Source organism: Acipenser ruthenus, chromosome 7 (assembly GCF_902713425.1).
Source record: "Acipenser ruthenus chromosome 7, fAciRut3.2 maternal haplotype, whole genome shotgun sequence".
NCBI lineage: Eukaryota > Metazoa > Chordata > Actinopteri > Acipenseriformes > Acipenseridae > Acipenser > Acipenser ruthenus.
Genome location: NC_081195.1, coordinates 27,521,599 through 27,591,425, shown reverse-complemented (window position 1 = coordinate 27,591,425; position 69,827 = coordinate 27,521,599). Strand labels below are relative to the sequence as shown.

The window sequence follows — 69,827 nt, the reverse complement described above, 5'->3', positions numbered from 1 at the left end:
TAATAATAATAATAATAATAATTTATTTCTTAGCAGACGCCCTTATCCAGGGCGACTTACAAGATATCACATTATTATTTTTACATACAATTACCCATTTATACAGTCGGATTTTTACTGGAGCAATCTAGGTAAAGTACCTTGCTCAAGGGTACAGCAGCAGTGTCCCCACCGGGGATTGAACCCACAACCCTCCGGTCAAGAGTCCAGAGCCCTAACCACTACTCCACACTGCTGGTTTATATTGGGCACATGCCTGGCAGGCTGGTTTATAATGGGTGTTTATAATGGGCACATGCCTGGCAGGCTGGTTTATAATTGGGCACATGCCTGGCAGGCTGGTTTATAATGGGCACTTGCCTGGCAGGCTGGTTTATAATGGGCACATGCCTGGCAGGCTGGTTTATAATGGGGACATGCCTGGCAGGCTGGTTTATAATGGACACATGCCTTGCAGGCTGGTTTATATTGGGCACATGCCTGGCAGGCTGGTTTATATTGGGCACATGCCTGGCAGGCTGGTTTATAAGGGGCTGTGGCAATGTGCCCCGCCCCTGTGTGGATGTTATGTGTTGTATGTTGCGTGTGTTAATGTTGGTGTATAGATTGGTACACAGGATATAAACGGGTCTGTGTTTCACGTGTATTTAAAAAGTGTAGATTTGTATTTAGGCACGAGGAGGGCACAAATCACTTCACGTGCTGGTTAAATGTAATATGTGAGCACGGGGGTTGCACAGAATTAATTCACGTGCTGGGATTCAAGTGAATAATTAATTAGTAATTGAATCCCAGCACAACAGTATAAATAGGCACATTTTTAGTCACTCGTGGTTGGGTGTTCGAGAGTGGAGAACGGGAGAGAGAGAAGGAGAAAGAAACGCGAAATAAAAACGTAAATAGTGTTTGTTCTCACCGTGTTTGTTTGTCTCCGTGCACCGTTTGTTAAGTGTTAGTTCGTTTTGTCTGTCTATTTATTTTGGCTTAAAGTGCCGTGTCCTGTTTTGTTTCAAACCTTTTATTTTCTGTTCTGTTATTAAATGCTGAGCGAAAGCATTCGCTCAGCTCCATCAAACCACAACTCTCTGTGTGTTTATTTCCTGCTGCTGGTCTGACGCAACCCACTCTGGCCGTCTTTGTGACACGTGGTGTCATCGTGGGATAATAGCGCCTCCAAGCGTCAGACCAGGAGAGGGGGTTTTGTGAAAAAAAAAAAAAATAGTAAAGCGAGGATGGGAAGAAAGAGCTGCAGGAAGCAGCAGCAGAAGCAGCAGCAGCAACAACAACAGCTGCAGCCCTCATCCTGCATGCCGGGCTGGGAGGAGGACAGCCACAACGGGGCAGTAGCCACCCCTCTACCCCCACTGCCACCGGGTTCCCCACCATCCCGGGAAATATGGGACTGGCTGGTGCACCCCGAGGGGAACTTCGCCAGTGACCTCCCCTGGGTTATTCATGCGCTGCAGATGCGAGATGGGAAACGATGGGAGGACTGGGAGCAACAGCACAACCCGGCATCCGTTCGTGACCTCACCATGGTGGTGCTGGGGTACCTAGCTGCAGACATGGGAGGGATGCCTTCCAGTGAGCAAGAGGGAGAGGAGCAGTCGCTGCCCTCTCCAGTACCTGAGCGGGAGGAGCCTGAGCGTCCACAGCCCAAGCGGGAGGAGCCTGAGCGTCCACAGCCCAAGCGGGAGGAGCCAGAGCGTCCACAGCCCAAGCGGGAGGAGCCTGAACTTCCTACGCCTGAGTGGGAGGAGCCCGAACGTCCACAGCACAAGGGGGAGGAGTCGGGGTGTCCACAGCCCAAAAGGGAGGAGGTCGGGGATGATGGCTGGGAGGTTTTTTTAAAGAACCTCGCGGCAGAGTTATGCCCTGGCTGTGGGGCTTATGGGCACACGTTAGCCATATGCCCCACCCAGTATGAAGAGGAGGAACTAGCGCCCAGACGGGGGGACCGCGAGCGTCCAGCGCCCAGACGGGGGGACCGCGAGCGTCCAGCGCCCAGACGGGGGGACCGCGGGAATCCGAAGCCTGAGAGGCAGCTGTTCCCACCTTCACCAGCAGAGGAAGAATGCCTGCTGGTTTCCCCATCACAACCAGCAGAGGAAGAATGCCTGCTGGTTTCCCCAGCACAACCAGCAGAGGAAGAACGCCTGCTGGTTTCCCCAGCACAACCAGCAGAGGAAGAATGCCTGCTGGTTTCCCCAGCACAACCAGCAGAGGAAGAATGCCTGCTGGTTTCCCCAGCACAACCAGCAGAGGAAGAATGCCTGCTGGTTTCCCCAGCACAACCAGCAGAGGAAGAATGCCTGCTGGTTTTCCCTTCAGAGGCAGAGCCGCACCAGTCCCCTGCAATAGGAGCGGAGCCGCACCAGTTCCCTGCAAGAGAGGCAGAGCAGCACCAGTCCCCTGGAAAAGGGGGAGACTACACGCTGCTCCCACCTCCATCGGCAAGAGACTACACGCTGCTCCCACCTTCATCGGCAGGAGCAGAGCAGCCGGAGCTGCCTCTGCCTCCGCCACCTCCACCGGAAGGAGCAGAGCAGCAGGAGCTGCCTCTGCCTCCGCCACCTACACCGGCAGGAGCAGAGCAGCCGGAGCTGCCTCTGCCTCCGCCACCTACACCGGCAGGAGCAGAGGAGCAGGAGCTGCCTCTGCCACTTCCAGGAGCAGAGCAGCCGGAGCTGTCTCTGCTTCCCGTACCTCCACCACAGGGAGTACGGTGGCTGGAGCCCCAGAAAGGGGGCTCGTCCTCTGCCCTCCCTCCGCTGTTGCTCCTCCAACCCCTCTAACCTCATTTCTCTGCCTCTCCCCCCCTCCCGCACACTCTCTGGTGCACTCTGGAACTGTCACTCTTCTGCTAACAAAGCTGATTTCATCTCTGCCTTTGCCTCCCACCTCTCGCTCGATTTCCTTGCTCTCACTGAAACCTGGCTGTCCCCTGATAACACTGTTACTCCTGCTGCCCTGTCCTCTCTCTACGTCCTGTCCCATACCCCACGTCTCACTGGACGGGGAGGTGGGATGGGTCTTCTCCTCTCTCCCTCCTTACTCTTTTCTGTCCCCTCTGATCTCACCTCCCTCTCTGTCACTACCTTTGAATTTCATGCAGTCCAACTAACCTCTCCCTGTCAACTCCTGCTCATTGTTTTGTACCGCCCCCCTGGGCCTCTCACTCACTTTCTGGATGAACTCGACTATCTACTCTCCTCCCTCCCCTCTCTGTCTACCCCGACTGTCCTGTTGGGTGACTTCAACATCCATCTCTCCAACCCCAGCCACTCTGCTGGATTCCTCCCTCTCCTTCACTCCTTCGACTTCTGTCTCTCTCCGTCCCCTCCTACCCACAAAGCTGGCCGTCAACTGGACCTCACCTTCTCCAGGGCCTGCTGCCCCTCCAACCTCTCTGTCACCCCCCTGGACCTCTCTGATCACTATTTCATCTCTTTTTCTCTGTCTCTCCCCCCTCTCCCTGCTCCTCCTACCCCCACTGTCACCTCTCGCCGTAACCTCCGCTCTCTCTCCCCCTCTGTCCTTGCCTCCACTGCTCGCTCTCACCTCCCTCCTATCGACTCCTTTTCACAACTCTCCGTAGACTCTGCTACCTCCACCCTCTTCTCCTCACTCACCTCCTCCCTCGACTCCCTCTGTCCCCTCACCTCCCGACCTGCTCGCCCCTCCCCTCCCCATCCCTGGCTCTCCTCTGTGCTCCACTCGGCAAGAATCACACTGCGATCTGCTGAAAAGAAATGGAAGAGAACCAAACTCCCTGCTGCCCTAGACCTTTACCGCACTCTTCTCTCCTCCTTCTCCTCAACTCTCTCCTCTGCTAAATGTGCTTATTTCCAATCTGTAATCCAAGCCTCCACTAACAACCCACGTAAACTATTCTCTACCTTCTCCTCCCTCCTAAACCCTCCCCCCCTCCTCCTCCCTCCTCTATCTCCCCTGACGACTTTGCCTCCTTCTTCTCTTCTAAAATCTCAGATATCCGCAAACTCTTTAACACCTCTCCCTCCCCCGCACCCCCTCCTGCTCCAACCCCTACACCCACTACATCCCCTACTAACTCGCCCTCCCTCTCCACCTTCTTGCCCCTCTCAGACTCTGACCTCTCCTCCCTGCTCCAGGGTCACAAACCCACCACGTGTGCCTTGGACCCCCTCCCCACTCACCTCTTTCAAGCTGCTGCTCCTGCTCTACTCCCCTTCATCTCCTCCCTCCTCAACACCTCTCTACTTTCTGGCATCTTCCCCTCTGCCTTCAAAAAAGCCTCTATCACTCCCCTCCTCAAAAAACCTACCCTCGACCCCACCTCCCTCCAGAGCTACCGTCCTGTCTCCCTCCTACCCTTCCTCTCCAAAACCCTCGAGCGGACTGTACACCGCCAGCTCTCTGCTTTCCTGTCCAACCACTCTCTGCTTGACCCTCTCCAATCTGGCTTCCGCTCTGCTCACTCCACTGAAACCGCCCTTCTGTCTGTCACCAACTCACTTAAGTGTGCCCGAGCTGCCTCTCTCTCCTCTGTCCTAATTCTCCTCGACCTCTCTGCTGCCTTTGACACTGTTGATCACTCTATTCTACTATCATCTCTTGCTGACCTGGGGATCTCTGGCACTGCTCTGGCCTGGTTCTCCTCCTACCTCTCCAACCGCACTTACCAGGTAACCTGGCGTGGAGCAACCTCCACACCTCACCCTCTCTTAACTGGAGTCCCCCAAGGGTCAGTCTTGGGTCCTCTCCTGTTCTCTCTCTACACCCGCTCCCTGGGCCCCCTCATCGCATCCTATGGTTTCTCATACCATTTCTATGCTGATGATGCTCAGATTTTCCTCTCCTTCCCCACCTCTGACTCCACCATCTCCTCCCGTATCTCTGCTATTTCCTCCTGGATGCACTCGCATCACCTCAAACTCAACCTCTCTAAATCTGACCTCCTTTTCTTTCCCTCCTCCTCCCCCTCCTCTGATCTCTCTATCTCTGTTCCTCTGGAATCTACCACACTCTCTCCCTCTTCCTCAGCTAAGCACCTTGGAGTCACCCTGGACCCCTGCCTCTCTTATTCCCAGCACATCTCCACTCTGGCACGCACTTGCAGATTCTTCCTGAGCAACATCCGAAGAATCCGACCCTTCCTCACCAACTATGCTACCCAGCTCCTGGTCCAGGCCCTGGTACTCTCCCGCCTAGACTACTGCAACTCCCTCCTGGCTGGCCTCCCTGCGTCCGCCACCCGTCCGCTCCAGCTCATCCAGAACTCTGCTGCTCGCCTGGTGTTCTCTCTACCTCGCTTCGCCCACGCTACTCCACTACTCCGCTCGCTCCACTGGCTCCCGATCACCGCTCGCATCCAGTTCAAGACTCTTGTACTAGCCTACAGATGCCTTGATCAGACTGCACCCAGCTACCTCCAGACCCTCATCTCTCCCTACACCCCCACTCGACCTCTCCGCTCCGCCTGCACTAGAAGACTGGCTCTACCTCCGCTACGCTCCCCTGCCTCCCGAGCCCGCTCCTTCTCCACCCTTGCTCCGCAGTGGTGGAACGACCTTCCTACAGATGTCAGGACTGCCCAGTCCCTGACCACATTCCGGCGCCTCCTTAAGACTCACCTCTTCAAACAGCACCTGTAGAACTCCTCTGTTGTATCCTGGGACACTATCACCCTTCATTTAAATATGCTTTATTTTGCTCTTATCTGCCCCCTATTTTACTGCATTTAATCCTGTACCTCAGAATATTGTAATCTGCCAAGTGTTTAATCTGTAGTATTTTGTACTTAATCATATCCTGATGTAACTATCACTACTTAATCATATCCTGATGTAACTTTCACTATTATCTGCTGTATTATTGAATTGTGGTTTGTCACACTTGAGAATTATTGTATTTCTTGTTCTTATTGTATGACTTATATTGTAACACTTGAATGTATTTGTATTTGCTTGCGATTGTAAGTCGCCCTGGATAAGGGCGTCTGCTAAGAAATAAATAATAATAATAATAATAATAAAGGGGAGCTGTCGGCCACGAAGAAGGGGGAGGAGGTCTGGAGACCACCAACCCCAGCAGCAGTTTCGCTGCCGGAGATCGTGGGGGAGGTCAGGAGACCTGCTCCCACTGCAGCAGTTTCGCTGCCGGAGATCGTGGGGGAGGTCTGGAGACCTGCTCCCACTGCAGCAGTTTCGCTGCCGGAGATCGTGGGGGAGGTCTGGAGACCTGCTCCCACTGCAGCAGTTTCGCTGCCGGAGATCGTGGGGGAGGTCCGGAGACCTGCTCCCACTGCAGCAGTTTCGCTGCAGGAGATCGTGGGGGAGGTCCGGACACCTGCTCCCACTGCAGCACTTGTGCTGCAGAAGAGACTGTGGCCGGAGCCCCGGAAGAGGGAGCTGCCGGCCACGAAGAAGAGGGGAGGTCATCAGACCATCCCCCAAGCAGCCTTTCCGCTGCCAGGACTGCCCCGGCTGAAGGAGTCAGTCTGGGAGCTGTCAGTACGTCTGCTGACAGCATGGCCAGTAGCAGCCTGGCTACTGGCAACATTGCCACTTGTGGGCCCCTGGAAGCCTCCCTTCCCAGCCCGAGACTTTGGCCTGGACTGCTGGATTTTTAAGGGGGGAGGTGGCCGTTGAGGCCATGTGTGCTTCGCACAGGGGGGGGTATATGTGGCAATGTGCCCCGCCCCTGTGTGCATGTTATGTGTTGTATGTTGCGTGTGTTAATGTTGGTGTATAGATTGGTACACGGGATATAAACGGGTCTGTGTTTCACGTGTATTTAAAAAGTGTAGATTTGTATTTAGGCACGAGGAGGGCACAAATTACTTCACGTGCTGGTTAAATGTAATATGTGAGCACGGGGTTGCACAGAATTAATTCACGTGCTGGGATTCAAGTGAATAATTAATTAGTAATTGAATCCCAGCACAACAGTATAAATAGGCACATTTTTAGTCACTCGTGGTTGGGTGTTCGAGAGTGGAGAACGGGAGAGAGAGAAGGAGAAAGAAAAGCGAAATAAAAACGTAAATAGTGTTTGTTCTCACCGTGTTTGTTTGTCTCCGTGCACCGTTTGTTAAGTGTTAGTTCGTTTTGTCTGTCTATTTATTTTGGCTTAAAGTGCCGTGTCCTGTTTTGTTTCAAACCTTTTATTTTCTGTTCTGTTATTAAATGCTGAGCGAAAGCATTCGCTCAGCTCCATCAAACCACAACTCTCTGTGTGTTTATTTCCTGCTGCTGGTCTGACGCCACCCACTCCGGCCGTCTTTGTGACAGGGGCACATGCCTGGCAGGCTGGTTTATAATGGAGACATGCCTGGCAGGCTGGTTTATAATGGGCACTTGCCTGGCAGGCTGGTTTATATTGGGCACATGCCTGGCAGGCTGGTTTATAATGGGCACATGCCTGGCAGGCTGGTTTATAATGGGCACATGCCTGGCAGGCTGGTTTATAATGGACACATGGCTGGCAGGCTAATTAAAAAAATTGTGATTGAAAAAAAAAAAATGCTGTATCTTGCCATTATCATAATTTCATTCTGATATCACTATGTAACACAATTTTTGTTCCTGGGTAGTAAGTGTTATTTCCTAATTGCTTATGCCTCAAAAGTATAGAAAATGGCTATTATTCCCCACAAACTTTGCTTTTGTGACTAGGACAGTGATATTTTGAAATTTACCTATTTCCAAAGAGAAAACGGGCGAATTTGTGTCTTTTCGTTCACATAAAGTCATGTATTTATACTAAAGTAATACAAAAATGACTACAAAAGATTTAGAAGTGAGTAGTTTTTTGAGATTTACGATTGTACTGTAAATCACTTTCACGAAAGCCCCCAAATGTAGTCTCCCATCATGTTCTCGTTATACTGTCCTTGGTAGCGGCGTTCAAAGTCCAGTATATCCTGGTGGAAGCGCTCGCCTTGCTCCTCCGAGTACGCTCCCATGTTCTCCTTGAATTTATCAAGATGAGCATCAAGGATATGGACTTTGAGGGACATCCTACAGCCCATTGTGCCGTAGTTCTTCACCAGAGTCTCAACCAGCTCCACATAGTTTTCGGCCTTGTGATTGCCCAGGAAGCCCCGAACCACTGTGTGGCGGAGTGTCCCGCCCCTATGTATTATTATTTGTATTTTTGTTTGCGGCGCGGGTAAAAGCGCCGCGTCTTTTATTATATATTTAAAAACCCCGTGAGGATGCGTGGCTGATCAGCTACTGATTATTTAACTAGCTGACAGTCATGCATCCTTACCAAACGCGTGTAACAACTAGTTAATCCCTCGGCCAGAATATATAAACCTGCAGCTCTCTGCACTCGGGGTGGAGTGTACAGAGGAGAGTACGGGGAGCGGAGAGAGCGAGCGAAAAATAACGCCAGTTAAAGACGACTGCTAAACAGTATTTGTTTATTCGTTTGGCCCTTGTGCCTTTTTGTTTTGTGTTTTGTTGTTTTGTTTAAATCTTTTGTTTTGTTTATTAATAAATCCACGCTGAATGCCATTGCATTCAGTTTCACCCGCCCATCCACTGTTTTGGTTTGAGTTACTTCCTGGTCCGTGACGTCATCAACCTCACCACTGCGAGCCAGACTGCCACACACTGCGACAAAGCTGTTCCAAGCCGCTTTCTCCTTACTAGTGAGCTTCTTGGGGAATTCATTGCACTCCAGGATCTTCTTTATCTGTGGTCCGACGAAGACACCGGCTTTGACCTTTGCCTCAGACAGCTTAGGGAAGAAGTCTTGAAGGTACTTGAAGGCTGCCGACTCCTTATCTAGAGCTCTGACAAATTGTTTCATAAGGCCCAATTTGATGTGCAGTGGTGGCATCAGCACCTTCCGGGGGTCCACCAGTGGCTCCCACTTGACGTTGTTCCTCCCCACAGAGAACTCGGTCCGCTTGGAAGGGTCCACCATGCAGAAGTAGCAGTTGCTTGAGTGGTCATTGGGTTCCCGCCAAATTCTTGGGATAGCGAATTTCATGGCTCTCTTTTCCCCTCTGTACCATCCTACAAAAATACATTTATTTCACCCATGACTAATGTGTAAGAGATTCTTTCAACATTTTTCATATATGATATATTTTTTCAATAACATTGAAAATTGTAAAACATTTTAAAATTAAATCTTTTACAATTTTAAAAATTGTAACAAATTTTATAACATAAAATTCCGAGCAACAATTGTCCATCTTACCTTCCAGAGTTTTTTTTCAGTGCTCGCAGGTGAAATGAGGTGCCCAGGGTTTGTCTTGATCCCCGACAGGCATGCCGAAATATGCCTTGTAGGCCTCACACATCTTAGCAGATGCTTCCACAGAGTACTTTTTCGCTCTTGTCTTGATAAATTGGCCGCAGACATAGCAAAATGCGTCTGCCGGATGCTTGCAGCCTCTTGATGCCATCTCAGAAAAATGCAGATATGTATCCACTTAGGCAGCTGGAACTAAACTGAACTGGTGGGCTTAAGGCCCCTGTATTTATACTACTATTTATATTACTGGAAAGTTCTACAAATTTCTAGAAGTTACTCCAAGTTTACTCAGCACTGAATCTATCTGGAATGTTCTGGAAAATAGGTAAATTTCAAAATATCACTGTCCTGGTCACAAAAGCCAAGTTTGTGGGGAATAATAGCCATTTTCTATACTTTTGAGGCATAAGCAATTAGGAAATAACACTTAATACCCAGGAACCAAAAAAAAATTAAAAATTGTTACACGGTGTATTTTATTCTCAGAGAAATGCCTCCCAGAAAGCATAAGAAGTGTACTTCGGTCACTGGTAAGTATGAATTATTGTTTGTGAATAAATAATTATATTTTATCAAATTACTGAATAGTTTATGTATAGAGCCACTATTGTAGTTTGTAGAAAATGTTATATGGCCTAATGTGTTGGTATGACTATCAGTAAAGTATCTGATTTTTTTTTTCTAACAACTTATAACACTTTAAAATGTAAACTCCACAATAATGTCTTCAGTATTGCTACTCATGGACGGCACTTTGGCGCATACATTTTAAAGTGTTATAAGTTGTTAGAAAGGATGTTAACAATGAAAGAGAAAATATCAGATACTTTACTGAGAGTCATACCAACACATTAGGATCTGTGTCAGGATGTTAACAATGAAAGAGAAAATATCAGATACTTTACTGAGAGTCATACCAACACATTAGGATCTGTGTCAGGATGTTAACAATGAAAGTAAAAATATCAGATACTTTACTGAGAGTCATACCAACACATTAGGATCTGTGTCAGGATGTTAACAATGAAAGTAAAAATATCAGATACTTTACTGAGAGTCATACCAACACATTAGGATCTGTGTCAGGATGTTAACAATGAAAGAGAAAAAATCAGGTACTTTACTGATGCAGTTGGACTAACACATTAGACCATATAACAACACATTAGACCATATAACAACATTTTCTACAACCTACGATAGTGGCTCTTTAAAGCAAGTAACGTAGTGTTATTTACAAGTAAGGTGTTGTGTTTTTTTCCTTCAGTGAAAAATCATGCTGAAAAAGCTCATGCTACATCAGCAACCCCTGCTGCTTGTTGAGAAAGCGACACTGCTTCCCCTCTGCCACAGGCATGCCCTCCTTCCTCCAGCACAGTCGCTGTGTCACTTCAGCATCCACCTGTATCACTGGCTGTGCCTCGCCCAGCTGTAATGCCCGACAGCATGGATACACCACAAGTATTTGCTGAAGTTGAGAGCCTTCTCCCTCTTTCTTTCAACAAGAGAAAGAAAAGGTAATATAACATAAATAAACAGATTAATGTGATATTGGAACATTCCATAATTTAAGTATTCTCAACTTCATTCCAAAGGCTTAATGCAGAATTAAATTAACCTTTTTATGGTTTCATTAAATTTACATTTGTGTATCAATTTTGCAATGTTGGCCATATTTTGTATCTTATTATTCTTATACCTTTCCCCCAAAGATACAATGTGACAGCAGAGGAGATCAGGAGAAGGGTAGGTCCACCTGAGAATATGTCAGCCAATTCCCTGGTTGCATATCTAACGGTAGATAAAAATAAAAAGAGTGAGCTTAAAAAGAAGATTGAAGAGACAGTTGGCATTAGTCCTGGCCCAACAACCACTGTAACTTCCCTGTGTTCCAAACTGACTGAGGGTACATTAGTAAATGTCCAGTGCAATGTCAACACACTAAAACATTGATATATTTTATCAATCAGTATTATAACACATGGTAAAATATACAGACCACTGCATTCAACAGCTTAAAAATACCTTATCTCAATATTATAGTGTGGGTAGCCTTGTTTTTAAAACCTAACAATCTAATTATATGTTTCCATTCTAAGTTGTCTTGCATTCAGGCACCAGCTTAAGTCAAATGTAACATGCAAACAGTAAACGTTATATTTATCATTAAATAAATCCATTATTTGTGAATATAGAAAATTTTTTACGTTAAAAGTTGATTGTTACAATAATAGTAGCACTTTTCTGTCTTCAGGAGAAGTCTGTGATTTAGGTGTGGGCATGGGCAAGTTGGCAGTAAGGATGATTCCTTTTGACAGGATCGCAGTTTTGGAGGGCTCGATCACAACCAAAGATGTTGCCACTGGAAAGCTTCATGAATTTAAGAATGTTTCTTTACAGTTTTATACTAGTGATGAAAAACGCAGGTGTAGTGTAACCAAAACGTTAAATTACATCAAATCTGTAACAAAAAATATACACTATGAATATGAAATATAGAAAAAGTAAAATCAGACCAAAATATTTCCCATGTACAAAACAGTAAAGTTAGAAAGAGGGGTCAACCAGAGAAAGATATGATTGCAATCAAATGTGCGAAATTGTAAAAAGACTTAATTAAACTATATATTTTACCTCTCCAGTTTGTTATGCATGGCACTCATTTTGTGGAAGCACAATTGTATCATATTAAATATAGAAGGCAGGATTTGCACTCTGCCTTTACCCGCTATGCCACTTGTGAGCCCCAAATTATTATTTTTAAAGTGTAAAGGTACACATTAAAACTTCTAAATAGACTTGCAGATTTTCTCAGGATGATTTTTTCTGCTGGGCGTCTCAATATTTTTTGTTTTTATTTACATACCATTACAAGATAAAATGTTAGGAGCTCAAAACAATCCTCATTAAATATTGGGTAAAATCAGCGTCTGAGGCTAAAAGCAGCTTACATAAAACCACATGACTGGTTTATTGAGTATTGCAGTGTGAATTGTATTATTCATTATTTAATATATATATATATATATATATATATATATATATATATATATATATATATATATATATATATATACAGTACTGTGCAAAAGTTTTAGGCAGGTGTGAAAAAATGCTGTAAAGTAAGAATGCTTTCAAAAATAGACATGTTAATAGATTATATTTATCAATTAACTAAATGCAAAGTGAGTGAACAGAAGAAAAATCTAAATCAAATCCATATTTGGTGTGACCACCCTTTGCCTTCAAAACAGCATCAATTCTTCTAGGTACACTTGCACAAAGTCAGGGATTTTGTAGGCATATAGTCAGGTGTATGATTAAACAATTATACCAAACAGGTGCTAATGATCATCAATTCAATATGTAGGTTGAAACACAATCATTAACTGAAACAGAAACAGCTGTGTAGGAGGAATAAAACTGGATGAGGAACAGCCAAACTCAGCTAACAAGGTGAGGTTGCTGAAGACAGTTTTCTGTCAAAAGTCATACACCATGGCAAGACTGAGCACAGCAACAAGACACAAGGTAGTCATACTGCATCAGCAAGGTCTCTCCCAGGCAGAAATTTCAAGGCAGACAGGGGTTTCCAGATGTGCTGTCCAAGCTCTTTTGAAGAAGCACAAAGAAACAGGCAGCGTTGAGGACCGTAGACGCAGTGGTCGGCCAAGGAAACTTACTGCAGCAGATGAAAGACACATCATGCTTACTTCCCTTCGCAATCGGAAGATGTCCAGCAGTGCCATCAGCTCAGAATTGGCAGAAAACAGTGGGACCCCGGTACACCCATCTACTGTCCGGAGAAGTCTGGTCAGAAGTGGCCTTCATGGAAGACTTGCGGCCAAAAAGCCATACCTCCGACGTGGAAACAAGGCCAAGTGACTCAACTATGCACGAAAACACAGGAACTGGGGTGCAGAAAAATGGCAGCAGGTGCTCTGGACTGATGAGTCAAAATTTGAAATATTTGGCTGTAGCAGAAGGCAGTTTGTTCGCCGAAGAGCTGGAGAGCAGTACACGAATGAGTGTCTGCAGGCAACAGTGAAGCATGGTGGAGGTTCCTTGCAAGTTTGGGGCTGCATTTCTGCAAATGAAGTTGAGGATTTGGTCAGAATTAATGGTCTCCTCAATGCTGAGAAGTACAGGCAGATACTTATCCATCATGCAATACCATCAGGGAGGCATCTGATTGGCCCCAAATTTATTCTGCAGCATGACAACGACCCCAAACATACAGTGAAAGTCATTAAGAACTATCTTCAGCGTAAAGAAGAACAAGTAGTCCTGGAAGTGATGGTATGGCCCCCACAGAGCCCTGATCTCAACATCATCGAGTCTGTCTGGGATTACATGAAGAGAGAGAAGCAACTGAGGCTGCCTAAATCCACAGAAGAACTGTGGTTAGTTCTCCAAGATGTTTGGGCCAACCTACCTGCCGAGTTCCTACAAAAACTGTGTGCAAGTGTACCTAGAAGAATTGATGCTGTTTTGAAGGCAAAGGGTGGTCAAACCAAATATTGATTAGATGTAGATTTTTCTTCTGTTCACTCACTTTGCATTTTGTTAATTGATAAATAAAAAATATTAACATGTCTATTTTTGAAAGCATTCTTACTTTACAGCATTTTTTCACACCTGCCTAAAACTTTTGCACAGTACTGTATATATATATATATATATATATATATATATATATATATATATATATATATATATATTCTTTTTTGTTTCTCAATGGCAGGGAAACCATCAAGAATACAACAGACCAAATTAAAGAAAGTGCTACGGACTTTGACATGGCCACTCATGGACTGGGCTTTCAAATGCTTGATGTTTACAGTTCTGTACTTCAAAAATGTGCTGATTCCCAGATAGGAAAACTGCAGAATGTGTAGTTTTAGATGACACTGAAAATAAGGCATCCTTTGCATATACGTTCATTATTTTAAAAAAGGGCTTGTTCAAAACATTAAGAACATTTCTAAGCAAAGAAAACCTAAAATAGCATTTTCTGTAAGGCATTTTCTTTTCTTTTCTATACAACCTCTTAAATATATATTTAAAAATGTACCATAAACATACATAAATAAAGGTACTGTACAACATCTCATATCTATAGTTTCTTGTTTTATTTGTTTATGGTTTAAATATTATTATTATTTGTTTATTTAGCAGACGCCTTTATCCAAGACAACTTACAGAAACTAGGGTGTGTGAACTATGCATCAGCTGCAGAGTCACTTACAATTACGTCTCACCCGAAAGACAGAGCACAAGGAGGTGAAGTGACTTGCTCAGGGTCACACAATGAGTCAGTGGCTGAGGTGGGATTTGAATCGGGTACCTCCTGGTTACAAGCCCTTTTCTTTAACCATTGGACCACACAGCCTCCGTTAAATATTAGCAGTATTAAAATGTAAAACTGCACATACATGCTTCAGCAGACTGATACAGAGCAATACAAAGTACTGGACCCAATTGTGGAAAAAAGTGCTGTACAGAAGAACCCTCCTCCCAACTTCTCAGCTGTAATAACACCCTGACATGTTCCCCCTTTGAAAGAAATTCAGTTCAGGCTTAGATTTTTATTTTAACAATTTGCTTTTACACGACTCGCTACTTAAAGATTGCACTTTCTATTTACTACAAATCATATTTTTACAACTTCTATTTACAAAGTGTTACAATAATGCACATTTAAGTTGTATTTAAGTAATCTGATTAAGAGAGAAAAGGGAGACATACCATATCAAATATCGACCAACTTGGCCAGAATACAATCATCAGCAATTAGAACAATGCAACATATATTTTATTTTTGATAACATGCTGCCACTATACATATAAATAGCTATTTCACTCTTACTTGAAGAGACCTTTGAGGTCCTTAACGGTTGTAATTAACCTCTATACTTATTCCAGTTTTGTGTGCTTTCTGTAATTCAAAAATAAAGGCACGGGCTCATAACAGCACACGTTCAGCTCGATTTTAGTATCTGATTCTTTGCTCTGCTACCAATTATTCTTTTTCTAAAGGAACAGACTTTGAATTTGGAATCAGGTCTATGGGTATATAAAGCTCGATTAAGGGGTTCTTTGAGCTGATATGAATGCATGTCTATAGCATGGCTTCTTGCTCTTTCAATGCGTTTTCTGTAAGCATGCAGCCTTATAATTTTTATTGTATTGCTGGCCATGCTATACTGTCCAAATGCTAGTTGGTGTGCACGTTTTACTACAGCATTCAACTCTGGAGATTCCTTATAATCACTGCTGTCACACCACTCCTTCAAGTCTGAAATCATCTTCTTTACACACAACTGTTTATTGTGTGATTGACAATTTGCTGTGGTATTCGCAAAGCAGTCAGTTACCTCTTGGTTAGGGTTCTGTGTACCAATTAACTCAGAAAGTCTTAGACAGACACATATTTCTCCAAGACTATTGGCAAGACAGGTACACTGTTGGTTTTGCACATGTACTACTCCAAAACTACCAGCACAATGTACAATTAAATGTTTTCCATCCCACTCATAGCAATGCTGTTCAGTTAGTGAACTGGCTAATTCTTTTCGAATTCCATCAATATCAATCCCCTGTTCTTTGCACATCATTTTTGCAAACTCAATATGCTTGCACAAATTACCCCTTTCAGAAACGGCGCATTCACATTTCATGCTAATTAAATCCACAGCATAACATTTTGCTTTATCTGCTTCTGAAGGCACTGTGCAATGGCCACCTGATTTGTAAACAAAATTATCTTGAAGGCCTTTGTTCTTCATACGTAATGCAGATTCTGCAGTATCCTGTGTTTTGGAATCAGAAATCCTCTGAGCACCATGAAGATCTTCCAGATACCTGCACCATATACAAGAGAGAATACAATTAGTAGAGCAGTATTCTATTATTCACATGCTAAAAAAAGTTATGGGTTGTGTAAATTATATACATGACAAAAATGCATTTACCTGTGGTACACTATCTCCTTATTTGTACAGATACTGAAATAAATGTACACAACAACTTTATGTTCTAGAAAATTACAAATATAAATTATAACGTATTTATTTTTTGAAATTCAACACTCATTTGCAACACTAGACCACATAAAAATGCTAGTATTGGAAATGTTACACAAACCTGTAGTAAGTGACCACCTTGGTATTAAGTAGTAGAAGTAGTTCATCAACTCGTCTGTTTGCATAGCCATGAAAAAACTGATACTTCATGCTGAAAAAAAATCTGTGGGAAAAAAAAAGAAAAGCAAAAGCAATTTTTAAATTTTTTTTATTTAGTATCACCAATCTTTTTCCCTTTATCAGCAATTCAACTTGGCTGACAGCAACAACTCCCCGCCTCCTCAGGAGGGATGAGACAAAGCATGCGCCCTCCGATACAAGCACTGTCAAAGCCATTTTTCGCACTACAAGCCATTTTTCGCACTACATTTTTCGATGCAGCTGGAAATGCCAACGCCCTGAACCTGCAGGCTCCTTGTCAATTGTGCGCCTCCCTCTCAGAACTCCTGGCCAAAGCTGGCAATGGTATAGGCAGGATTCGAGACAAGTCTGTCTCTTGCCTATAGTGCTGTAACTTATTTTTGCAACTTATGTTTTTGTTTTAATCACTATTTTTACATAATGCATACCTCTCAACAAGGTTGTTCGTTTCACTGTCTTGGTGGTAAACTCTCCGTCCAAAATTGGCCCACATGTCTGCATTTCGAAACCAATGGTCCTGTAGATACTGTGAAATTACTGAACTGCCAGTTTCTCTGTCTATTTTGACAATCACTTCCTTTGACATCTTTTCAAACTCGGCAGCCTAAAATGAATGAAAATAAATAAAAAAATGTTAACAGAAAGACATGCATACCAAATAATTTTTTTTTCAACAAATAGACGTTTGTCAATATACAAATTCTATTAAAAAGATGGGTAGTTTAATTATGGTAAATGGATTATCCATGAATGAGCAACAGAATGTCATTATTGTGGTGAGAAGGAAATTAAAAAACAAACTTTGAACTCCTCAATAAAGATCAGCACCGTATGACATTTGCTAACGTGGAAGAAAGAAAGAAAAAGAAACTTACTGTACTGCATTGTTTTAAGGCAATCATAGACCTAATCACTTCATTTTGTGAAGACAGATTCTGACTGCATCCTCCATCACGTTGGACAATCCATCTGTACCGCCTTTAAAAAACAAAAAACTAAACGTTGAGAATTATCACTGTCTAAGTCTGTGTTAGAAAGTACTATAGCACATGGTCTGTTTTTTGTTTGCTTTCAAAATTGTAACTATTGTACACTGATTTTTTAAAACTTATTGTATATTAGTTTTTTAATTAGTTTTGAATTTGCTATGTATCATGGATTGTGTAAATTACATAATAATAATGATCATTATAATAAATCAAGTATAATCAAATCTAAGTATGAAGACACATGTAAAATGCAATTGGAATGAACAGTTTTCTGACTCTGCTACTTTGTTTCACTTTTGTTAGATCACATTAAGGAACAATGTTTTCATTTTTTATCAATCAGATTGTCATTCAATTCCCTTCCTGTAACCTTCAGACTTAGGAGATACCAAATTTCTACCATAAAATCTTTTTTTTTATTTTATAATGCACACAAGTTTGCATTCTGTCATTTTGCCAAAAGCTGGTCTGGGAGGAGGCAGATATTTTTCTGAATATATAAAGCAGGGGTAGGCACCCCTGGTCCTGGAGTGCCACAGACCAGTGATTCCCAACCCTGGTCCTGGAGGACCCCCTAACCTGCTGGTTTTTGTTCCAACTGAGCTTGCAATTACTTAATTGAACTAATAATTTGCCTAATCAGAGCCTTTTAATTCGTTTAAACAGTTGGGGTTCCAAGTTAGGCATAAAATTGTATAAGGAACTGAATTCTCCAACTTTTTATAAGTTACATGATTTAAAAAGTCCAGTTTAAACTATTACTTAAATTAAGGGTTCAAATAAGTAATTGAGAGCTCGTTGGAACAAAAACCAGCAGGGTAGGTGGTCCTCCAGGACCAGGGTTGGGAAGCACTGCCACAAACACTTCAGTTTTTTGTTTACCCCAAGACCCTTAATAAATTCATTGACTCATTGATTAGCTTAATTTATCAGAATTACCATTTGTTCCAGGGATTTAATAATTGATGATTAAGAGATACCTACAAACTCTGCAGGATTGTGGCACTCCAGGACCAGGGTCGCCTACCCCTGATATAAGGCTTTAAGACCTCATATGTGAATTCTACATTATGGATATAAATACTCACTCTCAAGTACTTTTATACTAAGTGCAATTGAAATCAGTAGGTTATCTGTAGATGTATTTAAGTAATTAGACATTGAGGGTCGATTGCACTGTACCAGTTAGTCCACTTGATTCATCTAACTAGTGCAGGACTGGCTAACCCTGGTCCTTGAGAGCCACAGGGTCTTCTGGTTTTTGTTTTAACCGAGCCCTTGATAACTTAATTGACATTATTAATTGGTCTTAATTGGTCAAAATTCCCATGGGTGCCAGTTGATTAGTGTTTGATGATTTAGAGAGATCTATAAAACCTGCAGGATTGTGGCTCTCCAGTACCAGGGTTGGCCACCCCTGAACAAGTGGAATGAGGAGCTTTAGTCCATGTGCTTGGACTACAGTTAGTACTGTACACCTCTATCCTGAAAAATTTGTGGCCACCCAAAAGGTTAGCATTGAAATTCTGTTCAATATTTTTCCATGCCATTGTACGTAATACAACATTCTCGTCTTCTTTGCTGGTGCTGTCAGCTTCGTTAATGTAGTTTTTAATTAGGTGTACTAAATACATCTTTTCCTCTACTGAAAATTTTGGAACTCTTTTAGATGACATTTATTCTACTGAAGGGTTTTTAAACTGTTAAAAGTTTGATGTGACTTATCTTCTGCATTGCTTCTGATATTGGTCCACATGGGCGGTCTAATGTGTTCTGCATGTTCACATCAGCTGAACCAGTTCACATGATTAACTATTTGGTTTTGGTATGGTGCAATCAGGTCTAATTTGCAGCATTTGCTAGACTGCATTTTAGTCCACTTGGTGCGGACCAAAGTCATTGCTACACTGCAATCAACCCGGAATGACCCCTAACCGAAAGTGGTTTTGGTTTTTTACCTGAAGTACATGGAACCAGCACAGCAACACCTTTGCATAAGGAAACACTGTGTGTACTGCATTGATTTCTTTCATGTCCCTATCTACCATGACACATCTGCAAAGAGAAATACAAAAAGGAAGTAGCACTTAATCTGTCCATACATAAACTTCGACTATGAATTTTAAAACATACCTTGGCTGAAACTCTCCAACAGCTTCCTGAACTTTTTTCAGACACAGTGACAAGATGTCACTGGATTCCTCACTCACAATAAAAAATGCTACAGGTATTCCTCAGCCTTGGTTGCTCTTCACTAGCACAGCATAAAATGCAAAACCATACTGAGTTATGCCTTTGTATGTTGCATCAAGGAAAATCATTGTTGGACCATACTTTTTCAACTGTTCAATTTGCCACTGAGAACTAAATACTATTATCAAGGGTTGCTTTTCATTGTGAGAGAGGCTGATAGTACACATTATCCTGCAAATTGGACTTAATCAGTTTGTCAACACTTATGCAGTCATTTCCATCCATTCGTGTGTGTGCATAAAAGCTCTTCTTTATTACTTTAATGTCCTCTGGTGCCACACAGAATCTTCTGTCTGTGATGTCACTTTTTTGTAAACTCTGTGACCAATCTTTGCATTTGAGCATGATCTCTCCATTTGATAGCCCCTGGGATATGCACATATGAATGTAACCCATTAGTTCTTCATCAATACGATTCACTGCATTCTGCTTAAGGTCTGCTAGATCATGGCCAGAGTGCTCTTGCATTAAACGCACAATGCACCCATGTGTAGAATTGTTGCTCACAAATGTAAAAGAAATGTACGCTCCACATCTAGTGGCACGAGTTATTGAAGGTGCTCCTGAGGATTTACCTTTTGGTTTATTGGACCTTTCACATCGCCACTGGAAGTGATTTTCCCCTCTTTTTTTGATAGCTACAAATATGCCAGTTCCATTCTCCTTAAGACATGTCAAGTGATTTTGCATAAAATCCTCTCTTGAATCTCGTTTTACAATATGTATCGTTCTTTGCACACGTGCGTCAGACTCCTTGCGCAGAGAGTCTTCAAGTGATGAGATCCAGAAACGTTCCATTATCTCACTAAAAGGAAGAAAAAAAAACGTCAAACAATTTCTCAGTGATGTGTGTCATTCCGTAACAAATCACTCAGAAAAGTTGGATTTAGACCCACATTTAAAGGAACCTTCTGACGTACATCATCAATTCACCTCCTAAGAATAAAACATAGAGAATAGCCTTATGCAAACATTAACACAGTGCCCATCAAATGCCACCAGACATATGTGCCCATTATAAACCAGCCTGCCAGGCATGTGCCCAATTTAAACACCCAATATAAACCAGCCTGCCAGGCATGTGCCCATTATAAACCAGCCTGCCAGGCATGTACCCAATATAAACACCCAATATAAACCAGCCTGCCAGGCATGTGCCCAATATAAACACCGAATATAAAACAGTCTGCCAGGCATGTGCCCATTATAAACCAGCCTGCCAGGCATGTGCCCATTATAAACCAGCCTGCCAGGCATGTGCCTATTATAAACCAGCCTGCCAGACATGTGCCCATTATTAACCAGCCTGCCAGGCATGTGCCCATTATTAACCAGCCTGCCAGGCATGTGCCCATTATAAACACCCAATGTAAACCTGCCTGCCAGGCCTCTGTGTTTTAACTACAGTAGTCTTACCAGCTGGTAAATTAATAATTTAGTTTAGAGTAACAACCTTGTTATTCTGTTACCAATATTTGCTTAAGATAGGACATTAGAATAACTTCAGCTGACATGCCTGGTAAGTTTATTATATTTTGTATTATCATTTTTAACAGCAAATCAATTATAAATGATGTGTAACTGAATGTTGTGGATCACTGTGAACAACTTGTACACACAGTACATCATAAATACTATGCTGCACATAAAGTGAATAATTAAAATATACGTTTGAACAACAAAACGAGACAAAGGTAGAGATTAAGCATCACTAATATTTGAAATGATAGCTACACTTTAAAAAAAACAGTTATATAATACAACTTAACAGAAGAAGATATTCACATTCATATTTAAGGCGTAACTCAACATATTTTAATGCCTTTGTGTGCGTACGTTGTGCTAAAAACGGTGTATTTTGAGAAGATGAATAAAACATCCTACCTTTTTCATTCCAAATCTGTTCTGCTGCAAAACTTTGGCGCGCAGTTTTCAGTTTGAATGTGAGGGCGTGGAAACAGGCAGCTTTTGCCCTTAGAAGGCGTGTTTCCTTTGTGATGTAACTGAGGAGGCGGGTTTTCGCGGAGAGGTGTTTTATTATCTGCCTAATAGGCAGACCTGCCTGCCAGTCGAAGTTCGGGGCAAACTTCTCCCCTGTGCTTTCCCCCTCCTGAAGTACTGACTGTACTACTTCCTATCGTCGATTTATATTGACACAAGAATATTAGAATTGAGTGAGAAACTGTGTAAACGTTCAAAGGAGATCTAGCGTTCAGAGGTGGGAACATCACATTATTATTATTATTATTATTATTATTATTATTATTATTATTATTATTATTATTATTATTATTATTGTTGTTGTTATTTTTGGTGAAAGTACAAGTGTCAGCACCAGTCCCAGCAGTATCAGCACCAGTCTTACCAGTCAGCAGCAGTTACCAGTCCCAGCAGTGTAAGGCAACTTAAGTAGCAGTGAACCAAATGCAAGTCAATAAAGGTATGAACCCATCTACTTATTAATATTGATGTTATATTCTTGTTAAAATCACGTATTTCTGACAGTGTCAATATGGTCATTTTAGGTTGTTGTTGTTTTGCTGGGAGATAATTAGTTTTAATCTTTGAAATAATATGGGTCATCAAATTTTAACATTAACATCATCATCCAAGGGACTTAATATTGCTTTGCAGTTTGCATGAACAGTCTCCAGGCTTTATAAGATGATAACTTTTACCTTTGTAACATGAACACGATCTGCAAGAGGTTTGTTCAACTTTTTTTTTTTTTTTTTTGCCTCAGTAAAAAAAATCTAATCCTAGCTACGCCCCGTAGAGGCATGCTTCATGTGATTGTGAGAAGCGTTCATTCATTCATGCATGAATGCATGCCTTATTCATGTGATCAACATAAATGTGTTACAAAGAATCACGGAATGCATACGGGTAATTGAATCCACATGAATTAACAGGGCTGAACTCAAAATGAATGACTTCAGAACTCAGAGGAACCATCTGTTCAGGTTGCAATACTCAGGTCGAGCAGCAGAGAGCACGCACACGCTATCGAGGTGTCAATAAACCGACACATTGGATATCCATTCAGAGCTTCGCTTTTCAGCTCTTCGGGTACGGAAGCCAATGGCATGCGAATGGGCGGGTTCTACAGCGCAGAGGTTAGGTTGCGCGGTGATCGGACTGGCATGTGAATACTAAACAGTCCTGCAGAAGTTTGGGGCGGAAGAGCGGTCTGATTTAATGATTACTTGAGTTACTTTCTGTGAATATGATTGTTTGATAAAGTCAGGATTCTGCGGGAAGGGATCACTGGCAAGGCTCACCAATAATGAAGTATGTTGAATGCTGGATTTGAGGTTGAAGGTGTTACGCAAGGACTGTAATAATAACAGAACGGGCGTGTTTAGGAAGAGACGCGAATGGGTTGAATCCGTGTAGTACAGTGAGTCTTTACAGCACGCAGGGCTATGGGTTTGGGAAGTGTAGTAAGCTGGTAGTACAGAACAAATTCAAAAGCGCATCACCGGCAAGCATGCAGACCAGCAGAGTACTGCCAGCGCAAGACCGTGTCCTGTAGAGTCCGTGTTAGAACGAGCGCTATTGGTTTAGTGTATTTAAGGGAGAAAGCTATACTGCTATATTATTATTCATTAGTAATTTACAGCCGCTTTTATCCTAAGCGACTTACAGAGACTAGGGGGTGAACTATGCATCACAAGTACCTCCAGGACTCCTCTGTAACCTCTTCAATTCAGTGTGAGTGTCAGTGCTGTAGTGTAAGTTGCTGTGCTGTAGTGAAGGTGCTGTAGTGTAAGTTGCTGTGCTGTAGTGATGGTGCTGTAGTGTAAGTTGCTGTGCTGTATTGAAGGTGCTGTATTGAAGGTGCTGTATTGAAGGTGCTGTAGTGTAAGTTGCTGTGCTGTAGTGAAGATGCTGTAGTGTAAGGTGCTGTGCTGTAGTGAAGGTGCTGTAGTGTAAGTTGCTGTGCTGTAGTGAAGGTGCTGTAGTGAAGGTGCTGTAGTGTAAGTTGCTGTGCTGTAGTGAAGGTGCTGTAGTGTAAGTTGCTGTGCTGTATTGAAGGTGCTGTATTGAAGGTGCTGTATTGAAGGTGCTGTAGTGTAAGTTGCTGTGCTGTAGTGAAGGTGCTGTAGTGTAAGTTGCTGTGCTGTAGTGAAGGTGCTGTAGTGTAAGTTGCTGTGCTGTATTGAAGGTGCTGTATTGAAGGTGCTGTAGTGTAAGTTGCTGTGCTGTAGTGATGGTGCTGTAGTGTAAGTTGCTGTGCTGTAGTGAAGGTGCTGTAGTGTAAGTTGCTGTGCTGTAGTGAAGGTGCTGTAGTGTAAGTTGCTGTGCTGTAGTGAAGGTGCTGTAGTGAAGGTGCTGTAGTGTAAGTTGCTGTGCTGTAGTGATGGTGCTGTAGTGTAAGTTGCTGTGCTGTAGTGAAGGTGCTGTAGTGTAAGTTGCTGTGCTGTAGTGAAGGTGTTGTATTGAAGGTGCTGTAGTGTAAGTTGCTGTGCTGTAGTGAAGGTGTTGTATTGAAGGTGCTGTAGTGTAAGTTGCTGTGCTGTATTGAAGGTGCTGTAGTGAAGGTGCTGTAGTGTAAGTTGCTGTGCTGTAGTGAAGGTGCTGTAGTGTAAGTTGCTGTGCTGTAGTGAAGGTGCTGTAGTGTAAGTTGCTGTGCTGTAGTGAAGGTGCTGTAGTGTAAGTTGCTGTGCTGTAGTGAAGGTGCTGTAGTGTAAGTTGCTGTGCTGTAGTGAAGATGCTGTAGTGAAGGTGCTGTAGTGTAAGTTGCTGTGCTGTAGTGAAGGTGCTGTAGTGTAAGTTGCTGTGCTGTAGTGAAGGTGCTGTAGTGTAAGTTGCTGTGCTGTAGTGAAGGTGCTGTAGTGTAAGTTGCTGTGCTGTAGTGAAGGTGCTGTAGTGAAGGTGCTGTAGTGTAAGTTGCTGTGCTGTAGTGAAGGTGCTGTAGTGTAAGTTGCTGTGCTGTAGTGAAGGTGCTGTAGTGTAAGTTGCTGTGCTGTAGTGAAGATGCTGTAGTGAAGGTGCTGTAGTGTAAGTTGCTGTGCTGTAGTGAAGGTGCTGTAGTGTAAGTTGCTGTGCTGTAGTGAAGGTGCTGTAGTGTAAGTTGCTGTGCTGTATTGAAGGTGCTGTATTGAAGGTGCTGTAGTGAAGGTGCTGTAGTGTAAGTTGCTGTGCTGTAGTGAAGGTGTTGTATTGAAGGTGCTGTAGTGTAAGTTGCTGTGCTGTAGTGATGGTGCTGTAGTGTAAGTTGCTGTGCTGTATTGAAGGTGCTGTAGTGAAGGTGCTGTAGTGAAGGTGCTGTAGTGTAAGTTGCTGTGCTGTAGTGATGGTGCTGTAGTGTAAGTTGCTGTGCTGTAGTGAAGGTGCTGTAGTGTAAGTTGCTGTGCTGTAGTGAAGGTGTTGTATTGAAGGTGCTGTAGTGTAAGTTGCTGTGCTGTAGTGAAGGTGTTGTATTGAAGGTGCTGTAGTGTAAGTTGCTGTGCTGTAGTGAAGATGCTGTAGTGTAAGTTGCTGTGCTGTATTGAAGGTGCTGTAGTGAAGGTGCTGTAGTGTAAGTTGCTGTGCTGTAGTGAAGGTGCTGTAGTGTAAGTTGCTGTGCTGTAGTGAAGGTGCTGTAGTGTAAGTTGCTGTGCTGTAGTGAAGGTGCTGTAGTGTAAGTTGCTGTGCTGTATTGAAGGTGCTGTATTGAAGGTGCTGTATTGAAGGTGCTGTAGTGTAAGTTGCTGTGCTGTAGTGAAGGTGCTGTAGTGAAGGTGCTGTAGTGTAAGTTGCTGTGCTGTAGTGATGGTGCTGTAGTGTAAGTTGCTGTGCTGTAGTGAAGGTGCTGTAGTGTAAGTTGCTGTGCTGTAGTGAAGGTGCTGTAGTGTAAGTTGCTGTGCTGTAGTGAAGGTGCTGTAGTGTAAGTTGCTGTGCTGTAGTGAAGGTGCTGTATTGAAGGTGCTGTATTGAAGGTGCTGTAGTGTAAGTTGCTGTGCTGTAGTGAAGATGCTGTAGTGAAGGTGCTGTAGTGTAAGTTGCTGTGCTGTAGTGAAGGTGCTGTAGTGTAAGTTGCTGTGCTGTAGTGAAGGTGCTGTAGTGTAAGTTGCTGTGCTGTAGTGATGGTGCTGTAGTGTAAGTTGCTGTGCTGTATTGAAGGTGCTGTAGTGTAAGTTGCTGTGCTGTAGTGAAGGTGCTGTAGTGTAAGTTGCTGTGCTGTAGTGAAGGTGCTGTAGTGAAGGTGCTGTAGTGTAAGTTGCTGTGCTGTATTGAAGGTGCTGTAGTGAAGGTGCTGTAGTGTAAGTTGCTGTGCTGTAGTGAAGGTGCTGTAGTGTAAGTTGCTGTGCTGTAGTGAAGATGCTGTAGTGTAAGTTGCTGTGCTGTATTGAAGGTGCTGTATTGAAGGTGCTGTATTGAAGGTGCTGTAGTGTAAGTTGCTGTGCTGTAGTGATGGTGCTGTAGTGTAAGTTGCTGTGCTGTATTGAAGGTGCTGTAGTGTAAGTTGCTGTGCTGTAGTGAAGGTGCTGTAGTGTAAGTTGCTGTGCTGTAGTGAAGGTGTTGTATTGAAGGTGCTGTAGTGTAAGTTGCTGTGCTGTAGTGAAGGTGTTGTATTGAAGGTGCTGTAGTGTAAGTTGCTGTGCTGTAGTGAAGGTGTTGTATTGAAGGTGCTGTAGTGTAAGTTGCTGTGCTGTAGTGATGGTGCTGTAGTGTAAGTTGCTGTGCTGTATTGAAGGTGCTGTAGTGAAGGTGCTGTGCTGTAGTGAAGGTGCTGTAGTGTAAGTTGCTGTGCTGTAGTGAAGGTGTTGTATTGAAGGTGCTGTAGTGTAAGTTGCTGTGCTGTAGTGAAGGTGTTGTATTGAAGGTGCTGTAGTGTAAGTTGCTGTGCTGTATTGAAGGTGCTGTAGTGTAAGTTGCTGTGCTGTATTGAAGGTGCTGTAGTGAAGGTGCTGTAGTGTAAGTTGCTGTGCTGTAGTGAAGGTGCTGTAGTGTAAGTTGCTGTGCTGTAGTGATGGTGCTGTAGTGTAAGTTGCTGTGCTGTATTGAAGGTGCTGTAGTGAAGGTGCTGTAGTGTAAGTTGCTGTGCTGTAGTGAAGGTGCTGTAGTGTAAGTTGCTGTGCTGTATTGAAGGTGCTGTATTGAAGGTGCTGTAGTGAAGGTGCTGTAGTGTAAGTTGCTGTGCTGTAGTGAAGGTGCTGTAGTGAAGGTGCTGTAGTGTAAGTTGCTGTGCTGTAGTGAAGGTGCTGTAGTGTAAGTTGCTGTGCTGTAGTGAAGGTGTTGTATTGAAGGTGCTGTAGTGTAAGTTGCTGTGCTGTAGTGAAGGTGTTGTATTGAAGGTGCTGTAGTGTAAGTTGCTGTGCTGTATTGAAGGTGCTGTAGTGAAGGTGCTGTAGTGTAAGTTGCTGTGCTGTAGTGAAGGTGCTGTAGTGTAAGTTGCTGTGCTGTAGTGAAGGTGCTGTAGTGTAAGTTGCTGTGCTGTAGTGAAGGTGCTGTAGTGTAAGTTGCTGTGCTGTAGTGAAGGTGCTGTAGTGTAAGTTGCTGTGCTGTAGTGAAGATGCTGTAGTGAAGGTGCTGTAGTGTAAGTTGCTGTGCTGTAGTGAAGGTGCTGTAGTGTAAGTTGCTGTGCTGTAGTGAAGGTGCTGTAGTGTAAGTTGCTGTGCTGTAGTGAAGGTGCTGTAGTGTAAGTTGCTGTGCTGTATTGAAGGTGCTGTAGTGAAGGTGCTGTAGTGTAAGTTGCTGTGCTGTAGTGAAGGTGCTGTAGTGAAGGTGCTGTAGTGTAAGTTGCTGTGCTGTAGTGAAGGTGCTGTAGTGTAAGTTGCTGTGCTGTAGTGAAGGTGCTGTAGTGTAAGTTGCTGTGCTGTAGTGAAGATGCTGTAGTGAAGGTGCTGTAGTGTAAGTTGCTGTGCTGTAGTGAAGGTGTTGTATTGAAGGTGCTGTAGTGAAGGTGCTGTAGTGTAAGTTGCTGTGCTGTAGTGAAGGTGTTGTATTGAAGGTGCTGTAGTGTAAGTTGCTGTGCTGTAGTGATGGTGCTGTAGTGTAAGTTGCTGTGCTGTATTGAAGGTGCTGTAGTGAAGGTGCTGTAGTGAAGGTGCTGTAGTGTAAGTTGCTGTGCTGTAGTGATGGTGCTGTAGTGTAAGTTGCTGTGCTGTAGTGAAGGTGCTGTAGTGTAAGTTGCTGTGCTGTAGTGAAGGTGCTGTAGTGTAAGTTGCTGTGCTGTAGTGAAGGTGTTGTATTGAAGGTGCTGTAGTGTAAGTTGCTGTGCTGTAGTGAAGATGCTGTAGTGTAAGTTGCTGTGCTGTATTGAAGGTGCTGTAGTGAAGGTGCTGTAGTGTAAGTTGCTGTGCTGTAGTGAAGGTGCTGTAGTGTAAGTTGCTGTGCTGTAGTGAAGGTGCTGTAGTGTAAGTTGCTGTGCTGTAGTGAAGGTGCTGTAGTGTAAGTTGCTGTGCTGTATTGAAGGTGCTGTAGTGAAGGTGCTGTAAGTGTCAGTGCTGTATTGTGAATGTAAGGGGCTGTGTTGTATTGTGAGTGTAAGGGGCTGTGTTGTATTGTGTCAGTGCTGTATTGTGAGTGTAAGGGGCTGTGTTGTATTGTGAGTGTAAGGGGCAGTGTTGTATTGTGAGTGTAAGGGGCTGTGTTGTATTGTGAGTGTAAGGGGCAGTGTTGTATTGTGAGTGTAAGGGGCTGTGCTGTATTGTGAGTGTAAGGGGCAGTGTTGTATTGTGAGTGTAAGGGGCTGTGTTGTATTGTGAGTGTAAGGGGCTGTGCTGTATTGTGAGTGTAAGGGGCTGTGTTGTATTGTGAGTGTAAGGGGCTGTGTTGTGTTGTGAGTGTAAGGGGCTGTGTTGTGTTGTGAGTGTAAGGGGCTGTGTTGTATTGTGAGTGTAAGGGGCTGTGTTGTGTTGTGTCAGTGCTGTATTGTGAGTGTAAGGGGCTGTGTTGTATTGTGAGTGTAAGGGGCTGTGTTGTATTGTGTCAGTGCTGTATTGTGAGTGTAAGGGGCTGTGTTGTATTGTGAGTGTAAGGGGCTGTGCTGTATTGTGAGTGTAAGGGGCTGTGTTGTATTGTGAGTGTAAGGGGCTGTGCTGTATTGTGAGTGTAAGGGGCTGTGTTGTATTGTGAGTGTAAGGGGCTGTGTTGTATTGTGTCAGTGCTGTATTGTGAGTGTAAGGGGCTGTGTTGTATTGTGAGTGTAAGGGTCTGTGTTGTATTGTGAGTGTAAGGGTCTGTGTTGTATTGTGAGTGTAAGGGGCAGTGTTGTATTGTGAGTGTAAGGGGCTGTGTTGTATTGTGAGTGTAAGGGGCTGTGTTGTATTGTGAGTGTAAGGGGCTGTGTTGTATTGTGTCAGTGCTGTATTGTGAGTGTAAGGGGCTGTGCTGTATTGTGAGTGTAAGGGGCAGTGTTGTATTGTGAGTGTAAGGGGCTGTGCTGTATTGTGAGTGTAAGGGGCTGTGTTGTATTGTGAGTGTAAGGGGCTGTGTTGTATTGTGTCAGTGCTGTATTGTGAGTGTAAGGGGCTGTGCTGTATTGTGAGTGTAAGGGGCTGTGCTGTATTGTGAGTGTAAGGGGCTGTGTTGTATTGTGAGTGTAAGGGGCTGTGTTGTATTGTGAGTGTAAGGGGCTGTGTTGTATTGTGTCAGTGCTGTATTGTGAGTGTAAGGGGCTGTGTTGTATTGTGAGTGTAAGGGGCTGTGTTGTGTTGTGTCAGTGCTGTATTGTAAGCGGCTGTGCTGTGTTCCCTGCAGGCTGAATATCGACGGGCTCCTCGTCTACTTCCCCTATGACTACATCTACCCCGAGCAGTACTCCTACATGCTGGAGCTCAAGAGGACACTGGACGCCAAGGTAGGGCCGGGGAGAGCGAGAGAGAGAGAAACAAGAGAGGAACGGGATGAGGGAGAGAGAGAAAGAAGGGATGAGGGGGGAGAGAGAGAAAGAAGGGATGAGGGGGGAGAGAGAGAAACAAGGGATGAGGGGGATGGAGAGAGAGAAACAAGGGATGAGGGGGATGGAGAGAGAGAAACAAGGGAGTGAGGGGGATGGAGAGAGAGAAACAAGGGAGTGAGGGGGATGGAGAGAGAGAAACAAGGGAGTGAGGGGGATGGAGAGAGGAACAAGGGTGAAAGAAGGCAGTGTCAGGCTATTAGAGAAGCAAATTAACACACAAGTAATGTGAGAGACTCTGAGACACACAAAGTCACTACAGTATGTCTGTGCAGGAATTTGAGGTGTGACAGAGCTAAGCAAGCAGACAAACTGCTCCCACATTAAGGAAAGCTGTGTGAATTCACTGGAGTGCCAGGGTTAGGGTTAGGTGTGAATTCACTGGAGTGCCAGGGTTAGGGTTAGGTGTGAATTCACTGGTGTGCCAGGGTTCGGGTTAGGTGTGAATTCACTGGAGTGCCAGGGTTAGGGTTAGGTGTGAATTCACTGGAGTGCCAGGGTTAGGGTTAGGTGTGAATTCACTGGAGTGCCAGGGTTCGGGTTTGGTGTGAATTCACTGGAGTGCCAGGGTTCGGGTTTGGTGTGAATTCACTGGTGTGCCAGGGTTAGGGTTAGGTGTGAATTCACTGGAGTGCCAGGGTTCGGGTTTGGTGTAAATTCACTGGTGTGCCAGGGTTAGGGTTAGGTGTGAATTCACTGGAGTGCCAGGGTTAGGGTTTGGTGTGAATTCACTGGAGTGCCAGGGTTAGGGTTCAGAGTTATATTAACTGACAAACTCAAAGCACAGTCAGTACTCACATTTCAAATTCAAATTGAAATTCAAAGGTGCTTTAATGGCATGACAACATTTGTGGTATTGCCAAACAGTTACTAAGTACAATATAAACATTTGGAACATCAATACAAGTTAATAAATAAAAAGGAATAATTCAATAAAGAGCTCTTGTGCAAAAACATCACACTCTCTATCCCCTGCTTTGATAACCTTATCTCCCTTTCTCCTTGTCTCCCTCTCCCACTCCCCCTGTCTCTCTCCCTCTCTCCCTCACTCACACACCCACTGTTTGATTACCTCTACCCTATAGTACTTGATATGTATTGCTCTCAGTCTCTGCCTCTCTACTCTAACTCTTCTCCCACTCTCTGTCTGTCCCTTCCTGCTCTTCCTCTCCCTCGCTCCTTTCCACTCTCATTCTCCTCCTCACTCTCCCTCAGGGTCCTGGTGCTCTGGAGATGCCCTCAGGCACAGGGAAGACATCTCTCTCTCTCTGCTTTCTCTCTCTCCCTCTCCTCCCCCTCTCTCTCTCCCTCAGGGTCATGGTGCTCTGGAGATGCCCTCAGGCACAGGGAAGACATCTCTCTCTCTGCATTCTCTACCTCTCTCTCTCCTCCCTCTCATTCTTTCTCTCCCTCCCTCTCTCCCCCCCTCAGGGTCCTGGTGCTCTGGAGATGCCCTCAGGCACAGGGAAGACATCTCTCTCTCTCTCTCTCTCTCTCTCTCTCTCTCTCTCTCTCTCTCTCTCTCTCTCCCCTCATTCTTTTTCTCCCTCTCTCCTCCCCCTCTCACTCTCTCTCTCTCTGTCTCCCTCAGGGTCATGGTGCTCTGGAGATGCCCTCAGGCACAGGGAAGACTGTCTCTCTGCTCTCTCTCATTGTTGCGTACCAGCGGGTGAGTGCCTCACGTTGGTCTATTATATTCTTTTACGTGGCTCAGATAAACCAGTCATTATTCCGAGCTCACCTGGCCCCCTTTGAGGGAATGTATTACAGAAGGAATGATGAAGAATATTAAGAAGACCAAGTTAGTCTTGATTGTCTCTTTGTTATTTGGGAATTGTATTACTGTAAACCTAACGATGCACACGTTGAATGCACCTCGATGTCAGAGAACTCGGGGAGTAAAACATTTTAACAGAAGGGTGTTCCTTTATGAACTAGTGATTATTATTATTATTATTTATTTCTTAGCAGACGCCCTTATCCAGGGCGACTTACAATTGTTACAAGATATCACATTATACATTATTTCACATTATACAGATATCACATTATTTTACATACAATTACCCATTTATACAGTTGGGTTTTTTTACTGGAGCAATCTAGGTAAAGTACCTTGCTCAAGGGTACAACAGCAGTGTCCCACACTGGGGATTGAACCCATGACCCTCCAGTCAAGAGTCCAGAGCCCTAACCACTACTCCACACTGCTGCCCAGTACAGCACCTGGGTATCCTGTTTTCCTCAAGCACAATCATAATAGAATCAACGATTGAATACACATGTAACCACTAACCACTACTCCACACTGCTGCCCTATAGTGACGACAGTGTAACAGCTGTAGAGAGCTTTAGAGAGCTGAGATCCTGCACAGTGAGCTGAGTGAGTGTCTGTAGAGAGAGTGGAGATCCTGCACAGTGAGCTGAGTGAGTGCCTGTAGAGAGAGCTGAGATCCTGCACAGTGAGCTGAGCGAGTGCCTGCAGAGAGAGCTGAGATCCTGCACAGTGAGCTGAGTGAGTGTCTGTAGAGAGAGTGGAGATCCTGCACAGTGAGCTGAGATCCTGCACAGTGAGCTGAGTGAGTGTCTGTAGAGGGAGTGGAGATCCTGCACAGTGAGCTGAGATCCTGCACAGTGAGCTGAGCGAGTGCCTGTAGAGAGAGCTGAGATCCTGCACAGTGAGCTGAGATCCTGCACAGTGAGCTGAGCGAGTGCCTGTAGAGAGAGCTGAGATCCTGCACAGTGAGCAGAGATCCTGCACAGTGAGCTGAGCGAGTGCCTGTAGAGAGAGCGGAGATCCTGCGCAGTGAGCTGAGATCCTGCGCAGTGAGCTGAGATCCTGTGCAGTGAGCTGAGCGAGTGCCTGTAGAGAGAGTGGAGATCCTGCACAGTGAGCTGAGATCCTGCGCAGTGAGCTGAGATCCTGTGCAGTGAGCTGAGCGAGTGCCTGTAGAGAGAGCGGAGATCCTGCGCAGTGAGCTGAGATCCTGCGCAGTGAGCTGAGATCCTGTGCAGTGAGCTGAGCGAGTGCCTGTAGAGAGAGCGGAGATCCTGCGCAGTGAGCTGAGATCCTGCACAGTGAGCTGAGATCCTGCACAGTGAGCTGAGCGAGTGCCTGTAGAGAGAGCGGAGATCCTGCGCAGTGAGCTGAGATCCTGCGCAGTGAGCTGAGATCCTGCACAGTGATCTGAGCGAGTGCCTGTAGAGAGAGCGGAGATTCTGCACAGTGAGCTGAGATCCTGCACAGTGAGCTGAGATCCTGCACAGTGAGCTGAGCGAGTGCCTGTAGAGAGAGTGGAGATCCTGCACAGTGAGCTGAGCAAGTGCCTGTAGAGAGAGCTGAGATCCTGCACAGTGAGCTGAGCGAGTGCCTGTAGAGAGAGCTGAGATCCTGCACAGTGAGCTGAGCGAGTGCCTGTAGAGAGAGCTGAGATCCTGCACAGTGAGCTGAGCGAGTGCCTGTAGAGAGAGCTGAGATCCTGCACAGTGAGCTGAGCGAGTGCCTGTAGAGAGAGCTGAGATCCTGCACAGTGAGCTGAGCGAGTGCCTGTAGAGAGAGCTGAGATCCTGCACAGTGAGCTGAGCGAGTGCCTGTAGAGAGAGCTGAGATCCTGCACAGTGAGCTGAGCGAGTGCCTGTAGAGAGAGCAGAGATCCTGCACAGTGAGCTGAGCGAGTGCCTGTAGAGAGAGCGGAGATCCTGCGCAGTGAGCTGAGATCCTGCGCAGTGAGCTGAGATCCTGTGCAGTGAGCTGAGCGAGTGCCTGTAGAGAGAGTGGAGATCCTGCACAGTGAGCTGAGATCCTGCGCAGTGAGCTGAGATCCTGTGCAGTGAGCTGAGCGAGTGCCTGTAGAGAGAGCGGAGATCCTGCGCAGTGAGCTGAGATCCTGCGCAGTGAGCTGAGATCCTGTGCAGTGAGCTGAGCGAGTGCCTGTAGAGAGAGCGGAGATCCTGCGCAGTGAGCTGAGATCCTGCACAGTGAGCTGAGATCCTGCACAGTGAGCTGAGCGAGTGCCTGTAGAGAGAGCGGAGATCCTGCGCAGTGAGCTGAGATCCTGCGCAGTGAGCTGAGATCCTGCACAGTGAGCTGAGCGAGTGCCTGTAGAGAGAGCGGAGATTCTGCACAGTGAGCTGAGATCCTGCACAGTGAGCTGAGATCCTGCACAGTGAGCTGAGCGAGTGCCTGTAGAGAGAGTGGAGATCCTGCACAGTGAGCTGAGCAAGTGCCTGTAGAGAGAGCTGAGATCCTGCACAGTGAGCTGAGCGAGTGCCTGTAGAGAGAGCTGAGATCCTGCACAGTGAGCTGAGCGAGTGCCTGTAGAGAGAGCTGAGATCCTGCACAGTGAGCTGAGCGAGTGCCTGTAGAGAGAGCTGAGATCCTGCACAGTGAGCTGAGCGAGTGCCTGTAGAGAGAGCTGAGATCCTGCACAGTGAGCTGAGCGAGTGCCTGTAGAGAGAGCTGAGATCCTGCACAGTGAGCTGAGCGAGTGCCTGTAGAGAGAGCTGAGATCCTGCACAGTGAGCTGAGCGAGTGCCTGTAGAGAGCGGAGATCCTGCAGAGTTTTATTGTGTGACAGAGAGTGAGATTCTCTGAGGTGTGGTTCATAACCCCCACCTGCTGCACCTTTGACTCCCGCAGTGACAGAGCGCCACGCAGGCTACCTGGAATGTAAACGAGGACTGGCCTCTAATGATCTGCTCACACAGGAGGTCAAAGTGTCATACCTGAGAATCCTGTTTTAGTGCACATTCAGTATACAGAACAGATCCACTCACTGTGCAGTGATGGAAATCAGCCTCCTATTGCAGACAGTGCAGGAGTGGAAAACCTGGACTGGCTCATGCAGCTCTGCAATGGGAGTTCTGTTGTCGTTGTCATCGTCTCAGACTGCTGGAATGGGTCTTGCTATTATTATTATTATTATTTGCCCCACAGAATGGGCGTAGAACTATTACTGACAGTAAAAGTACCTCCCTCTCTCCTCTCCTCTCCCCTACCCCACTGCAGGCATTCCCTCTGGAAGTGACCAAGCTGATCTACTGCTCCCGAACTGTCCCCGAGATAGAGAAGGTGAGTCACACTGTCACTCTCACCCCCTGACCTCTCCATCCCACTGTCACTCTCACCCCCTGACCTCTCCATCCCCCTCTACTCCTTCTCTCTCCTCTCTTATTCTCTCCACTCTCAGGTGGTGGAGGAGCTGTGGAGCTCATTGATTTCTCTGTGTCTCAGGTGGTGGAGGAGCTGTGGAGCTCATTGATTTCTCTGTGTCTCAGGTGGTGGAGGAGCTGTGGAGCTCATTGATTTCTCTCTGTGTCTCAGGTGGTGGAGGAGCTGTGGAGCTCATTGATTTCTCTCTGTGTCTCAGGTGGTGGAGGAGCTGTGGAGGCTCATTGATTTCTCTCTGTGTCTCAGGTGGTGGAGGAGCTGTGGAGCTCATTGATTTCTCTGTGTCTCAGGTGGTGGAGGAGCTGTGGAGCTCATTGATTTCTCTGTGTCTCTCAGGTGGTGGAGGAGCTGCGGAGGCTCATTGATTTCTATGAGAAGGAGACAGGGGAGCGGAGCAGCTTTCTGGCCCTGGCCCTGTCCTCCAGGAAGAACCTGTGTGTGCATCCGGAGGTGAGACCCCAAAACTCTACACCCTGTTCCCTGTACTCTACTGCTCACTACACATTACACACTGCATCCTGAGGTGAGAACCCTGCTCCCTACACTATACTCTACACCCTACACCCTACATGCTGCTTCTTACACACTACACGCCACACCCTGCACACTGCACCCTGAGGTGAGAACCATGCTCCATACACACTGCACCATGCACCCTACACACTACACATGGCACACTATACCCTGAGGTGAAAACCATGCTCCTTACACCCTACACCCTGTACATTACACCCTGCACTTTGCACCCTATAGTCACACCCTTCTAGCGACACCCACCTCTCTATACACTACACTGTACACTACTCCCTGAGGTGAGAACCCTGCTCCCTACACCCTACACTCTGCACTCTACCCCATATACCGTACACCTTACAAACTGCACCTTCCTCCCTAAACTATACACCTCCTTGCACTTTACAAGCTGCACCTTCCTCCCTAAACTATACACCTCCTTGCACTCTACAAGCTGCACCCTTCTCTCTTCTCTCAGGTGAGCTCCCTGCGGTTTGGGAAGGAGGTTGATGGAAAGTGTCACAGTCTGACGGCTTCGTATATCCGAGCTCAGCGCCACTCCGACTCCTCAGTGCAGACCTGCCGCTTCTATGAGGTGAGTCCCAGTGTCTGTACCCCTGTGTGTCCCTCCCCCAGTCTTCTCTCCCAGCGCCTGTACCCCTGTCACTCCACCCCACACTGCCTCTGTCCCTCCCCCACTCCTCTCTCTGTCTGTCCCTCCCCCAGTCCTTTATCCGTGTCGGTACCACTGTCACTCCACTCACGGTACCCGACACCCCCCAGTCACTCCTCCAGTTACTGCCCCACCCCTGTCCCCCAGTGTCTGTACCCCTGCCTCTGTCCCTCCTCCAGTCCTCTCTTCCAGCCTCTGTACCCCTGTCACTCTCCCAGTCACTGTATCTGACCCCCCCTCCTCTCCAGTCACTGCCCCAGTCCCTCCCCGAGTCCTCTCTCCCAGTCTGTACTTGACACTCCCCCACGCAACGCCCCAGGAGTTTGGTGCAGTGGGCCGGCAGGTTCCTCTCATCTCACTCTCCCTCTCCTCTGTCTCTCTCTCCAGGAGTTCGATGCTCTGGGCCGGCAAGTCCCCCTACCCGCCGGGATCTACAACCTGGATGATCTGAAGAGCTTCGGCAGGAGGAGGGGCTGGTGCCCGTACTACCTGGCCAGATACTCTGTGAGAGAAGGGGAAGGGGAAGGGGAGAGGCTGGGGCTCACACTATCTTGTAAAATGTGAGAGGGTGCTGTGTGCTGAGCTGTGCTGAGCTGTGCTGATCAGCTGTGTTTAACCCCTCCACAAGTGTTCAGTGGCTCCCTGTAATCACACTGCAGTGTTCAGTGCATCACAGAGCAGTCCCAGCACAGGGTAGGTGCTGCTCTTGGTTACCAGTGAGGACGTCACACCTGATAGCTGCACAGACACAGCCTCCTACACCATACAGTCACACAAACCAGCTGTCACACAAACCTGCTATGTCAAACTGTGTTATCATCAGCAAACTGCACAACATCAAACACCCTCACTCTTCTCCCTCTCTCCCCCTCCCCTCTCAGATTCTCCATGCTAACGTCGTGGTGTACAGCTATCACTACCTGCTGGACCCCAAGATCGCTGACCTTGTCTCTAAAGAGCTGGCCAAGAAATCTGTGGTGGTGTTCGACGAGGCTCACAACATAGGTAACAACTCTTCCAACTTTTCTTTCTCTGTGCCTCTCTCTCCTCCTCCCCTCAGTAATGTTAGTATTTGTTTTTCTCCTCAGATAACGTCTGCATCGACTCCATGAGTGTGAACATCACCCGGAGGACCCTGGATCGAACCCAGAGCAACATCGAGACACTGCAGAACACTATCCAGAGGTATGGCTCTCACTCTCCCACACTCTGCAGAACACTATCCAGAAGTAGGGCTCTCACTCTCCCACACTCTGCCGAACACAATCCAGAGGTAGGGCTTTCACTCCCTCTCACTCTCCCACACTCTGCAGAACAGTATCCAGAGGTAGGGCTCTCACTCTCCCACACTCTGCCGAACACTATCCAGAGGTAGGGCTTTCACTCCCTCTCACTCTCCCACACTCTGCAGAACAGTATCCAGAGGTAGGGCTCTCACTCTCCCACACTCTGCCGAACACTATCCAGAGGTAGGGCTTTCACTCCCTCTCGCTCTCCCACACTCTGCAGAACAGTATCCAGAGGTAGGGCTCTCACTCTCCCACACTCTGCCGAACACAATCCAGAGGTAGGGCTTTCACTCCCTCTCACTCTCCCACACTCTGCCGAACACAATCCAGAGGTAGGGCTTTCACTCCCTCTCACTCTCCCACACTCTGCAGAACAGTATCCAGAGGTAGGGCTCTCACTCTCCCACACTCTGCCGAACACTATCCAGAGGTAGGGCTTTCACTCCCTCTCACTCTCCCACACTCTGCAGAACAGTATCCAGAGGTATGGCTCTCACTCTCCCACACTCTGCAAAACACTATCCAGAGGTATGGCTCTCACTCTCCCACACTCTGCAAAACACTATCCAGAGGTATGGCTCTCACTCTCCCACACTCTGCAAAACACTATCTAGAGGTATGGCTCTCACTTTCCCACACTCTGCAGAGGAGACAGACAAGGGTGTGATGGCTAGGCTCTCTGTTTTCTGTTTGCTGTTTCACTCTCTCTCTGTCTGATGTCTGTCTCTTCTCCAGGGTCAAGGAGACAGACAGGGCCTGGCTGCGGGTGCTGTTCCCTGTTTGATACTCTCTCTCTCTCTTTCTCTCTGTCTCAGGATCAAAGACACGGACGCGTCACGGCTGCAGGAGGAGTACAGGCGACTGGTGGAGGGGCTGAAGGAGGCGAATGTTGCCAGGGAAACGGACGTGTATCTGTCCAATCCGGTGCTGCCTGATGAGATCCTGCAAGGTCAGGCAGAGTCACAGTGTGTGTGAACCTCTATAGTCACCAGGGGAGCCCCTTGTAGAAATGAATAAGGAATTAAAACAGCAACACGTTTGTTTATGTTCTTTTTTCGTCTGTATAATGAGTATAAAATGATTGCGATTCCTAACTCTGTTGTAGATTTCAACAAAGATATTTTATTAGGTACAGTATTATTATTATTTATTTCTTAGCAGACGCCCTTATCCAGGGCGACTTATAATTATTACAAGATATCACATTATTTTTACATACAATTACATTATTTTTTACACATTATTTTTCCTTACAATTACCCATTTATACAGTTCGGTTTTTACTGGAGCAATCTAGGTAAAGTACCTTGCTCAAGGGTACAGCAGCAGTGTCCCACACTGGGGATTGAACCCATGACCCTCCAGTCAAGAGTCCAGAGCCCTAACCACTACTCCACACTGCTGCCCAGTACAGCACCTGGGTATCCTGTTTTCCTCAAGCACAATCATAATAGAATCAACGATTGAATACACATGTTTGCATTGTTATACCATTTCTTAACCAATCAGAAAAAGGCATTCCCTTCATGACGTACATTCTTATTAACTAATCATCATATTGACCACGTGGATCAGCTTCCATTTTATTACCTTGATTGTAACAACAAAGCCTGTTTGATGTTCCCCTCATAAATCATGCATTTAACAGAAGGAAGGAGATTGTGTGTCGAAGATTTTAGCCCCAAAATGTTATCTCTAAGAAAACACAGGGTCCCCTTTTAAACTGCCATGTGGTGCACTTCATTGCTTCCTCCTTACCATCTGTCTTCCTGCTCCAGTAATTAATATTAAACCCAAATAGTCTTCTATCTTTAAAACCCAAATAGTTACTCAATCTAAAACCCAATACGTTTTGTAAACTAGTTCCTTGTATAGTGCATGTTCCCCTCTTTATCTATGTGTGTGTGTGTGTGTGTTCATGTCTCTCTGTCTCTCCTCTCCTCTGTGTATAGAGGCGGTCCCCGGCAGTATTCGCTCTGCTGAGCACTTCGTTGGGTTCCTGAAGAGGCTGCTCGAGTACCTGAAGTCTCGGCTCCGGGTTCAACATGTGGTGCAGGAAAGCCCGCCGCAGTTCCTCAAGGACGCCTTCGAGAAAGTGTGCATCGACCGCAAGCCTCTCCGGTAACAATCCCCTCCCCCCTCCTCTCACAATGTACCCCTCCCCCTCCCCTCTCAACACTCCCCTCACCCCCTTCCCTCTCAACACTCCCCTCACCCCCTCCCCAGACAGCACTCCCCTCTCCCCCTCCCCTCTCAACACTCCCCTCCCCTCTCCCCCTCCCCTCACAACGCTCCCCTCCCCTCTCATGCTTCCTTCACCCCCTCCCCTCTCAACGCTCCCCTCACCCCCTCACCTCTCAACACTCCCCTCACCCCCTCCCCTGACAGCACTCCCCTCTCCCCCTCCCCTCAACACTCCCCTCACCCCTCCCCGGACAGCACTCCCCTCTCCCCCTCCCCTCAACACTCCCCTCACCCCCTCCCTTGACAGCACTCCCCTCTCCCCCTCCCCTCTCAACACTCCCCTCTCCCCCTCCCCTCAACACTCCCCTCCCCCCCTCCCCCGACAGCACTCCCCTCACCCCCTCCCCTGACAGCACTCCCCTCTCCCCCTCCCCTCTCCCCCTCCCCTCAACACTCCCCTCACCCCCTCCCCTGACAGCACTCCCCTCACACCCTCCCCTCTCAACGCTCCACTCACAGTGCTCCCCTCATCCCCTCTCTCCTCAAAGCTCCCCTCACCCCCTCCCCTCACAGTGCTCCCCTCACCCCCTCTCTCCTCAAAGCTCCCCTCACCCCCTCCCCTCACAGCGCTCCCCTCACCCCCTCTCTCCTCAAAGCTCCCCTCGCCCCCTCCCCTCTCAACGCTCCCCTCACCCCCTCCCCTCAAAGTGCTCCCCTCATCCCCTCTCTCCTCAAAGCTCCCCTCGCCCCCTCCCCTCTCAACGCTCCCCTCACCCCCACCCCTGACAGCGCTCCCCTCACCCCTCCCCTCTCAACACTACTCTCACCCCCTCCCCTCTCAACGCTCCTCTCACCCTCCCCTCACAGCTCTCCCCTCACCCCCTCCCTCCTCAACGCTCCCCTCCCCTGATAGCACTCCCCTCTCAACACTCCCCTCTCCCCCTCCCCTCACAACGCTCCACTCACCCCCTCCCCTCTCAACGCTCCACTCAGTGCTCCCCTCATCCCCTCTCTCCTCAAAGCTCCCCTCGCCCCCTCCCTCTCAACACTCCCCTCACCCCCTCCCCTAACAGCGCTCCCCTCACCCTCTCCCCTGACAGCGCTTCCCTCACCCTCTCCCCTGACAGTGCTCCCCTCGCCCCCTCCCCTCTCAATGCTCCCCTCACCCCCTCCCCTCACAGCGCTCCCCTCACACCCTCCCCTCTCAACGCTCCACTCACAGTGCTCCCCTCATCCCCTCTCTCCTCAAAGCTCCCCTCGCCCCCTCCCTCTCAACACTCCCCTCACCCCCTCTCCTAACAGCGCTCCCCTCACCCTCTCCCAACAGCGCTCCCCTCACCCCCTCCCCTGACAGCGCTCCCCTCGCTCCCTCCCCTCTCAATGCTCCCCTCACCCCCTCCCCTCACCGCGCTGCCCACACCCCCTCCCCTCTCAACGCTCCCCTCCCCTCACAGCGCACCCCTCACCCCCTCCCCTCACAGTGCTCCCCCTCCCCTCACAGCGCTCCCCTCACCCCATCACCCCCTCCCCTCAACGCTCCCCTCACCCCCTCCCCTCTCAACACTCCCCTCCCCTCACAGCGCTCCCCTCCCGACAGCGCTCCCCTCACCCCTCCCCTCTCAACGCTCCCCTCGTCCCCTCCCCTCTCAACACTCCCCTCACCCCCTCCCCACACAGCGCTCCCCTCCCCTCTCAACACTCCCCTCACCCCTCCCCTCTCAACGCTCCCCACATCCCCTCCCCTCACCCCCTCCCCTCACAGCGCTCCCCTCACAGCGCTCCCCTCACAGCGCTCCCCTCATCCCCTCTCAACGCTCCCCTCCCCTCACAGCGCTCCCATCACCCCCTCCCCTCACAGCGCTCCCCTCACCCACTCCCCTCACAGCGCTCACCTCATCCCCTCCCCTCTCAACGCTCCCCTCCCCTCACAGCGCTCACCTCACCCCCTCCCCTCTCAACACTCCCCTCTCAATGTTCCCCTCACCCCCTCCCCTCTCAACACTCCCCTCATCCCCTCCCATCCCCTCTCAATGCTCCCCTCTCCTCACAATGCTCATCCCCCCCCCCCCCTCGCCTTTGAGAAAATGTGCATTGACTGCAAGCCTCTCGGTTAACACTCACACTCTCTCTCTGTCACTCTCTCACACTCAGGTTCTGTGCAGAGCGGCTGCGTTCTCTCCTGCGCACTCTAGAGATCGCTGATATCGCTGATTTCTCTGCCGTCACCCTCATCTCCAACTTCGCCACGCTGGTCAGCACCTACAGCAAAGGTACCGTCCACCACCTGTCTACCACCTGACTGCACCCCCACCTGTCTACACCCCCACCTGACTGCACCCCCACCTGACTGCACCCCCACCTGACTGCACCCCCACCTGACTGCACCTCCATCTGTCTCCCACCTGACTGCACCTCCACCTGACTGCACCTCCACCTGACTGCACCCCCACCTGACTGCACCTCCATCTGTCTCCCACCTGACTGCACCTCCACCTGACTGCACCTCCACCTGACTGCACCTCCACCTGACTGCACCTCCACCTGACTACACCTCCACCTGACTGCACCTCCACCTGACTGCACCTCCACCTGACTGCACCTCCACCTGACTACACCCCCACCTGACTGCACCTCCACCTGACTGCACCTCCACCTGACTACACCTCCACCTGACTGCACCTCCACCTGACTGCACCTCCACCTGACTGCACCTCCACCTGACTGCACCTCCACCTGTCTCTCATCTACACCTCCACCTGACTGCACCCCTACCTGTCTACACCTCCACCTGACTGCACCTCCACCTCCACCATCTCCCTAGGAGTAGGGAGTGGATATGATTTGATTGGTGGGCTGGTGGATGGTATAACTCTTTTATTACCCCCCCCCCCCCCCAGGTTTCACGATCATCATCGAACCGTTTGAGGACAGGACCCCCTCCATCGCCAACCCCATCCTGCACTTCAGGTGAGAAAGGTAGAGGGGGGCGGGGGGAGGAGGAATTCTATTTTGGAAGATCAGTAGCCTCGTTAATGCTGGGGAGGAATCAGTGCTGTAGATAATACAGGAGGGAGGGAGGGAGGGGGGCAGGTTACGTTGCAATTTGGAGATAGGCAGTATTGGCTGTTCAGCAGGGGTCTCACTGGTGCATTTTAGAAGTCAGAATTCATTGCTGCCCCACTAAATGTGTCGTGTCTCCCCCTCTCTCTCTCTCTCCCCCCTCTCAGTTGTATGGACTCCTCCATCGCTATCAAGCCTGTGTTTGAGCGCTTCCAGACGGTCATCATCACCTCCGGGGTAACTCCATCCCCCCCTCCTCTCTCTCTCTCGCTCTCCCTATACCTTGTCTATACCTTTTAAAATTTTGAATGCTTGAATAGATTCAAATCTTTTAGCCTGTCTGCATACGACATGCCTTTTAAACCCGGGATAATTCTGGTCGCTCTTCTTTGCACTCTTTCTAGAGCAGCAATGTCCTTTTTGTAGCGAGGTGACCAGAACTGAACACAATATTCTACGTGAGGTCTTACTAATGCATTGTAAAGTTTTAACATTACATCCCTTGATTTAAATTCAACACTTTTCACAATATATCCGAGCATCTTGTTGGCTTTTTTGATAGCTTCCCCACATTGTCTAGATGAAGACATTTCTGAGTCAACATAAACTCCTAGGTCTTTTTCATATATTCCTTCTTCAATTTCAGTATCTCCCATATGATATTTATAATGCACATTTTTATTGCCTGCGTGCAGTACTTTACACTTTTCTCTATTAAATGTCATTTGCCATGTGTCTGCCCAGTTCTGAATGCTGTTAGATCATTTTGAATGACTTTTGCTGCTGCAACAGTGTTTGCCACTCCTCCTATTTTTGTGTCGTCTGCAAATTTAACAACTTTGCTTACTATACCAGAATCTAAATCATTAATGTAGATCAGGAATAGCAGAGAACCCAGTACTGATCCCTGTGGTACACCACTGGTTACCTCGCTCCATTTTGAGGTTTCTCCTCTAATCAGTACTTTCTGTTTTCTACCTGTTAACCACTCCCTAATCCATGTGCATGCATTTCCTTGAATCCCTACTGTGTTCAGTTTGAGAATTAATCTTTTATGCAGGACTTTGTCAAAAGCTTTCTGGAAATCTAAATAAACCATGTCATATGATTTGCAATTATCCATTGTCGATGTTGCATCCTCAAAAAAATAAAGCAGGTTAGTTAGACATGATCTCCCTTTCCTAAAACCATGTTGACTGTCTCCCAGGATACTGTTACCATATAGGTAATTTTCCATTTTGGATCTTATTATAGTTTCCATAAGTTTACATATAATAGAAGTCAGACTTATTGGTCTGTAGTTACCTGATTCAGTTTTGTAATTCTGCAGTCTGTCGCTACAACCCCTGTGTCAAGAGACTGTTGCATGATCTTGGTTAGTGGTTTGTAAATAACTTCTTTCATTGATCAGAGTGAGGGGGTAATTCTCACTCTGTGTCGCTCAGTTACTTAAAACAGCCACTATAACTGGAATCTGTCGCTGTCTCTCAGACTCTCTCTCCGCTGGATATCTACCCCAAGATTCTGGACTTCCGCCCCGTTACCATGGCATCCTTCACCATGACCCTCGCACGGGCCTGCCTCTGCCCACTGGTGAGGAGGAGGGGGGTGAGGGAGGGAGTGTGAGGAGGAGGAGGGAAGGAGGGTGAGGGGATGGAGTGAGGGGTGAGAGGAGGGGGGGAGTGTGTCAGTGCTGTACGACAGTGTCTGAGGAGTGAAGCAGTCTGTGTGAGGGAGACACTCCTGCTGTTTTAATATGTTTGATTTACACCAGTAGGTGGGCAGGGAGGGAGAAATTGCAGTCAGGTGTCTGTCTGTCTTTGTGTCAGTTTTGTGTCTGTGTGTGTCTTTACGTGTTTGTGTGTTTGTGTCTGTTTGAGTGTGTAACTGCCAGCTCTCTCTCTCTCTCTCTCTCTCTCTCTCTCTCTCTCTCCCTCTCTCTCTGTAGATCGTTGGCCGTGGGAATGACCAGGTTGCGATCAGCTCTAAATTCGAGACGCGAGAAGATATAGGTGAGTCTGTTATGCTACTGAACACCTCTACATACGACACCCTGCACCTTACACACTACACCCTGCACCTTACACACTACACCCTGCACCTTACACACTACACCCTGCTGCTGAACACCTCTACATACGACACCCTGCACCTTACACACTACACCCTGCACCTTACACACTACACCCTGCACCTTACACACTACACCCTGCACCTTACACACTACACCCTGCTGCTGAACACCTCTACATACGACACCCTGCACCTCAGCACACGACACCCTGCACCTTACACACGACACCCTGCACCTCTGCACACAACACCCTGCACCTCTGCACACAACACCCTGCACCTCTGCACACAACACCCTGCACCTCTGCACATGACACCCTGCACCTTACACACGACACCCTGCACCTTATACACGACACCCTGCTCTTTACACACTGCACCCTGCTGCTGAACACCTCTACACACTACACCCTGCACCTTACACACTACACCCTGCTCCTTACACACTACACCCTGCTACTGAACACCTCTGCACACGACATCCTGCACCTTACACACGACACCCTGCACCTTACACCCTACACCCTGCTCCCTACACGCTACACCATGCTCCCTACACACGACACCCTGCACCTTACACACTACACCATGCTCCCTACACGCTGCACCATGCTCCCTACACATGACACCCTGCACCTTACACACAACACCCTGCTACTGAACACTTCTACACGCTGCAGCCTGCTCCCTACACGCTGCTCCCTACACACTGCACCCTGCTCCTGAACACCTCTACACACTGCACCCTGATCCCTACACACGGCACCCTGCTGCTGAACACCTCTACACGCTGCACCCTGCTCCCTACACGCTGCACCCTGCTCCCTACACACTGCACCCTGCTCCTGAACACCTCTACACACTGCACCCTGCTCCCTACACACTGCACCCTGCTGCTGAACACCTCTACACACGACACCCTGCACCTTACACACGACACCCTGCTCCCTACACACGACACCCTGCTGCTGAACACCTCTACACACGACACCCTGCTCCCTACACACGACACCCTGCTCCCTACACACTACACCCTGCACCCTACACACTACATCCTGCTCCCTACATGCTGCACCTTGCTACTGAACACCTCTACACACTTCACCCTGCTCCCTACACACTTCACCCTGCACCCTACACACTACACCCTGCTGCTGAACACTTCTACATTGTAATGTTTTTGCAAATCTTGCAGCCCCGCTCCTCCTCCCCTCTGTTCTTCTCTTCTCCAGTCTTCACTAGTTTTCTCTTTCTCTCAGCTGTGATCCGTAACTATGGTAACTTGTTGCTGGAGATGTCCTCTGTCGTGCCCGACGGGATTGTGGCTTTCTTCACCAGCTACCAGTACATGGAGAACATTGTAGCATCCTGGTATGAGCAGGTGAGACTGGAGAGTGAGGGGCTTGGGAGCCGGGGGAGTGAGGGGCTCATGGAGCCAGGGGAGTGAGGAGCTCATGGAGCCGGGGGAGTGAGGGGGCCGGGGGAGTGAGGTGCTGATGGAGCCGGGGGAGCGAGGGGCTCATGGAGCCGGGGGAGTGAGGGGGCTGGGGGAGTGAGGGGCTCATGGAGCCGGGGGAGTGAGGGGCTCATGGAGCCGGGGGAGTGAGGGGCTCATGGAGCCGGGGGAGCGAGGGGCTCTTGGAGCCGGGGCAGTGAGGGGGCCGGGGGGAGTGAGGGGGTCGGGGGCTGATGACTGGGGGACTGTTAGCATGCAGTATTCTCTGTGAGGGATAGTTAGTTAGGGTATCATCTGTGTGAGGAATGGTTATATTCTGAGGGTTAGTCTCTGTGTACAGTGAGTCCTGCATCGAGTCGGGTTCAGGTCAGAATGTAAACTTTTTTGCAGTTTGTTGTTCAGGTGACAAAAATGTAATTTTCAAGCCTGAATTTGAATCACCAAAAACATTTTCTGTCCTTTCAGCGTACTCGTCTGTAACCCTTTCCCAAATAACGTATTAGAATGTAAATGTACCAGTATTTCCTGCACTGTCTAAAGCAGGAGGCGATTAGGGAGGAGTCAGCTGACTAAGCAGTGTTGTTGTCGCTTATTTGATACGTCGCAAGATCCTTTAATCATGTCTGCTTGGTGATGTTAAAAATGCCTGTGGACGAGGTGAAACAAAAGACAGCGCAGGGTTTATGTCATGCAGTGCAGGGGTCTCAAACTCAATTTACATGAGGGCCAATGTCAATCCTGAAATCCTTCTGGAGGGCCAATGACGTCACAAAAAAAAAAACACCTTTCATTCATGAAGTATTAAACGGAACTGTCATAGAACTTTTTTACAATTTGGGTTTGCCAAAGAGTTAGACACCTGGCAGTGCTTCAGTTCTGTGAGTCTGCTGATGTTTGGCCTCAGAGACTGAGCAGTTGAAACCTTCAGGATTGCAGCAAGGTGTGTATCAGATCATTTTGTTCTGTACTTTGACTTGTTTATATTCACAGTGGAGAAAAGTTTCTTACAAATGCATGTGCTGCCAAACAGAGCCATGTTTTTTTGCAAAGCTGTGGGAAAGATGGTAGCAGCTGCTTGAAGAACTGTGTGACATCTCCTTGGGTTTATTCTTCAGAGGTGCATTGAAGACCAATGAGCTCCATCTGGAAATCACCTGGTGGTGTTTCCACATCAACTGAAAATGGATCAGCAAACAACGGGAAGCTTGCTCTTTGCTTTCTAAAACCTGCAAACCGCTGATCAAATTCTTCCAAAAGCAGGTCAAGTTTAGCAGCATATTCAGCACCACTGAACTGCATTTCAATGTTGAGCTCTTCCACAAGTGACTTGCATGATGGGAAATGAGTGTGATTACTCTGAGAAGTCTGATTTTTCCATAGTTTCAGTTTAGTTGTGAATGCTTTCACATCATCAAACACTGTTGTCACAAGCTGACCAGGACCTTGTAGCTTCAGTTTTAGGTTATTCAACTCGGGTGATATCAACAAGGAAAGCAAGATCCATCATCCATTGTGTGTCTTCAAACTCTGGCAGGGGCATATTAATCTCCTGTATGAACCTTTACACCTCTGTTTTTAACTCAAAGAATCTCTTTAAAACAGTACCTCTGCTTAGCCAATGCACCTCTGTGAAGTACAGCAAGTCACCATATTTGGATTCAGTTTCCTCCAAGAAAGCACGAAACTGTCTGTGCTGCAAGCCCCTGGAGCGAATGTAGATCTCACAGTTCACAACAACGGACATGACATTGTCGAGCTTCAAAGATTTAGTGCACAGCCTGCTGGTGAATGATGCAGTGTGATGCTACTGGCTGCTCTTATTTAGCGGGCCGGATTGTAGCGCTGTGCGGGCCGCAAGCTTGAGACCCCGATGCAGTGGATAATTGAGAGGTAAATCAGAAGTGTGGAATTCCTTCAGATTGGATTTGTTGCTTGTAAAACCTGTCATTTTGTTTTTGTGAACGATAGCCACAAAACTGGTACAATCTCTGTGAAAGCACAGGTGTAGCTCCCTTTCAACTGGTGACACAAATGGAATAGACAGGTATTTTATAGTAAAGTAAGTAGAGATAGTTAATGTTGCAATGTTAAAATATATCCAGACCACTAGAGAAAGCTACCACGCTGTATAGCCTATGCTACCCAACTATGCTACCCAGCTCCTGGTCCAGGCCATGGTACTCTCCCGCCTAGACTACTGCAACTCCCTCCTGGTTGCCCTCCCTGCGTCCGCCACCCGTCCGCTCCAGCTCATCCAGAACTCTGCTGCCCGCCTGGTGTTCTCTCTGCCTCGCTTCGCCCACGCAACTCCACTACTCCGCTCACTCCACTGGCTCCCGATCACCGCTCGCATCCAGTTCAAGACTCTTGTACTAGCCTACAGATGCCTTGACCAGACTGCACCCAGCTACCTCCAGACCCTCATCTCTCCCTACACCCCCACTCGACCTCTCCGCTCCGCCTCCACTAGAAGACTGGCTCTACCTCCGCTACGCTCCCCTGCCTCCAGAGCCCGCTCCTTCTCCACCCTTGCTCCGCAGTGGTGGAATGACCTTCCTACAGATGTCAGGACTGCCCAGCCCCTTTCCACATTCCGGCGCCTCCTTAAGACTCACCTCTTCAAACAGCACCTGTAGAACTCCTCTGTTTGTATCCTGGGACACTATCACCCTTCATTTAAATTTGCTTTATTTTGCTCTTATCTGCCCCCTATCTTACTGCATTTAATCCTGTACTTCAGAATACTGTAATCTGCCAAGTGTTTAACCTGTAGTATTTTGTATTTAATCATATCCTTATGTAACTATCACTATTTAATCATATCCTGATGTAACTATCACTATTATCTGCTATATTATTGAATTGTGGTTTGTCACACTTGAACAAAAGTTATTGTATTTCTTGCTCTTATTGTATTGCTTGTATTGTAACACTTGAAATGTATTTGCTTACGATTGTAAGTCGCCCTGGATAAGGGCATCTGCTAAGAAATAAATAATAATAGCCTATTGTATAAACTCAGTCTGTGGACAATGGTAGAGATATATCTGTGTATGAATGTGAGAACATGAGAGTGTCAGTCAATGCAAACACTTGCAGGTTTGGGTCGGGTTGCAGGTCTCATGAAAGCAGGTCGGGTCGGGTCAGGTTGTGGGTAAGAAGACGGTGTTGCAGCGGGTTGCTGGTTCAGGTCGGGTCCTGTAGTAGCAGGTCCGGGTCGGAAGCAGGTTGTAAAAGTCGGGCCCGCGCAGGACTCTACAGTGAGGGATGGTTAGTATACAGTATTCTCTGTGTAAAGGAAGGTTAGTCTCTGTGAGGGTTGGTCTCTTTGAGGGTGAGTCTCTGAGGTTGAGTCTCTGTGAGGGTTAGTCTCTGAGGGTTGGTCTCTGTATCAGTGCAGTGATGTTTATTCTCTGAGGGTGAGTCTCTGTGAGGGTTAGTCTCTGAGGGTGAGGGTTGGTCTCTGTATCAGTGCAGTGGTGTTTATTCTCTGATGGCTATTCTCTGTGTTTTGCTCCTGCAGGGGATCTTAGAGAACATCCAGAGAAACAAGTTGATCTTCATCGAGACCCAGGATGCTGCAGAGACCAGCATGGCACTGGAGAAATACCAGGAGGTCAGAGAGAGGAGCAGAGGGGAGAGTGGGTCTGTTTGGGGAGCAGGGGAGGGATGGTGGGTCTGTTTGGGGAGCAGGGCAGGGTGGGAGGGTTTGTTTGGGGAGCAGGACAGGGTGGGTGGGTCTGTTTGGGGAGCAGGGGAGGGAGGGTGGGTCTGTTTGGGGAGCAGGGGAGGGAGGGTGGGTCTGTTTGGGGAGCAGGGGAGGGATGGTGGGTCTGTTTGGGGAGCAGGGGAGGGATGGTGGGTCTGTTTGGGGAGCAGGGCAGGGTGGGAGGGTTTGTTTGGGGAGCAGGGCAGGGTGGGTGGGTCTGTTTGGGGAGCAGGGGAGGGAGGGTGAGTCTGTTTGGGGAGCAGGGGAGGGATGGTGGGTCTGTTTGGGGAGCAGGGCAGGGTGGGAGGGTTTGTTTGGGGAGCAGGGGAGGGATGGTGGGTCTGTTTGGGGAGCAGGGCAGGGTGGGAGGGTTTGTTTGGGGAGCAGGACAGGGTGGGTGGGTCTGTTTGGGGAGCAGGGGAGGGATGGTGGGTCTGTTTGGGGAGCAGGGCAGGGTGGGAGGGTTTGTTTGGGGAGCAGGGCAGGGTGGGTGGGTCTGTTTGGGGAGCAGGGGAGGGAGGGTGGGTTTGGGGAGCAGGGGAGGGAGGGTTTGTTTGGGGAGCAGGGGAGGGAGGGTTTGTTTGGAGAGCAGGGCAGGGTGCGTCTGTTTGGGGAGCAGTGATTGTTTTTCTGAGAGCTGCTTCTTATTCCAGGCCTGTGAAAACGGTCGGGGTGCAATCCTGCTCTCTGTGGCTAGAGGCAAGGTGTCAGAGGGGATCGATTTTGGTGAGTCGGGGAGCAGTGTTCTGATTTGATGTTTTTGTAAGTTGGGGAGCAGAGGGGTATGGGGATTACAATGGGGATTCATAACAATGTATAGTGACCTCATTAAAGCAGTAGCACATTTCTCATTAATGGATTGTTTTCACTGATCCTCTCTGTCTCTCAGTTCATCACTTCGGCCGGGCAGTCATCATGTTCGGAGTCCCCTACGTGTACACACAGAGCCGCCTGCTCAAGGTCAGTGCACTCCTCCCTCTGCACTTCCTCATTCCCTTGTTATTCCGTGACTGTTTCCCCCTCACCCTCTCTTGCACTATCTCAGCCTTTATGTGTGTGTGTTCCTCTCTCTCTCTCTGTCTCAGTCGTCATCTCCCTCCCTCTCTCAGGCTTGTCTGAAGTACCTCCCCCTCCCCCCAGGCTTGTCTGGAGTACCTGCGCCTCCCCTGTCTCTCCCGCCTCCCTCTCTCTCTCACACACCCCCCTCCCTCTCTCTCTCACACACCCTCTCTCTTCTCTCACACTTCCTCCCTCTCAAGGCTCGTCTGGAGTACCTGCGGGATCAGTTCCAGATCAGAGAGAATGACTTTCTGACCTTTGACGCCATGAGACATGCAGCCCAGTGTGTGGGGAGAGTGATCCGGGGCAAGACTGACTACGGGCTCATGATCTTCGCAGACAAGGTGGAGAGGGGAGAGGGGAGAGGGGAGAAGGCTGCCTCACACACAATGCATCATGGTTAAATTGACAAACTCTCAATCTGCTTTTAAAAACTCACCTCCTCTCACCTCTCTTTTGATCATTCCTTCCCCCCTCCCCAGCGTTACGCTCGTGCTGACAAGAGAGGGAAGCTTCCTCGCTGGATCCAGGAGCACATCACTGACAGCAGCCTGAACCTGACCATCGACGAGACTGTGCAGCTCTCCAAGCACTTCCTGAGAGACATGGCTCAGCCCTTCCGCAAGGTACCCCCCTCCCCTACACCCCTCTCCCCCTCCCATTATGTTCTTATGTACACACTCTCCCTCTCCCCCTCTACACACTCTCCCCCTCACACATCAATGAGACTGTGCAGCTCTCCAAGCACTTCCTGAGAGACATGTCTCCCCCTCACACATCAATGAGACTGTGCAGCTCTCCAAGCACTTCCTGAGAGACATGTCTCAGCCCTTCCGCAAGACACCCCCCTCCCCTACACCCCCCTACCTACCCTCCCTCCCCCTCCCCCTCCCCCTCCCCTACACCCCCACACCCCCTCCCCTACACCCCCCTCCCCTACACAATCTCCCCGTCACCTACACACTGCCCCCCCCTCCCCCTCCCCCTCCCCCTCCCCCTCCCCTATACTCTCCCCCTCCCCTACACTCTTCCATCCCCTACACAATCTCCCCGTCACCTACACACTCTCCCCAGTGATGTCTGGATTGAGAGTTGGTAGAGATGGATAGAGCTGTATGGATTGATTGCTGGATGGTTAGATAGCGATGGATGGAGAGATGGATGGTTAATGATGGGCCAGTAGAGATGGATACAGTGATGACTTGTTTCCTGTTTCCTCTGATTTCAGGAGGATCAGCTGGGTCTGTCTCTGCTCACTCTAGACCAGCTTCAGTCTGAGGAGATGCTGAAGAAGATCGCCCAGATCGCACACCAGATATAACAACACAGTGTCTACACAATACAATCACACAACACAATACAACCTGGCACACACAGAGCTGCATTGTGAGATCGTGCAGATCGCAAAACACACAATACAACACAATCTACACAACACACACTGATCTAACACAACACACAATACAACACAATCTACACAACACACAATACACAGGAACTGCTCAGCACACACTCTCACCCAGTGCAGAGTGCATTGCCATTCATCACATCACAGTGACAGTGACTGCAGGCACCCTGAGCTCTCTTCAGGGTTTGGGATTCTCCCATTTGTTTGTATTTAATGTGTTTATATTTGAAATAATAAAAGAAGCTTTTTCTTACCCCAATCTTACTTTATCTAAATAAGTTGTGAGTTCATTTTGAAATGTGACTCTTTAAACATGACGGGGTCTGTTATTATTAAACTCTCACTGACCTGAAGGAAAGCAGCTCCAGGGCTCCTCTCTGAAATCAGAACCAGAACTCAATCAGGATCTAAATATAAAGTCTTCTGAAACCACACTCATTCTGCTGCAGACGGTAACTCTTGCAGACTGAATCCCAACACTGTGCAGCCAGGCTGGGTCTGCTAGTGACGAAGATTCTGTCCTGCCTTAGTGCAGCACGAACCCCAGGGCACCCCCAGTCACCTCTGCACCCCTCGATCAGAGACTGACTAGAAACCAGGACAGGGCAGGGGCTCGGACCACTAACACAGCATAGCTGTCCTTGCCACTGAGGCACCTGCTAGATGTGCAGCCACTGCCATGCCTCTTTAGAATGCTGTTAGATCAGGGGTGTCCAGTCTCACGGTCCTGGAGGCCGTTCCACTGCAGGTTTAACAGGATTGATTATATAATGTACTGCTTCAGGGTCTGGATGGAGGTTTCATTGGTTCAATTAAACCATTTAGAACAGGGTTGGAACAGAGAAACACAACAATGTTTAATGTTGACATCATGAAACCGCTGACAAAAGAATACTTTTAAATATCTTGACTTTATTTTACACCTTCTTTCCAGGACATGTCTTATAAATACCTCAAGCAGGAGTGTCAAACTCAGTTTCTGGAGGGCCGCAGTGTCTTCTGGCTTTTGTTCCACCCGAGCTCTCAATTACTTAATTGGTCTAATTATTTGATTAATTGGACACATGTAACACGTCTCTCCAGGTCTCAAAATGTTTCATAGGTCGTGTACCTTGAATCAAGAGCATTTTTTTAAATCATCAACTGGAAAAGACCTTGAAAAGTATGAAATGTCCAATTGAACAAATAATTAGATCAATTATGTTAATTGAGATCTTAAGTTGGAATGAAAACCAGAAGACCCTGCGGCCCTCAAGGACTGGAGTGTGACACCCCTGATCTGAAGGATACATAGTGTTGACAGTACAAAAATACAGACCAGACTGATCCTGCCCTGGATCATTGAGCGCTGGTTGTGATGATGTGGTCCTCTCCTGGATCATTGAGCGCTGGTTGTGATGCTGTGATCCTCTCCTGGATTACTGGGCTCTGGTTGTGATGCTGTGATCCTCTCCTGGATCAGTGTGACTCGGCACTGTGTGCTGTTTGAGCTCTGTGTGGATCATAGACTCTGCACTGTGTGCTGTTTGATCTCTGTGTGGATCAGCGAGACTCTGCACTGTTTGAGCTGCGTGTGGATCAGTGAGACTCTGCACTGTTTGAGCTCCGTGTGGATCAGTGAGACTCGGCACTGTGTGCTGTTTGAGCTGCGTGTGGATCAGTGAGACTCTGCACTGTTTGAGCTGCGTGTGGATCAGTGAGACTCTGCACTGTTTGAGCTCCGCGTGGATCAGTGAGACTCTGCACTGTGTGCTGTTTGAGCTCTGTGTGGATCAGTGAGACTCGGCACTGTGTGCTGTTTGAGCTCCGTGTGGATCAGTGAGACTCTGCACTGTGTGCTGTTTGAGCTCTGTGTGGATCAGTGAGACTCGGCACTGTGTGCTGTTTGAGCTCCGTGTGGATCAGTGAGACTCGGCACTGTGTGCTGTTTGAGCTCTGTGTGGATCATAGACTCTGCACTGTGTGCTGTTTGATCTCTGTGTGGATCAGCGAGACTCTGCACTGTTTGAGCTGCGTGTGGATCAGTGAGACTCTGCACTGTTTGAGCTCCGTGTGGATCAGTGAGACTCGGCACTGTGTGCTGTTTGAGCTGCGTGTGGATCAGTGAGACTCTGCACTGTGTGCTGTTTGAGCTGCGTGTGGATCAGTGAGACTCTGCACTGTTTGAGCTGCGTGTGGATCAGTGAGACTCTGCACTGTTTGAGCTCCGTGTGGATCAGTGAGACTCTGCACTGTGTGCTGTTTGAGCTCCGTGTGGATCAGTGAGACTCTGCACTGTGCTGTTTGAGCTCTGTGTGGATCAGTGAGACTCGGCACTGTGTGCTGTTTGAGCTCCGTGTGGATCAGTGAGACTCGGCACTGTGTGCTGTTTGAGCTCCGTATGGATCAGTGAGACTCTGCACTGTGTGCTGTTTGAGCTCTGTGTGGATCAGTGAGACTCTGCACTGTGTGCTGTTTGAGCTCTGTGTGGATCAGTGAGACTCTGCACTGTGTGCTGTTTGAGCTCTGTGTGGATCAGTGAGACTCGGCACTGTGTGCTGTTTGAGCTCCGTGTGGATCAGTGAGACTCGGCACTGTGTGCTGTTTGAGCTCCGTGTGGATCAGTGAGACTCTGCACTGTGTGCTGTTTGAGCTCTGTGTGGATCAGTGAGACTCTGCACTGTGTGCTGTTTGAGCTCTGTGTGGATCAGTGAGACTCTGCACTGTGTGCTGTTTGAGCTCTGTGTGGATCAGTGAGACTCTTCACTGTGTGCTGTTTGAGCTCCGTGTGGATCAGTGAGACTCGGCACTGTGTGCTGTTTGAGCTCTGTGTGGATCAGTGAGACTCCAACACTGCAGAGCACCCCCTCGAGACTGGAGCTTCGGAAGGTCATGGAGTTTGAGTTAGGGGGGAGACTACTGAAACACTGTGTCAAAACGGTTCCTATGTCACTTCTCTTCTTCTACTGAAGATCTTCTTCTCTGTTTAAACTTCTGGAGAAATGATCTAAGTAGACTCTGCTTATCACACAATACAGTAAAGTACACACAGTCAAAATGATATTACAAACACACACTCCCATTCTATCTGCACACAGAGAGTTCAAGTAGGGAGTGTCTTACTAGAGAATGTGATAATAAAGAAATAAGGGAGGAACAGCCATCATATTAATAAAGCTAATAAGAGGTAAGAGAATGGACTTTAAAGATGGTCAGCACTCCTGTAAAGGGAGGGCCAGTGATAACGTTAAAGCTAATAAGAGGTAAGAGAATGGGCAGTGATGATGTTAATAAAGAGAATGGATTTTAAAGCTGATTAGCACTCCTTTTAAAGGGACTATTGAGTGCTCTGTTAAAAGCAGTCAATCCTCCAGCAACATTAATGGTAATAAATGTGCAACCAGTCTGACACAATATATTAAGTGTACAGCACACACCAGGAGCATTTAAAACAATAACAATACTAATAATACAAATATGTTTCTAAGTGTTTGGTGCCTCCCTCATCATGTTGAGAGTGTGTTTCTTGTGCACTCTTTGCTGCGTCTCTGAGTGCAAGAGAATGAAACACACTCTCAACATGATTAGAGGCAGCCACCAAATACTTAATAGAATGAAACACACTCTCAACATGATTAGAGGCAGCCACCAAATACTTAATAGAATGAAACACACTCTCAACATGATTAGAGGCAGCCACCAAATACTTAGAAACATAAGAGAATGAAACACAATCTCAACATGATTAGAGGCAGCCACCAAATACTTAATAGAATGAAACACACTCTCAACATGATTAGAGGCAGCCCCCAAATACTTAGAAACATAAGAGAATGAAACACACTCTCAACATGATTAGAGGCAGCCACCAAATACTTAGGAACATAAGAGAATGAAACACACTCTCAACATGATTAGAGGCAGCCCCCAAATACTTAGAAACATAAGAGAATGAAACACACTCTCAACATGATTAGAGGCAGCCCCCAAATACTTAGAAACATAAGAGAATGAAACACACTCTCAACATGATTAGAGGCAGCCACCAAATACTTAGAAACATAAGAGAATGAAACACAATCTCAACATGATTAGAGGCAGCCACCAAATACTTAATAGAATGAAACACACTCTCAACATGATTAGAGGCAGCCCCCAAATACTTAGAAACATAAGAGAATGAAACACACTCTCAACATGATTAGAGGCAGCCACCAACTTAGGAACATAAGAGAATGAAACACACTCTCAACATGATTAGAGGCAGCCACCAAATACTTAGGAACATAATAGACGTTATTAAAATCCAAATTAAAAAAACAGACAAAGCTCAAATCAGCGCTCTGGATCTGCTGTGGGTGAAAGGTTTCTTTGTCATTGCACAGCAGTCTTGAGCACAGCTCCAGTGAGCGCTCTGGAGTCGGTTCAGCACCAGACTGCAATACACATGAAAACAGAAGAGAGCTGATCGAAACAGACCTGCAACGCCGTGGAGAGGGAGACTGGCGCCCCCTGCAGGATCAACACAACAAGGGTGACAGGTGGTACAGTGTGTGTCACACACAAACACATGGACAGTAGAGACCGTGTGCTGGGTGTTCTTGGTGTGTGCTGGGTGTTCTTGGTGTGTGCTTGCTCTGTTCTTGGTGTGTGCTTGCTCTGTTCTTGGTGTGTGCTGGATGTTCTTGGTGTGTGCTGGATGTTCTTGGTGTGTGCTGGATGTTCTTGGTGTGTGCTGGCTCTGTTCTTGGTGCGTGCTTGCTCTGTTCTTGGTGTGTGCTGGCGCTGTTCTTGGTGTGTGCTGGATGTTCTTGGTGTGTGCTGGCTCTGTTCTTGGTATGTGCTGGCTCTGTTCTTGGTGTGTGCTGGGTGTTCTTGGTGTGTGCTGGGTGTTCTTGGTGTGTGCTGGCTCTGTGCTGGGTGTGTGCTGGATGTTCTTGGTGTGTGCTGGCTCTGTGCTGGGTGTGTGCTGGATGTTCTTGGTGTGTGCTGGCTCTGTGCTAGGTGTGTGCTAGCTGGCTGCAGTCAGTGATCCGCGTCGAGCCAGACTGTGAGTGCTGGAGCTGAGGCCTCGGGACTCTGTCAGACTGCTAGGACTCTGCTGAGAGAGACAAAGAGAGACACATTGACATCATGAGAAACATTTATTATTATTTATTTCTTAGCAGACGCCATTACCCAGGAAATCATTCAATACAGCAGTGTACAATATGGCTAATTCTTCCTACAATACCCACAATCCACTACATTTATAGAACACAGCTGTGTACTGAATATGCAGCCAGTAGCGTTAGGTCTTTATCATCCGGCAACCAAAGAGTCACATGACACAGATATAGCAGCTGTTGGAGGTCAGAGGTCAAAGTTGAAGAGGGCCATCTCAAATGGTTCCCATTGAATGGCAGCTGCTTTTCATTGAATTAGAGAAAGGATTTCAAATCCAGGGTGTGAGACTGGGAGCTGGGAGGGGGCTCAGTGCATCTGTAAGCTCTAAAACCTCAATGACTGCATCACTCTGATAAAGGGGTGTCCGTAGTGAGGGGGTAATGAGGGACTCACCTGACAGGAGTCGGCCGCAGCCTTCCCCCCCATATTAAGCACGTTGAGGGAGTTTGCTCGCTTCATACTGTGGGAGAAAAGAACAGAGTGAGTGAGAGAGGGGGGAGAGTAGGAGGAGAGGGGGAGAGGGAGAGGGGGGGGGGAGAGGGAGAGGGGAGGGAGGAGGCTCTCACCCAGGGTTCCGGGGTGCTGGCTCTGTCGCTCCCACTCCTTTCAGCTTCCTGACAAGCTTCTCGCAGCTCCGGCGGATCGACTCTCGAAGCTTCGTGAACAAACCACTGCGCTTGAGACTGCCCAGCCCGTCCTGAGAGAGGAGGGAGAGAGTGTGTGAGTGCAAAGGGGCAGGGTGATGGAGTTGTTCTGACATGTGTGTTGCTACCTTCTTCTGTGTGAATCCAAATGGGCCGCCCGTCTCCTGAGAGAGAGGTAGGGGTAGAGATGGAGAAAAGAAGAGTGTGTTAGTGTGGACTGGAATCACTTGCAGTATCACCCTGCACTTAAAAGCTCATCCCTAACTCTACTGACACAGAAACACAGAGGCAGCGCTGTACAGAGGGCTCGGAGAGTGGCCACTGAACCCAGCAGACTGTCACACTGGAGACAGGACTCCCCTCAACACCGCAGCGCTCCCCTCAACACCGCATCGCTCCCCTCAACACCGCAGCGCTCCCCTCAACACTGCAGCGCTCCCCTCAACACCACAGGGCTCCCCTCAACACTGCAGCGCTCCCCTCAACACCACAGGGCTCCCCTCAACACCGCAGCGCTCCCCTCAACACTGCAGCGCTCCCCTCAACACCGCAGGGCTCCCCTCAACACCGCAGAGCTCCCCTCAACACCGCAGGACTCCCCTCAACACCGCAGCGCTCCCCTCAACACCGCAGGACTGTCCTCAACACAGCAGCGCTCCCCTCAACACCGCAGGACTCCCCTCAACACCGCAGCGTGCCCCTCAACACCGCTGTGCTCCCCTCAACACCGCAGCGCTCCCCTCAACATTGCAGGACCGTCCTCAACACCGCAGGGCTCCCCTCAACACCGCAGCGCTCACCTCAACACTGCAGCGCTCCCCTCAACACCGCAGCGCTCCCCTCAACACCACAGGGCTCCCCTCAACACTGCAGCGCTCCCCTCAACACCACAGGGCTCCCCTCAACACCGCAGCGCTCCCCTCCACACCGCAGCGCTCCTCTCAACATTGCAGGACTCCCCTCAACACCGCAGCGCTCCCCTCAACACCGCAGCGCTCCCCTCAACACCGCAGCGTGCCCCTCAACACTGCAGCGCTCCCCTCAACACCGCAGCGCTCCCCTCAACATCGCAGGACTCCCCACAACACCGCAGCGCTCCCCTCAACATCGCAGGACTCCCCTCAAAACTGCAGCGCTCCCCTCAACACCGCAGCGCTCCCCTCAACATTGCAGGACCGTCCTCAACACCGCAGGGCTCCCCTCAACACCGCAGGACTGTCCTCAACACCGCAGCGCTCCCCTCAACACTGCAGGACCGTCCTCAACACCGCAGGACCGTCCTCAACACAGCAGCGCTCCCCTCAACACCGCAGGACTCCCCTCAACACCGCAGCGTGCCCCTCAACACCGCTGTGCTCCCCTCAACACCGCAGCGCTCCCCTCAACATTGCAGGACCGTCCTCAACACCGCAGGGCTCCCCTCAACACCGCAGCGCTCCCCTCAACACTGCAGCGCTCCCCTCAACACCGCAGCGCTCCCCTCAACACCACAGGGCTCCCCTCAACACTGCAGCGCTCCCCTCAACACCACAGGGCTCCCCTCAACACCGCAGCGCTCCCCTCAACACTGCAGCGCTCCCCTCAACACCGCAGGGCTCCCCTCAACACCGCAGAGCTCCCCTCAACACCGCAGGACTCCCCTCAACACCGCAGCGCTCCCCTCAACACCGCAGGACTGTCCTCAACACCGCAGCGCTCCCCTCAAGACCATAGGACTCCCCTCAACACTGCAGCACTCCCCTCAACACCGCAGCGTGCCCCTCAACACTGAGGCGCTCCCCTCAACACCGCAGCGTGCCCCTCAACACTGAGGCTCTCCCCTCAACACCGCAGGACCGTTCTCAACACCACAGCGCTCCCCTCAACACTGCAGCGCTCCCCTCAACACCGCAGGACCATCCTCAACACCGCAGCGCTCTCCCCTCAACACCGCAGGGCTCCCCTCAACACCCCTCCCCCCTCCCCCCTCTCTCTCTCTCTCTCTGTCTCTCTCTCTCCCTCCCCTTCCCTATCCTCCCCTCTCCTCCCCCGTGCACACGGTGTGTCTCATACCCTCAACTGATCCGAACTCCCTCTCGTGTGCGCATGTCAGGATCTCCTTGTAAAGAGCCTCCGCCTGCCGGTACTTCCTCTGTTTCAGGTAACACGAGGCCTGCAGACAAAAAACAAACAGTCAGATGCCCCTCTTCACCCTACCCTACCCCTCCCCCTTCCCCTTCCCCTCCCCCTCCCTACCTACCCTACCCTACCCTACCCCCTCTCTCCTTTCCTTTCCTCTCCCCTCTCCCCTCTCCCCTCACCAGGTTGTTCTTGGTCTTGGCTACGTTGGGGTCATCGCTGCCTAGCTGGCTCTGGTAGATGTGCAGGGCTCTCTTGTAGTAAAGCTCCACCTCCTGGTACTTGCCCTGGTTCTGGCAGAGCAGAGGCAGGTTATTGAGCTGCTTCGCAACATCAGGGTGGTCCGTCCCCAGGACCTGGAGAGAGAGGGTGGGGTCATTGTCATTCCTGCTGCGGTGCATCTCACTGACATGGGGGTCCTGCCCCGGTGTACGAAGGAGGGGGTGATGGGGCTCCTCACCTTCTCTCTGATCTCCAGGGCTCGTTTGCACAGTGGCTCTGCCTCCTTGTATTTGCCCCTCTTCCCGTACAGCACTGCCAGGTTATTCAGCGTCTCTGCCACCTGCAGGCAGACAGCGGTGAGACAAGGTGAAGTCTGGAACTCATGCTACAGGAATGTCTCTGTGCTTCAGCAGTACAGCAGTGTCACAAAGACGGCCGGAGTGGGTGGTGTCAGACCAGAGCCAGGAAGTAACACACAGAGACTTGGGGTTTTGGTGAGGCTGAGCGTGTGATCGCGCTCAGCATTTAATAATTAACAGACAGAACAGAAAATAAAAGGTTTTAAACACAAAAACACAGGGCACGGCACTGGTAGCCAAAATAAAGAGACAAACAAAACGGACAGACACTAACAAACAGGGACGAACAAACACGGTGAGAAACACTACTTATTATTCTTGTTATTATTATTTTTACCTCCTCTCTCTCTCTCTCCCATTCTTTCGCCCTGAACACCCAACCCCGACTGAAAGAAACGTGCATCTATATATACTGTTGTGCTGGGATTCAATTACTAATTAATTATTCACTTGAATCCCAGCACGTGAATTAATTCTGTGCAACCCCGTGCTCACATATTACATTTAACCAGCACGTGAAGTGATTTGTGCCCTCCTCGTGCCTAAATACAAATCTACATTTTTAAATACACGTGAAACACAGACCCGTTTATATCCCGTGTACCAATGAATATACACCAACATTAACACACGCAACATACAACACATAACACACAAATGCACACAGGGGCGGGGCACATTGCCACATATACCCCCCCTTGTGTGCAGCACACATGGCCTCAACGGCCACCTCCCCCCTTAAAAACCCAGCAGTCCAGGACAAAGTCTCGGGCTGGAAAGGGAGGCTTCAGTGGGCCCATGGCTGGCAATGCTGTCAGCACCCCTGCCGGTAGTGGCACGGCTGACAGCATGCTGGTCCACTCCTGCAGCGAAACTGCTGATGGGGAAAGTGGTCTCCTGACCTCTCCCCCGATCTCCGGCAGCGAAAGTGCGGCTGGGGGAGCTGGTCTCTTGACCTCCCCCAACTTCTTTGTGGCCGCCAGCTCCCCTCCGTTGGGCTCCGGCCACCGTGTTTCCTGCCACGGAAATGCGGCTGGGGGAGCTGGTCTCCTGACCTCCCCCCCTTTCTTCATAGTCAGCAGCTCCCCTTCATGGAGCTCCGGCCACAGTGTAGCGACCCGAGGCAAAGCAGAGGCCCCGGCGACCCCAGGCGACGCAGGACCCTCGACGACCCCAGGCGAAGCAGGATCCCTGGCGACCCCAGGCGACGGCAGCAGCAGCGGACCCTCGGGAGGCGACGGCAGCAGCAGCGGACCCTCGGGAGGCGACGGCAGCAGCAGCGGACCCTCGGGAGGCGAACTTGGGAGGGGAGCCCCTGGCCATAGAGGCGGCAGCGGGAGCTCCCCCAGAGAATATTAAGCAGTCCAGTTTAGTCCATTCCAGTCTAATGCAATATCTGCTCCCCCCCACAGTCTTTAGATCCCTTGACCTGTATAAGTGTACCTAGTGTATACAGTCCACCCAGTGCAGTCTAGACTAGTCTAAGCCCGGTCCCCTCATCGGTACACAAGTGCCAGGATGCTGAGCAGTCTAGTCTAAGCCCCGCCCCCTCACCGGTACACGAGTGCCAGGATGTTGAGCAGTCTAGTCTAAGCCCCGCCCCCTCATCGGTACACGAGTGCCAGGATGCTGAGCAGTCTAGTCTAAGCCCCGCCCCCTCACCGGTACACGAGTGCCAGGATGTTGAGCATGGTGGCCACGTCGGGATGGTTGTATCCGGAGGATTTCTCCAGGTCCTCGAGGGCCTGCTTGCACAGCGGCATGGCCACCTCGTAGCAGCCCTGAGAGGCGTACTGGATCACCAGGTTATGAAGCGTGCGCACCCGGGCCAGGATCTCATACCCACCCTGCTGAGCTGCTGCTGCTGCACTGCTGTGAGGCTGAGACATTGAGGAGAGAGACAGGACAACCATCAACAACCAGCGTACTGGAGAGGAGAGGAATCTCATAACCACCCTGCTGCACTGCTGTGAGGCCGAGACACTGAGGAGAGAGACAGGACAACCATCAACAACCAGCGTACTGGAGAGGAGAGGAGAGGAGAGGAATATCATAACCACCCTGCTGCACTGCTGTGAGGCCGAGACACTGAGGAGAGAGACAGGACAACCATCAACAACCAGCGTACTGGAGAGGAGAGGAGAGGAGAGGAATATCATAACCACCCTGCTGCACTGCTGTGAGGCCGAGACACTGAGGAGAGAGACAGGACAACCATCAACAACCAGCGTACTGGAGAGGAGAGGAGAGGAGAGGAGAGGAATATCATAACCACCCTGCTGCACTGCTGTGAGGCCGAGACACTGAGGAGAGAGACAGGACAACCATCAACAACCAGCATACTGGAGAGGAGAGGAGAGGAGAGGAATCTCATAACCACCCTGCTGCACTGCTGTGAGGCCGAGACACTGAGGAGAGAGACAGGACAACCATCAACAACCAGCATACTGGAGAGGAGAGGAGAGGAGAGGAATATCATAACCACCCTGCTGCACTGTTGTGAGGCTGAGACACTGAGGACAGAGACACAGAACACCAGCAATCAGGATACTGACTAGAGAAAGAGTGGGGAGAGAAACACACAGGACATCAAAAACCAATAACAAACAACTAGGGGAGGCAATGGGAGCAGGGAGGAGTCAAGATGTGAAAGAGACAGACAGAGAGAGAAAGAAAAAGAAGCTCTTACTCTGGGATTGCTCCTCCTCGTCTGTGGGGAACAGGTCATCGAGAGAGTCCTTTGAAGAGGCAGTTTCCTTCTCATCCTGCAGGGGGAGACAAACAGGTTCTGAATAACAACACAGAAAGATTGAGACTGAAACCCACTTCATCCTCCACTGTAAGGATACAGGGAGCAGTAACAGCTGCAGAGTGTTTAGCATCTGCCACAGGGCCAGAGACAGACTGACAGTGAGACACTTCCTAGTTTCGCAGTTCCTCCCCATCCCTCCCCAGTCTCACCAGTGCTCCGGCAGGTGAATATAGCGGTGGTAGAGAACAGGTACCCAATACACAGCCTGAGGTAAATACTGAGGCTGATGGGCAGACTGAAGCTGCAAGATCCCAGGAGCTGAGCGGCTCACAGCCAGACAAACTGGCTGAAAAAAGAAGCACTCAAAGGCGTAGACAGAAAAGCCTGAAGAGCTAGCTAACTCTGGGGGGAAACAGACCACAGCGCACTGCAGAGCCAGCGCTGTCACTGCAGACAACTCCGGGTCTGATAGCGATGGTGAGGGAGGGGCTGCAGATCCAGGGGCTGCAGATCCTTCTGTCACATCACCGGCCTGTCAGGATTTCACAGGGAGGATACAGTCTCAAGAACATTAAAGATTTTTTAGAGAAAACAAAAGCTAAGGGGAATGTGGTTTTTGAAGACCATTTTCCTGATATTAAGTTATTTGTAAATTCAGCTAAACACCTGATGAAGGCTCGGGCATTGAACATGTTAGATCAGGACAGGTGGAGGATTAAGAACTTTAAATAAGATAAGGTGTTGTTCAAAATCTACAAGCTAAAATGGATGGATCACATTTTTATCTTTTTATCTGTTTTCCCATTCTCCTGTTTTAATTTTAATGGGTGAACTAAAAATAGGCATTTTGAATATTCCCTGGTTGCAGAGATGGAATAGAAAGAGCTGCTGTTTCTGAACATTTAAAAAACATTGATGTTGCCTTTCTACAGGACACACAGTGATTTGAATAAAGAATGGTAGGGGGTGTTATTTTAAGTCACAGATCTTCTTTGAGTGCAGGAATAGCAGTTTTATTTTTGGAAGGTTTTAAACCCCATTCAGGGACGGCTGCTTGTAACGAAAGTTGTAGTCGAACAAAAAATAACTTTGTTTTTAGTAATGTTTATGTGCCTACTGATACAAGGGAGAGAATGGAGTTTTTATCACTTTGAATGTAACAATGTAAATATTTTTTTCTTGAAGGGGATTTTAATTGCTCTACAAATGATAAATTAGATAGGAACCATATCGAGCCCTATGCCCAGTAAAAACAGTATACCTGGTTGCAGATTAGGGATACCATTCTGTCTAGCTAGATTAGACCGGTTTTATTGTTTTAAACATTGTTTTAGCATTTTTACATAACCCTCACGGGACTATCAGACTACTGTCTTGTGATCTGTACTGTTTTAATCCCATCCCTAAAGCCAAGGAGTTCTCGTTGGTATTTTAACACACTTCTAACTCATAATGTACATTAATTATTTTATTTCACGGAGGCAGTGGTGGGATGTTGGGAAGCTGCAGATCCGCCAGTTCTGCCAGCAGTACACTGTGAGTGCCACAAAGAGCATCACTGAGTCGATAGGGTTCGTACACTTCAAAGAATGTAGAATTCCAGGACTTCTTCATGGCTTTCCGTGACCGATTATTAAAATTTCCATGACCATTTTACCCATCAAGGGACATATTTCACATGATTTAAACAGGGCCAGGATTATCATGCTTCATGTATTTGGGCAACGCAGTGTTTGTCTAATTGTTGTCGGCATATTCAAAATAAAATACAAAAAAGAAAACAGTAAATCAAAGCTTCACCTTAGTCAATGTATTGCCATCCTTGCTTTAGCAGACTTGCAGTGTTTTCCTCATTTCCAAATAAAACACTGGAACAGCACCCATCTACCACCGGTAAATAAAGTACCAGTGTGTTTGTTCATCTCCCTTTTTCGTTTCTCGTCTTTTCTTCCTGTTCTTCACTGTGTCTCTTCATTAGCATCAACAGACGGCCATTCTGTAAAATATACTGCTTTCTTAAATGATCCTTCAATGGCTTGTTTATAAACGAATAGTGTGTCCAGACCGGGAAAGAAAAGAAAGAGAGACTGCAGGCTCTAAACCAGGGCGATTTCTCACGCTTGCTTGTTATCACAGCACCTGCAATCTGGCACCTGATGCAAAACATCTAAAGGGAATTTATTTCATTGGTATTTGTACCACGACAAAATAAAGCTACACAGACACATTCTCTGAAGTTGCTATCTGCAAACATTAGTCATATTTAAAATTAACCCTAAATGACTATACAAGGCTGTAGTCCACTACGAGGCATGGGCCTCGGTTAAAATCATACTAATAATTATTTATTTAGGCCCTTATGTTCCTTTGCCGCAAAAATAAAATGCATTTCATCCCTCATTGATGTGTTTCTATTTTTATTAAAAAGTGAAACGAGCCGATTAACTAAGACTTCTTTCTACTTCAGCAAACAACGTGCAGAGCGAAGGCAGCGGAATAAAACGAGGCAAGTGCCTCTGTGATTTTTCATGGCTGGCTATGGCCCTCCTATATTACTACACGACAGAGTGGCTGCACTTGGGCTGATTATGCTGTACAGCAAAATGACAATAATGTGCTGCATTTCTGCTCTGCAAGTTTTGATTCAGGCGTGTTTTACACAAACTCAATCATCATTCATAAGCCCCATACTCCTGCACTCTGTTTTCTACAGTACACAGTTTGTCTTGTAAGCTTTAGCTATCGAAAAGCATGTGTGAAGTTTGCCACATACTCATTTTAATAAACCAGTATTGTAGGCAATGACTACTGGCAAATACTGTATACAGTATAGGCATCATAAGGCAAATAAGGCAGGATTCATAACACCCCTGAAGACTTGAGCTGGGAGCCAGTAGTGACTACTGAATATCTGTAGTCTGATGTTTTTAGAAAGGATTAGTCACTAGTGACTACAAAAATCTAGAACCCAGGGGAAACCCTGGATAGTGCAGTTTTAGCTGGAGCGCTATGGCAACTCCAAATGCATCATAGGATCTGTAGTCTCCAAACAGCACTAAAATACAGTGCAGAGGCGCTAATGCAGAATGATGCAGGAGCCGGGGGAGATCCGCAGGAGAGTGTTACTCCCAGCTGTTCTCCAGTGAGCTGCAGGACAAAGAGGATGGCACACAGCGGTTATACAGCGATCAACCACAGGTCCCTGAAGAGGAGAAGGGCAGACTGGAGAGGGTACAGCGATCTACCACAGATCCCTGGAGAGGAGAAGGGCAGGCTGGTGAGGGTACAGCGATCTACCACAGATCCCTGAAGAGGAGAAGGGCAGACTGGTGAGGGTACGGCGATCTACCACAGATCCCTGAAGAGGAGAAGGGCAGACTGGAGAGGGTTTCCAGCGATCTACCACAGATCCCTGAAGAGGAGAAGGGCAGACTGGAGAGGGTACGGCGATCTACCACAGATCCCTGAAGAGGAGAAGGGCAGACTGGAGAGGGTACAGCGATCTACCACAGGTCCCTCAAGAGGAGAAGGGCAGACTGGAGAGGGTACAGCGATCTACCACAGATCCCTGAAGAGGAGAAGGGCAGACTGGAGAGGGTACAGCGATCTACCACAGATCGCTGAAGAGGAGAAGGGCAGACTGGAGAGGGTACAGCGATCTACCACAGATCGCTGAAGAGGAGAAGGGCAGACTGGAGAGGGTACAGCGATCTACCACAGATCCCTGAAGAGGAGAAGGGCAGACTGGAGAGGGTTTCCAGCGATCTACCACAGATCCTTGAAGAGGAGAAGGGCAGACTGGAGAGGGTACAGCGATCTACCACAGATCCCTGAAGAGGAGAAGGGCAGACTGGAGAGGGTACAGCGATCTACCACAGATCCCTGAAGAGGAGAAGGGCAGACTGGAGAGGGCACAGTGATCTACCACAGATCGCTGAAGAGGAGAAGGGCACGCTGCAGGAGCTCTGTGATGCCCTGCAAGAGCTGAGCAATGGTAAAGCCCTCGGCATCGACCGGGTTCCCGGTGGAATTTCACAAAGCTTTCTGGGGCCTGCTGGGCAGGGACTTGCTGGCTGTATTTGAAGAAAGGAAAGCTGTCCTCAGCTGCAGGAGGACAGTTGTCACATTACTGACCTGCGTGACATAAAGAACTGGAGACCTGTCGCCTTGCTGTGTGCCAAATATAAAATACTATCTAAGGCCATGGCCAATAGACTGAAAGAGGTGCTGAGGCATGTGCTACATCCGATTCGGGATGTTTTGGACGTCTCTAGGCTATTGGGGCTCAATACTGGTATGATTTCTCTAGCCCAGGAGAAGGCTTTTGACAGGGTGGAACACCAGTATCTATGGAGTACAATGAAGGCGTTTGGGTTCAACCCTGTTTTTTTAGCCATTATTCAGGTAATGTATGGTGACAATCAGAGTGTGCTGAAAATGAATGGTGGCTTAAGTGCTCAGGGGAATCAGACAGGGCTGCTCCATGTCGGGGATGCTGTACTCTCTGGCTATTGAGCCGCTGCTGCACGAGCTGAGGAGAGTCGTAAGTGGACTGTCTCGGGGGGACGAGGCCAGTGTGCAGGGGAACTGGGAAGGAGTGCTGGAGGAGGTGCAGGGGCAGCTGGGCAGGTGGCGCTGTCATACAGAGGTAAGGCCCTTATCACCAACCTCCACAGTGCGGCACAGGCTGGCATGTCGAGAGGACTGCTGGCACAGGTGCAGAGTGTGCTACTGGACTTCTTCTGGGACGGACTGCATTGGCTGAGGCGGGGCATGCTGTACCTTCACGAGGAGGAGGGAGGGCAGGGGCTGATTGATGTCACCAGTCGGACTGCCGCTTTCCGTCTGCAGTCAGTGCAAACACTGCTGTACAGTCCGGACACTGCTCTGGAGACAGCTGACTTGCGGCCTGCTCAGAGAGGTGGGGGTGCTCCAGCTGGATTCAAGCTTGTTTCTGATGGACACCACCAGGCTAAATACATCAAAGCTGCCCAGTTTCTACCGGAGAATGCTGGGGGCCTGGAGCCTGCTGAGGGTGTGGCCAGTGCACATCGTTTTCAACCCCAGCCTGGACTCTGAGGTCCCCAGCCTACCTGTTTACACTCAGCTGCTGGTCAGGGTAAGACCCTGTACAGAGTGTGTGTGAAGGTCAAGCCCCAAGCACAGCTCAGGCAGCTCCCCGACACACACTGGAGGGACAGACTGGGGGTGCTGGTAGAGACAGAGCCAGCCTGGAGCAATCTGTACAAGCCACCGCTGAATAAGAGGGCAGGAGATCTGCAGTGGAGGGTGTTACACACCATCACTGCTTTCATTCTGAATTAGTGTTCTTAACCCTTCATTTCTGACTCGGTTTGTCATCGTTTCGTGTCCTGCACCCGTTTACAAGCACTTTCTACATTTTTAGAAGCACTTTTTAGAGATCTTAACCTACATTTTAATGAAACAGTATTCAAGTTTATTGATCAACCAGCACATTTTATTTTAGGGCAGGCTAAAATGTATAAGAGCAGGAAAAGCTGGTCAAAGGTCTTTTGAGTCATGATGCTCTGAATATATTTAAGATGCTAGTGAAACACCCTGCGAGAATTGATTATAATTACTATAAACTAATGCATAGTCTCAATTTGTTTGAAATGATCTGGTGCATTAATGGTGCAATATGCAAATTAGAAAACAAAGACCCTTGTTTTAATCTGTAGGTTTGCTGCTGACATTTCTGGATCCTAGTGTGTCTCTATCTTTTGCACTTTGGGGGAAAAAAATAAAGAAATAAAAAAAATGTAACTGATTAAATTGCTTTCTATTTTGCTTATCTGTTTTTTTATTTTTTAATTGACAATAAAGTACACGTAAAAGTCTTTCCTCTCTCCACCCCTCACCTGTGCCTCTCCCAGTCCCAGTTCGATTCTCTCCAGTGACTCCAGTACAATGCCACTCCTCCTGCTCCAGTCCGGTGCAGTCCTCTGGCTGCCTGCTCTGTAGCGCCCCCTGCAGCTTGTCCAGGAGATTGCGGTTCTCTCCCCTCAGTGCCTCCAGCCCATCAATGACCTGCTGTGTGCTGCACAGGATCTCCTCCCCGCTCAGAGACATGGTGACACTAAGAATAACAATATAACAACATGCATATCAATATCAACAATATAACAACATGCATATCAATATCAACAATATAACAACATGCATATCAATATCAAGCAGCTCCTCCACTCAGAGACATGGTGAGAGAATCATTGGCACAAGAAGAATGTGCCATTCACTAGAGAAGACAGACACACAGAGTGAAGTGTAATTCCAGTACAGACACACACAGACACACAGAGTGAAGTGTAATTCCAGTACAGACACACAGTCTACAGGTAACCAGGGACAGAGGCAGAT

General features: G+C 48.2%; 3 protein-coding genes across 6 annotated transcripts; 1 reads left to right on the top strand and 2 right to left on the bottom strand.

Annotated features, from left to right (window-relative positions):
• Positions 1-14,414: 14,414 nt before the first annotated feature.
• Positions 14,415-18,052, bottom strand: LOC117414537 (uncharacterized). Its single transcript, XM_034921915.2, has 4 exons — positions 17,357-18,052; positions 16,910-17,085; positions 16,402-16,503; positions 14,415-16,119 (listed from the first exon to the last, which is right to left on the bottom strand). Exons 1-4 carry the CDS (start codon positions 17,381-17,383, stop codon positions 15,237-15,239), a joined length of 1,188 nt encoding a protein of 395 aa, XP_034777806.1. The 5' UTR covers positions 17,384-18,052; the 3' UTR covers positions 14,415-15,236.
• A 4,761-nt stretch (positions 18,053-22,813) lies between these two features.
• On the top strand, positions 22,814-52,470 carry ercc2 (excision repair cross-complementation group 2). Of its 4 annotated transcripts, none has more exons than XM_059026741.1 (23): positions 22,814-22,839; positions 29,414-29,513; positions 31,204-31,281; positions 34,621-34,683; positions 35,119-35,232; positions 35,774-35,890; positions 36,356-36,472; positions 36,850-36,973; positions 37,057-37,153; positions 38,073-38,206; positions 39,210-39,378; positions 41,593-41,711; positions 42,339-42,408; positions 42,669-42,738; positions 43,993-44,094; positions 44,450-44,513; positions 45,834-45,955; positions 49,554-49,646; positions 50,393-50,465; positions 50,629-50,699; positions 50,999-51,142; positions 51,281-51,424; positions 52,027-52,470. In XM_059026741.1, exons 2-23 carry the CDS (start codon positions 29,481-29,483, stop codon positions 52,117-52,119), a joined length of 2,211 nt encoding a protein of 736 aa, XP_058882724.1. In that variant the 5' UTR covers positions 22,814-22,839; positions 29,414-29,480; the 3' UTR covers positions 52,120-52,470. The 4 variants fall into 4 exon arrangements, with proteins under 4 accessions (XP_058882724.1, XP_033881009.1, XP_033881010.1 ...); XM_034025118.3 differs by lacking the exon at positions 22,814-22,839 and adding an exon at positions 22,846-23,014; XM_034025119.3 differs by lacking the exon at positions 22,814-22,839 and adding an exon at positions 22,855-22,911.
• A 4,436-nt stretch (positions 52,471-56,906) lies between these two features.
• Positions 56,907-69,539, bottom strand: LOC117414536 (kinesin light chain 1-like). Its single transcript, XM_059027831.1, has 12 exons — positions 69,329-69,539; positions 67,948-68,081; positions 63,384-63,459; positions 63,188-63,207; positions 62,365-62,574; positions 60,574-60,675; positions 60,296-60,469; positions 60,048-60,147; positions 58,110-58,159; positions 57,918-58,048; positions 57,745-57,811; positions 56,907-57,283 (listed from the first exon to the last, which is right to left on the bottom strand). The coding sequence occupies exons 1-12, from the start codon at positions 69,537-69,539 to the stop codon at positions 57,197-57,199; spliced, it is 1,362 nt and encodes a 453-aa protein (XP_058883814.1). The 3' UTR covers positions 56,907-57,196.
• Between the last annotated feature and the right edge of the window lie 288 nt (positions 69,540-69,827).

What these genes read in the sequence shown, in the direction of transcription:
- LOC117414537 (XM_034921915.2), bottom strand. Translation starts at nt 17,383, where the DNA reads ATGATTGCCTTAAAACAATGCAGTACA. An exon ending in ACGAACAACCTTGTTGAGAG is followed by an intron (nt 16,504 to 16,909) that starts GTATGCATTATG and finishes TTTTTCCCACAG; the next exon opens with ATTTTTTTTCAGCATGAAGT. An exon ending in AAGGTGGTCACTTACTACAG is followed by an intron (nt 16,120 to 16,401) that starts GTTTGTGTAACA and finishes TATATGGTGCAG; the next exon opens with GTATCTGGAAGATCTTCATG.
- ercc2 (XM_034025118.3), top strand. An exon ending in ACCTGTGTGTGCATCCGGAG is followed by an intron (nt 35,233 to 35,773) that starts GTGAGACCCCAA and finishes CTCTTCTCTCAG; the next exon opens with GTGAGCTCCCTGCGGTTTGG. An exon ending in AGACCTGCCGCTTCTATGAG is followed by an intron (nt 35,891 to 36,355) that starts GTGAGTCCCAGT and finishes CTCTCTCTCCAG; the next exon opens with GAGTTCGATGCTCTGGGCCG.
- LOC117414536 (XM_059027831.1), bottom strand. Translation starts at nt 69,539, where the DNA reads ATGTCTCTGAGCGGGGAGGAGATCCTGTGCAGCACACAGCAGGTCATT. An exon ending in AGCGGCTCAATAGCCAGAGA is followed by an intron (nt 63,460 to 67,947) that starts GTACAGCATCCC and finishes CTCCCCCTGCAG; the next exon opens with GATGAGAAGGAAACTGCCTC. An exon ending in TGTCTCAGCCTCACAACAGT is followed by an intron (nt 62,575 to 63,187) that starts GCAGCAGGGTGG and finishes TCAATGTCTCAG; the next exon opens with CCTCACAGCAGTGCAGCAGC.